The 72,089-nt window shown below is 41.0% G+C and overlaps 2 protein-coding genes and 1 long non-coding RNA gene across 3 annotated transcripts in view; all 3 read left to right on the top strand.

Annotated features, from left to right (window-relative positions):
• The window catches only part of LOC105007434 (stromal interaction molecule 2), an 11,891-nt gene extending 9,562 nt beyond the window's left edge, over nucleotides 1-2,329 (top strand). Inside the window, exon 12 of the mRNA XM_010866369.5 lies at nucleotides 1-2,329. This exon is cut by the window's left edge and continues 281 nt beyond it. Within this exon, the coding sequence (XP_010864671.4) occupies nucleotides 1-956 (956 nt within the window). The 3' untranslated portion in view covers nucleotides 957-2,329.
• Nucleotides 2,330-48,411: 46,082 nt separating this feature from the next.
• On the top strand, nucleotides 48,412-52,408 carry LOC114830624. Its single transcript, XM_029118055.2, has 5 exons — nucleotides 48,412-48,467; nucleotides 48,714-49,127; nucleotides 51,479-51,616; nucleotides 51,856-51,920; nucleotides 52,102-52,408. Exons 1-5 carry the CDS (start codon nucleotides 48,431-48,433, stop codon nucleotides 52,225-52,227), a joined length of 780 nt encoding a protein of 259 aa, XP_028973888.2. The 5' UTR covers nucleotides 48,412-48,430; the 3' UTR covers nucleotides 52,228-52,408.
• A 13,832-nt stretch (nucleotides 52,409-66,240) lies between these two features.
• LOC114830677 lies at nucleotides 66,241-67,183 on the top strand. Its single transcript, XR_003778115.2, has 3 exons — nucleotides 66,241-66,320; nucleotides 66,790-66,854; nucleotides 67,036-67,183. It is a non-coding gene; the product is annotated as an uncharacterized LOC114830677 (long non-coding RNA).
• Nucleotides 67,184-72,089: the final 4,906 nt, after the last annotated feature.

Here is a 72,089-nt window from a genome sequence, read left to right as displayed (position 1 = left end):
CACTGAAGTCATCCAGAGATGAGTATCCCGGGGTACCCTTTGGGACTCATGTCACAAAGAAGAGGTCATCGCTGTCGAGAGATATGATGGGTTTGTCTTTGGACTCCGGCTCCAGGCAGATGATTAGAGAGGGCGGGGGACAAATCCCGTTGGACAACAACACTATATGGGGAAGGACCAGAGAAGAAATGGCGGAAGCCATTGGCACTCCGAAAAGAAGACTGTCCAGTGAAGAAGTGGACTTCTTAGCCGACAGTGCCCAGAGGAGGATGGCGATGGCCAAAGAAAAGCTGGCACTTCACCTGGACAGCACCTCCCCACAAAAGATCCTCCGGGAGAAGATGGAGTTTCCTGTGGAAAGGTCTTTGAGGAGGATCTCAATAGAGGAACATTGCGAGATGTGTTCTTTCACTCATGGAATGAACAGTGATAGGACCAACTGCTCCCTGGACACGCCCACTGGAAATACCACCAGAAACAGGGCTGACGTCGCTGTGGAAATGCCCAAACGGAAGACATCCAGGGAGGAGTTTCTAGGACTGGGAGGTGCAGAGTCAAGTCAGGATCACGGAACCCATGTTAAGGTTCGTGGTCGGTTCGTACAACCCGACCTCACCTTGTCAACTCCATGGAAACCTCCTCTGATCTCAGACCCTTACACCCCCACCCACCTCAATGAGCTGGTTTATGACGGAATCCTGGAGAAGCCCTGCGTTACATTCGCAGCGACCTCTGACCCGCCCCAAAGGATTATAGAAGACGGAGAGATGGGAGTGAATCCTCCCATCCCTCCTCCAAGAAGTAACCGGTCCATGAACAAGTTGCCTCCTGAGATGAGAGAAGGAGGGAACCCCAGGGACAAAGAGAAAAGCAAGTCGTCCAAACTCAAGAACATTTTTAAGAAGAGGAAAGACCATACCCCAGAACGGCCACAGGATGGCCTGAACAATCTCTGACTGTTAACTGGAATTTAAAAACAGTTTCTTATGTTATTTGTATTTATTTTTTAACATAAATTCTCTTAAAGGTTATTTTCTCAGAACCATCATGGACTGTAGGCTGGGAATAGAATGTTTGAGATGAGAGAAGGAGATAAACGCCACCAAGTCTAATTGGACACCCGGAGGAGTAGTGTGGTGCCGGCAGACAACATTCTGTTGAATCATGTTCTAATAGCTAGTCTAAAGGTACCAAACATATTGGATAACATTTCACTCTACGGAAGTCATGAAACTCAAGAAAGACTGCAGCAAATGCTGCAGCACTGAAGACATGCTGGACTGTAGACTTGTAGAAATGCATCTGGGAAGACGTGTGTCCCTTTGGTCTCCAGAAGGACAGTTTATAAGGTCTGGAGTCTAGGCTTGCAAAAGTGCAGTTACTTTCACCAGTTTGTTCAGGTTTTCCCCAAATCATTGTTGGAAGAATACTGGAATAATGAGGGAATCGGCAGGACATCTGGATGCAATCAGGACAGGAACGTAACTGTAATTCTGCAACTGTAGCCATGCCAATTCTTATATATTTGTATTACTAACAGGTCTTTCTATTGATCAGAATTGGCTAGGCTGTCCAAACGTAAGTCTTAATACATGTAGGTTCTGTAGACTGTTGTTTACAAACTCAGTCCTGAAGGACCATGAGCACATTTAGTTTTTTTGCCAACTTTTTTCCCCACCCTTGCTATGAGATAAGATATTTATTTATTTTTCTGGGAGCATTTTGTTGTTGTTGAAGCTTTTCTTCAGTGATTTTAAATGGTTCCTAGGACGTTTTTCTCAGTGCAGTCGCTGAGCTTTGCTTGGGAGAGATTTTCTTTCTTTGGAGAGTGTAACATCATAAGGTTTTGTTGATTGTCCCCAAATGTCCAGGTTTCCTAAAATTCTGGTGAAAGGATTTACTGAATAATGTGAGTGTAAGTGTTGGGAGAATTACAGTAATGCTGGACATGTGCATGGTTGAAAACCACAAAGCTTTGTCCTTGACATTTTGATTTAAGAGTATGTGATTCTTTTAGCGTATTACATTAGTTTTTTTAGATTATTTTCTGTTCATTTTGTCATTTTCATGCTGGGAGATTTGTTCATTAGGTTGTTTTGTTTACAGGTCTTATTTAAAGATGCCTTGGGAGACATTTCTTAGAATTTTTATATTTAACATTTTCTTGCCGTCTTTTCTTAAACTGATTTCCTTGTGACAATTTTCTGGCCTTTGATATCTACAATAGAGTCAAAGATTTCTAACGAATGCCTTAACAAAGTTTATTACTTCATAACTCCCTCTGTAATAACCTGCACTGGATACTTTAATGAAATAAACTTTGACTTTGATGCAAATTGGCGTCTTCTGATTTGTGATTCTGATCTGATTCGGGTTCCTGATGCACTGAATGAGGTACAACACTGCTTTTATCCGGTTTACACCTGAACAAACACAAGCCAATGCAAGGGTTTGAGCACCTCAGAAAATGAAACAACCATGATTCTGCTTAGGTTCCCAGTGTTAGGTGAGGGAATTGAAATCAGAGACTACATCTAGAGTGGACCACATGGGGATATAGAATCAGAGACTACATCTAGACTGGACCACATGGGGATATAGAATCAGAGACTACATCTAGACTGGACCACATGGGGATATAGAATCAGAGACTACATCTAGAGTGGACTACATGGGGATATAGAATCAGAGACTACATCTACAGTGGACCACATGGGTATATAGAATCAGAGACTACATCTAGAGTAGACCACATGGGGATATAGAATCAGAGACTACATCTACAGTGGACCAAATGGGGATATAGAATCAGAGACTACATCTACAGTGGGCCACATGGGGATATAGAATCAGAGACTACATCTACAGTGGACCAAATGGGGATATAGAATCCGAGACTACATCTACAGTGGGCCACATGGGGATATAGAATCAGAGACTACATCTACAGTGGACCACATGGGGATATAGAATCATTGTAGTTCTTTTGCTGAGACATGACTGAAGGTCAAAGAGTCAAAGGAAACAGTGGTGGTTTACTGCAGGTCTTTCCTCCCACGCCTTGAGCCTCTGGCCTACATTACTGAACAGTACCAGAGAGAGCAGGACGATCACAGACTCGCACCTATGAACACACACATGCACACGCACACACAAAGACTGACACAGAAAGACAGACAAACACACTAGACAGAAAGACACACACACACCCACACAGATTGACACAGAAAGACACACACACACTGAGACTGAAAGACAAGAGGAACACACACACACTGATACAGAAAGACATAAACACACTTTTATGCACACATTTCTAGACTATTAGTCTCAAAAAGGGTCTGACACTCAATACCTCCACAATGATCTGCCAGTGACCCCAGGACAGGTCGGATGTGATGTCATCACTGATGTCATTCAGTTGGACTGGCTACAGCTATCATTCAGTTGGAAGCCACCTTAGCAATGAGCAGCAGATTACAAACAACATCCGGGAAGTGACTGGCCAAACGTATAACGCTTCAGCAATAAAATAAAAAATGCTGCAAACGACACACAAGTTTGACAAAGAACCGGACCATTTAAACCATGGTGTGTTTGCGCACATGGTTGTAGGATGAGAACGACACAGATCCTCTCCACCTTGAAGTCTGATGGTAAAGATGGCAGACCTGAAGGCCCCTTCAACAGGGAAGCACAGCCAGACCACAACCACATAGATGCATTCATGCAGAACAGCAGAGACACACACAAGACCAGTCAATAGTTTGGACCTGTGAGACCTTTGACTGGTACTGTATGTACCTCCACATTAATGGTATATTCCTACAACACACCTAGAAAGATGTGCAAACCTGCACTGAGAACTACTACTGTGTTAATAATATTATGGAGTCTGGTCTTATTATGTGGGCTTTATAGTATTCATATAAGAGCTGGTCACTGATTGGCTGAGGGACCATACACAGTACACAGGAAATCCACGTTGACTTCCTGTTGCTGTTGCCATGCTGCTGCATTGCTGCTTTTCTCATGACAATGAGCTCAGGCAGGTTCAGGCAGAATTTCTGGAGTTTGCTTATTTCTTGTTTGTTTTTCCCACAGTTCTGAAATAATACATGAAAATAGCTAGAGAAATACATGCAGAAATATGAACAAATACCTTTAGCCAGTTGGAGTATTTTGTTCTGGTAGTTTCTGACTGTATTGGAATATTCATGGTTGGTTTATTGTTGGATCATAAAAAACATTGATATTAGGTCACAGCATTAACTATAGCAGGTTTACTATGACCTCAGTCTCCAGAGACTTGACTTGACCCCATAATTGGTCAGAAGTTACATCAGCATTTGTGTTTGGGGCTCATGGCGGTGCTTTGGTTTTGCTATCTACAATGAACCCCACAAAGATGAATGTTTTCCAGTGACATCACGTTGGTGTTAAAGGTGTTTACCTCGATGCCAGACCCTCCCCTTCAAGTCACAACATGGCTTTCAGAGAGAAAACGTAATGAAGTGAATAAATTGAACCAATCGTTGCTCGTATGTCCTTTCATGGTAAAATACATCTAGTTACCATCACGGAAATACGTAACAGCGACTCGCAGACACCATTCAGACCCAGGGACTCTCAGTCACTATTCGGACCCTGCTAATCAGACTGTCAGATGGATTGGTTGTCAGTTGCTGTCATCACAATCTTATGTGAGTACACTAATATGAATCATTTTTGCTGTTTGCTGGAGGGCAGAAAAGCAGTATTGTAAACTGCAATAATTTAAACATATTTAGTTGATTTGGTCAGATTTACGTTAACATATATATCAGCATGGGAATGCCTGTTCATGGAGAGAGGTCTTCATCAAGTCATATTAAGATGTAATCCATGTTGTCTGTCTATTTTCAAGTAGAGTTTTATCCTGTATGTATTACTCTGTTACAGTCCAACTTGAAGGTGCTGTTTCCTCCAGTCAGGATGGGATCTCTGGATCAGAGGTGGAGCTGATAGTCAGACCAGGAGACAATGTGACTCTGTACTGTGACTGCAATAGACTCTCTACTGTGACATCCAACAAAGTAGATATTGCGTGGTTCAGGAACTGCTCTCACAAGTTCCAGTCTCATCTTGTTATTTCAACTTACAAGGATCCCCAAAAAACTTTTGATGAATTTTTTGAAAATCCTATTCCTCGGTTTACCTTGTTGTGGAACCTCTCTAACAACACCTATGATCTACTGATTGAGAACATCACTGAATCTGACCTGGGACTCTACTACTGTGGCACTATGGAGACTAAGATGAACATTGGACTATGTGTTGAAAAACAACTGTTTTACAACTATGGACATGTCACCACAAGGCTTTCATTAGGTAAGGATAACATATTTTTCAAGCTTTAGCTTTCAGCGCCATGTTTTTTTTATTTGTAAAGCATCTTTTGTTTTTAGTAATGAGAGTTAATATAAAGTCTGTCTCGAGTACTATCAGCGTAGTTCTCAATAAATATATGAACTGTAGGTTTAGACACAGAGTGTTGGTTACTGAGGTAAAGGTCAAGGTTAAGTTAAAGTTCATGTGGACTTTAGGGTCAGTTATAGGGCTACAGAATAGGAAACATGGATTTCTGGGCCAAAGTAAGATGTCAGATACCTACAAGGATAGAAAGACAAGCGTGTGTGTGTTTTGTCTTATGTTTAAAATAAAATAATAATAGAGTAGATCTCGTTTAAAATACAGTAGGAATATTGATATTGACTGACAGTGTAGTTGGTCAAATCCAACCAATTGAACATGTTCAGTGACTTGTTATTTTCTACTGTACAGAGTCCCCTCCCACCATCAGCACCAGTGATGTTTCTTGTGACTGTGGTCTGAACTGGGTCCTGGTGGTGTCCTCCAGAACTCTGTTTCTGGTCCTCATCCCTGCTGCCTTCCTTATTGGGAATACTTATGGTGGGTCAGGACACCAGTCTACTAAATATCAGTCAGTGTTTAAATTCATCAGTCAGACCAGGATGTGAAAACTCTTTAAGATGTTTTTTGTTGTTTTGTTAAATCAGGAGTTAATAAGGAGAAGAGGAAACTCCGGGAGAGAAGCAGAGCCCAGTCATTCTCCATGTCTGCAATGTACTGATCAGCACTTCCACTTGTCCAGTGAAATTACCACGCAGGACCAGATGAATAAATTATAGACTCTGGGAAATTATTTTTATTGGTCCCCTGATGAGGGATGATCTCATTGTGTTGAAATAACTAAAGATTAGATAAATACTATTGATGTGTTATTTGTAATCATGCATTGTTGAGATACATCAGTGGTTCTACTGATTCTTCATCTTTTCTAAGCTGTAGGTATTTGCTCTCCAATATGTAGCTTATATTTCTTGTGTAATTGCATTAACCAATTTGCAAAAGGTAAACTGACAGACGGAACCAGTTTAACAGTGAAAATGGCTACAAAGCCCTTCTAAAGACACATCCATCCATTGATAATATTGTCATAAATAATAATAATGCAATAAAAATATGCAATAAAATAATATGTTTTGGAAAGCTTTTTTCCCCAAACTTGTGTCCGTAGATGATCTAATGACTATCTACTGACAATCAGTAAAAAATGGAACTGACGATCTACTAACCCTCACCCTAACCATAACAATGACTCTAACCCTAACCTCAACAAAGAACAATGTTTCTTTTTAACCATGTGAGTTTGTATAGATCCAATAAAAGTTCCTGTCTAATTACCTGGCAGACACAAAAGATCCCTGTGTAAAGACAGCTAAAAGATAAGGTTTTTTTATATAATTGAATTTGATTATTTACAAAAAGGGCTCAACCTTGGCCACTCAAATACACCAAGTCACGCCAAAATGTGATGTAACTACTCCAGTAAACAAAAATAAAATGCATACAATTGAAATTCTTTCTTATGAACCATCTCGCTCCCAGCAAGCTTTTCACACCACATGAATCAATAAATACTCACACCATTCAAAAGCTAGTGGCGAGTTTTGAACCTTTTTTTGTATAAAATAACTATGACTGACTGAGTTGTTAACTCAGCTACCATTACTAACAAACTGTTGAACCAGCGATGTGTCTGGTTCACACAACTATAAAATGATACATACAACTACTAGTCTGCAGGCCACCTTGTCTGAAATCAGCATGTCCATCTTGGATGCAGCTGAGACAATTGTCTCTGCCATCTGCAGGACTCCCGGGCACTATGTGATGTGGTGGCCAGGATTCATACTCTTGGTGGCAAAGGTGCAACTATGCTGAAAGAACGTGACATATAGACCACTAAACAGGCATGTGATTGTAGGGGTTGCAGTTCACTCACCTAGTGATGCTGCAGTGGGGCTGAAGACTGTGGGGGTGTAGTTCACTCAGCTAGTGATGCTGTAGGGGGCTATTCTTCAGGTCTGTGGGGGTTGTATTTCACTCAGCTAGTGATGCTGTAGAGGGGCTAGTCTTCAGGTCTGTGGGGGTTGTAGTGCATTCAGCTAGTGATGCTGTGGGGGGGCTTGTCGTCAGGTCTGTGGGGGTTGTAGTTCACTCAGCTAGCGATGCTGTAGGGGGGCTAGTCTTCAGGTCTGTGGGGGTTGTAGTTCACTCAGCTAGTGATGCAGTAGGGGGGCTAGTCTTCAGGTCTGCAGGTCTTCAGGTCTAAGGGGGGATTTTCAGGTCGGTTGTAACCACAGTGGTTTCATATACTTACCTCATCACGTGTCAACTGCTTGGCCAGTCCCTGTGGTTCTGCATTTGCGTGTGTGTGTGTTTGTGATTGTTTCTGTGTATGTCTATGTTCACATATAAACTTATGGAAACAATACCATTTTAACTAAATAACACAATAGTTAGGGGATGGACCAGACCAGAGAGGTGACACCCCATGGTACTATGAGAACATCTGTTTAGGGGGAGTGACCAAAACATAAATCTATCGCCTGTATCTTAACCTGCATGTATGGAACATGTGTTGGTTAAGCTGTGTCTTTAAAGCTAGTCGATATGATAAATGTAGATTGTGATGTCTAGTAGAGTTGAAGGTAATTACCAATACCTGCTGATCTCTCTTCATGGGACAGGTGAGTGATCAGGTATTCTGTGTTCATTTTGCCCAGAAAGGAGTGGCAACCTGTCCGGAAGGACACTGTGATGGGGAAAAACATCAAATCATCATAAACTTGACAAATTCTCCCTAGAATCTGTATTCAGCAGTTTAAAGAATCCTAACGTGTGGTATAAATCCAAGAAACATCAGTTGTGTGAAAGTACAGCAAAAGTACATGGTGAACACTTACTTTCCTCCTCTGCCAAACATTTAGGCCATACTCATAGTTGATACTCTGATGTGAAACAGCCAGAAACTACAATTACCATGATGCTCTAGTAATATTGTGATAGTGAAGCCAAGAAAAAATGTATTCACCTGCTGGGTCAATTCTAGTTCTTTAACTTTTCTGTAAATAACTATATTTTTCAGTGACAATGGGGACATATAGTGTGTTAGGTATGAGATCAACACTAACTGTCCATCCTGTACGTGATGGGCTCATCGCCAGTCAAACAGCAGCACCACGGCAACAACAACAGGAAGTCAGTGTGGGTTTCCTGTCTACTGAGTGCCTCTTCTCTGCAAATCAGTGACACGGTCTTATAGATGTAGTGGCAGTGCTAAAGGATATGTTTGAATAATGTGTACGTGTGTATTTACATGAATGTGCATGTTTGGGGATGTGTTGGCATGTATTTGTACATGCACTGGTCTATGTGTGTTGTAGAGGTTTATTCAGCCAGTGGTGTTGGTCTGTACTGATGTGTTTAACAGGGGCTGTAATGCCCCCCTACAGCATCACTAGCTGAGTTAACTACAACCCCCACAGACCTGAAGACTAGCCCCCCTGTTGCATCACTAGCTGAGTGAACTACAACCCCCACAGACCTGAAGACTAGCCCCCCTACAGCATCACTAGCTGAGTGAACTACAACCCCCACATACCTGAAAACTAGCTCCACTGCAGCATCACTAGCTGGTACTACAACCCCCACAGACCTGAAGACTAGCCCCCCTGTTGCATCACTAGCTGAGTGAACTTCAACCCCCACAGACCTGAGGACTAGCCCCCTGTTGCCTCATTAGCTGAGTGAACTACAACCCCCTACAGACCTGAAGACTAGCCCCCTGTAGCATCACTAGCTGAGTGAACTACAACCCCCACAGACCTGAAGACTAGCCCCCCTGTTGCCTCATTAGCTGAGTGAACTACAACCCCCACATACCTGAAGATTAGCCCCCTGTAGCATCACTAGCTGAGTGAACTACAACCCCCACAGACCTGAAGACTAGCCTCCTACAGAATCACTAGCTGAATAAACTACGAGCCCCACAGACCTGAAGACTAGCCCCCCTGTTGCATCACTAGCTGAATGAACTACATCCCCCACACACCTGAAAACTAGCCCCCCTACAGCAACGCTAGCTGAGTGAACTACAACCCCTACAGACCTGAAGACTAGCCCCCCTACATCTTCACTTGCTGAGTGAACTACAACCCCCACAGACCTGAAGACTAGCCCCCCTACAGTATCATTAGCTGAGTGAACTACAACCCCCTACAGACCTGAAGACTAGCCCCCCTACAGCATCACTAACTGAGTGAACTACAACCCCCACAGACCTGAGGACTAGCCCCCTGTAGCATCAATAGCTGAGTGAACTACAACCCCCACAGACCTGAAGACTAGCCCCCTTGTTGCATCACTAGCTGAGTGAACTACAACCCCCACAGACCTGAAGACTAGCCCCCCTACAGCATCATTAGCTGAGTGAACTACAACCCCAGAGACATATACATGCATATATAATCTCATGTTCACTACCAAATACCTATTATGTAAATGAACACATGCAAACATACAGTATCTCACAAAAGTGAGTACACCCCTCACATTTATGCAAATATTTGATTATATCTTTTCATGTGACAACACTGAAGAAATAACACTTTCCCACAATGTGAAGTAGTGATTGTACAGTTTGTATAACAGTTTAAATTTGCTGTCCCATCAAAATAACACAACACACATTTCTAAACTGCTGGCAACAAAAGTGAGTACACCCCTAAGAGAGAATGTCCATATTGGGCCCAATTAGCCATTTTCCCTCCCCGGTGTCATGTGACTCATTAGTGTTACAAGGTCTCTGGTGTGAATGGGGAGCAGGTGTGTTAAATTTAGTGTTATCGCTCTCATACTCCCTCATACTGGTCACTGGAAGTTCAACATGGCACCTCATGGCAAAGAACTCTCTGAGGATCTGAAACAAAAAACTCTACATAAAGATGGCTTTGGCTATAAGAAGATTGCCAAGACCCTGAAACTGAGCTGCAGCACGGTGGCCAAGACCATACAATGGTTTAACAGGACAGGTTTCACTCAGAACAGGCCTCGCCTTTGGTCGACCAAAAAAGTTGAGTGCACATGCTCAGCGTCATATCCAGAGGTTGTCTTTGGGAAAAAGACGTATGAGTGCTGCAGAGGTTGAAGGGGTGGGGGGTCAGCCTGGCAGTGCTCAGACCATACGCCGCACACTGCGTCAAATTGGTCTGCATGGATGTCGTCCCAGAAGGAAGCCTCTTCTAAAGATGATGCACAAGAAAGCCCACAAACTGTTTGCAAAAGACATGCAGACTAAGGACATGGATTACTGGAACCATGTCCTGTGGTCTGATGAGACCAAGACAAACTTATTTGGCTCAGATGATGTCAAGCATGTGAGGAGTAGAAAGATACGTGTGTCTTACCTACAGTCAAGCATGGTGGTGGGAGTGTCATGGTCTGGGGCTGCAGGAGTGCTGCCGGCACTGGGGAGCTACAGGGGACCATGAATGGCAACATGCTGCTGTGACATCCTGAAGCCGAGAATGATCCCCTCCCTTCAGAGACTGGGCCACAGGGCAACATTCCAACATGATATTGTCCCCAAACACACCTCCAAGACGACCAATGCCTTGCTAAAGAAGCTGAGGGTAAAGGTGATGGACTGGCCAAGCATGTCTCCAGAACTAAACCCTATTGAGCATCTGTGCGGCATCCTCAAATGGAAGGTGAAGGAGCGCAAGGTCTCTAACATCCACCAGCTCTGTGATGTCTTCCACCAGCTCTATGATGTGGAGGAGTGGAAGAGGACTCCAGTGGCAACCTGTGAAGCTCTGGTGAACTCCATGCCCAAGAGGATTAAGGAAGTGCTGGAAAATAATGGTAGTCACACATAATATTGACAATTTAGGCCCAAATTTGACATTTTCACTTAGGGGTGTACTCACTTTAGTTGCCAGTGGTTTAGACATGAATGGTTTTGTTTTGTGTCATTTTGAGGGGAAAGCAAATGTATACTATTATACAAGCTGTACTCTCACTACTTCACATTGTGGGAAAGTGTCATTTCTTCAGTGTTGTCACATGTAAAGATATACTCAAATATTTAAAATAATGTGAGGGGTGTACTCACTTTTGTGAGATACTGTATGTTGAGCACTACTAATGTTACTGATTGTCTGATCCTTCGATGTAGGCATTACAAAACTCCTATACAAACTAGTCACTCACTGACTGACAAGGCACATACAGGACATACAATTCTCCTCTGTCCATAAGTCTTGCTATTTAATGTTCAAACGTCAGACAGGCCTTTGAACTTTATTTGGTTCTTAGCAACAGGGTGTTTGTCATTTTCTTTGAGAATGGGATGGTATTGGACGTTCAGGGTTTTATATACGTTGACCTCAAAAGTGTTTTCCATTGACGTCAAGTTGGTGTTGAAGGTGTGACATTGATGCTAGTCCCTCCCCTTCAAGTCACAACACGTGTTTAAAAGAAAAGGCTCAAATCTAGTCACCATCACGGAAATACGCACCAAAAGACCAAGTGGCTCTCAGACACCGAAGACCCTGGTCCTCTTTTTGACACCACCAGTTCACCAGATGGACAAGTTGTGTGTTGCTCTCATCACATTCTTTTGTGGGTTCACATGTGTTTCATTAGGTCTAATAGCTGCTTGATAGCTGGTTTTGTTTATTGTGGTTTTAAGGTTGACTAGATTTGTTATTTAGATATTGTTGTGGCAGTGATGTTTAACACATTTTAATATGTATAGAAGTTTCTGATGAAGCAAGAGTTCATGTAAACTCTATTCCTTCTTAATGAAGAATCAAATGTAAATGTGTCATTCATCCTAACATTGTTCCCTTCCTCTGTTTCCTGTAGGTGCTGTTTCCTCCAGTCAGGATGGGATCTCTGGATCTGAGGTGGAGCTGATAGTCAGACCAGGAGACAACATCACTCTGTACTGTGACTGCAGAACATCCACTGGAGTATCCATCACATGGTTCAGGAACTGTTCTCATGAGCACCAACCTACCCTGGTTATTAGCATTCAGGACAGTTTTAGAGATCCTGAGAAGTTTGAAAATAGTCTAAACCCTTTTCCTCAGTTCACACTGCAATGGATCCCCTCTAACAACACCTATGACCTACTGATTGAGAACATCACTGAATCTGACCTGGGACTCTACTATTGTGGGACTAAAGAGACTAAGGTGGTGGATGAAGGAAAGAATGGAAGTATTAAACAGAAGGAGTTGTTCCACTTTGGACACGTCACCTACAGACTGTTATTTGGTATGATTTTTCTTTCATGCTTTATATCTGTGTCTCTGATTTTGGTTTAATGTAGATTATGATGGCTGGAATAATTGTGTTGTCCATTCATGTTTATTAATCTGGATAAAAGCCTCTGCTAAACTATTTAAAAGTAAATGTAGCCCAAAATGACAGGTTGAATGTTTGAAGGTGCTTCAGACTGTTTCCTAAAATTCAAGAATGTCAAGCGTCTGCTAAATTAGGTAAAAGTTACATAAAAGTTAAATTGTAATTGGGAACCTCTTGGACTACAGAGAGCGTCTCAAAACACATTTTTGAGACCCCACTGAATCATGACACCTGTGAGAGATGTCAGGGAACATGTCATAGAGTTTAGTGTTGGAGCAGTGTAGTCTATGTAAAGATGTTACATTGAAACGGTGCCTGGAGGTGATTGAGCATGTATGAATGATTTCCAGGCTTTCCTCCCAGTTTCAGAGCCCAGATCCTTCTCTCACTTCTGTGGAGGTGGTTTGACTATCTGAAATGTGTCATATAGACACGGTTTTAATGTCAGGCACAATATAAAGGTTTGGGATCTTGTAATACAGGAAGGTGTTAATGTGTAATATCTCTGACCTGCAAATAAAGAAATTATTATTTGAGAAGTTATAACTCAGCTGACTGAACCAGGTACCATTTTCCTCCAGGTATAGTGAAAAACGAGGTACCATTACCCTCCAGGTATAGTGAAAAACGAGGTACCATTACCCTCCAGGTGTAGTGAATAACGAGGTACCATTACCCTCCAGGTATAGTGAATAACGAGGGACCATTACCCTCCAGGTATAGTGAAAAACGAGGTACCATTACCCTCCAGGTATAGTGAATAACGAGGTACCATTACCCTCCAGGTATAGTGAATAACGAGGGACCATTACCCTCCAGGTATAGTGAATAACGAGGTACCATTACCCTCCAGGTATAGTGAATAACGAGGGACCATTACCCTCCAGGTATAGTGAATAACGAGGGACCATTACCCACCAGGTATAGTGAATAACGAGGTACCATTACCCTCCAGGTATAGTGAAAAACAAGGTACCATTACCCTCAATGTATAGTGAATAACGAGGTACAATTACCCTCCAGGTATAGAACAGAAGCAGTCGTTCCTCGCTATAGGAAATAATGACAGTTGGTCTAAGATCAAAATGTGCCTTATTTTTTAAATTGACTTCTCAGGTTGTGTAGGGACATAAAGGCAGTGGCAATGGATTATGGGTGTTGGGGACATTATCCAGTCTCTGCCTGCTGGAAGACACCAGAACGTCATCAAGACAAAATGTAATAATGCTGACATTAGCAGAACATTACTCAGTACAAAGTCCAGGAGAAACAATCTCTCAAACTCATTCTATGAGTTTTATCATCCCAGATCAAGGCAAAATTACCCAGAACATTTTCTAGAGGAAGCCCCTTTCATCAGAATATTCCACTGTCAACATCATTATCTCTATCAAGCCATTCCATATTTTTACAGTATATATTCTTCCACTAAATAAGTAAGACACTAACGAATAAGAAACACTTTGTCAACTGGCATGTCACATACAACTCATTTAATGGCATCTATGAAATGTGTCATATGGGAGTGCTTGGTTGATGTGTGTTGACACAGTGCTAACTCAGCAGCAAACAAGACTAGGGAGGGTATGTGTGTGTGTGTGTGTTTGTGTGTTTGTTCCTTTAACAGGCTTTGATGCAGCTGGTCAGGATGTTCTCAATAGTACCTTGCTGGTGTTTGTAGAGAATCCAGCCTGACATGCAAAACATGTTGTTCCTTAGGGAACCGATTTTTGTAGCCTCTTCACAATTCCATCGTAGACTCCATTGAGATTTTCACATCAGCCTTGGAGAACGAAGGCAGCAGATCTTCCAGAGCAGCAAGAGCCTTCCTGATTGGTTTAGCATTGTCCAACTAGAAGTGAGTGTAGAATGTGTTGAACTTGTCTGGGAGAGAACCATTAGTTGGTACCATGTAGCTTGATTAGCCTTTGATTTACTTGATCTGTGACAGCCTGCAGTCCTTCCCAAATACTTTACAAGTCTGAGTTGTCAAACACTGAGAACTTAATTAACATTGAGCTTGTATTTTCTTTGCCATTATATCCCAGAGGTCATCCCAGAGGTCATCCAAGAGACTGAAGACTGTGGTCTGTGTTGGACTCTGATGTTCAGTCTGTGTCCTGTGTCTGTTCTCCTCTCTTCTCTCCTCTCCTCCTTCTGTGTTTACTACTTCTGCAGAAAAACAGGTGCACCTCTTATATTACTAACAACCATTATATTGAACTATATTGTCTAGCCTTGATTTACTTGTACATTTTATGAGCTGTACATGTTTTATATTTTTACCAACTGTTTAAGTCAAGAAAGTCTAACTGTTCTTTTGAATAATGTAATATTATTATAATTATTGTTATATTTTTTATATGTTTGCTACTGAAACAGTGTAGTTAAGTTATGGTTAGTAATGTCCAACTCTACTCTGCAGCTCCAAATGAGACTTCAGTTCCTCTGAACAGGACGTCGACTAGGGGAAGTGACAGTAGAGAGAAGGTACTGTGTCCAAACCAGACTGGGTGTTTTAATTATATGGTGGATGAACATACTGATTATAGTACACACTTTGTAAACCAGTCCTATTTTGATCAGCATAATGTACAATAAATCAAAAGCAAAGGAATAAGCAAAATGAATGACACACAAAACTTGAAGACAAAAAATCTCTCTGTGTCTCTCAGGAGGAAGAAGACCTGTGTTATGCCTCATTGGACATCCGTCAGGGACAGAAGAGACCAAAGAAGAAGAAAGTGCAGAACTCTGACCTCAGTACCTACTCAGCCATTAATACCATGAGAGTGTGACCTATACCAGCCATCAATACCAGCAGACAGTGACATATACTTGCAATCAATACCAGCAGTGACCTAAACCAGTCATGAATATCAATCGAATGAAATGTACCAGCCATCAATACCAGCAAAGTGACCAATAGCAGCCATTAATACCAACAGAATGAACTGTACCAGCCATCAATACCAGCAGAATGAACTATACCAGCCATCAATACCAGCAATATGTGAGAAATATATCAGTCATCAGCTGATCATTTACAGCTCCGGAAAAAATTAAGAGACCTCTGCACCTTTTTCTTTCCTTTCCAAAAATGTTAGAAAGGAAAGTTTTGAGTGAGGAACAGAAGCGTTCAATTTGCAGTGGTCTCTTAATTTTAACCCTTTCCTTACTCAAAACCTCCCATTTTGACTTTTTTGAAAAGGAAAAGAAAAGGTGCAGTGGTCTCTTAATTTTTTCCGGAGCTGTATTTGAGCCCCTAGTAACTCTGTCTGTGTGATTTTTTCTGCCTCTACGGTTTCATCATGGTATTGAACTCATGGGTTTGAGCCTCTGTGTTAAATGTGTGATGAAACTGTGGTCCTTAAGTTTCATTACATCATTAGTAACATGTCATCTATATTCTGTCTCTGTTACCTGTGCATTTTACAGCAAAGGGCTTTGTTTTTAACACAAAATGTCAGTTGCTTTGCAATATAATACCTTTTTATAACTTGGAGTGGTCTACCAACTGACTATAATATTCCTACAGATTTTAAAGTAACGTTGTATGATTTGTATTTTGAGAACATACCTTTATTAAAGCTAATCTATTGAAATGAAATGCTTTTCTCAGACAATATCGTCCTATAGTATTGATAACCTGATGGTAGTAGGATGAAAACGACACAGACCTTCTCCCTTGAAGTCTGATGGCAAAGATGGTAGACAAGTAGATAGAAACAACTGTGGTTTCAGACCTGAAGGCCCCTTCAACAGGGAAGCACAGCCAGACCACAACCACATAGATGCATTCATGCAGAACAGCAGAGACACACACAAGACCAGTCAATAGTTTGGACCTGTGAGACCTTTGACTGGTACTGTATGTACCTCCACATTAATGGTATATTCCTACAACACACCTAGAAAGATGTGCAAACCTGCACTGAGAACTACTACTGTGTTAATAATATTATGGAGTCTGGTCTAATTATGTGGGCTTTATAGTATTCATATAAGAGCTGGTCACTGATTGGCTGAGGGACCACACACAGTACACAGGAAACCCTCGTTGACTTCCTGTTGATGTTGCCATGGTGCTGAAATTCAACACTACTGTTGTTTGCTCCTTGGGGTTTAAGGCCGGGTGTCTCTGTAAAGCACTTTGTGACAACTGCTGTTGTAAAAAGGGCTTTATAAATACATTTGATTGATTGATTGATTGATTGCTGCGTTGCTGCTTTTCTCATGCCGATGAGCTGAGGCTGGTTCAGGCTGAATTTCTGGAGTTTGCTTATTTCTTGTTTGTTTTTCCCACAGTTCTGAAATAATACATGAAAATAGCTAGAGAAATACATGCAGAAATATGAACAAATACCTTTAGCCAGTTGGAGTATTTTGTTCTGGTAGTTTCTGACTATATTGGAATATTCATGGTTGGTTTATTGTTGGATCATAAAAAACATTGATATTAGCTAGCAGCATTAACTATAGCAGGTTTACTATGACCTCAGTCTCCAGAGACTTGACTTGACCCCATAATTGGTCAGAAGTTACATCAGAATGTGTGTTTGGAGCTCCTGGCGGTGCTTTGGTTTTGCTATCTACAATGAACCCCTCAAAGATGAATGTTTTCCAGTGACATCACGTTGGTGTTAAAGGTGTTTACCTCGATGCCAGACCCTCCCCTTCAAGTCACAACATGGCTTTCAGAGAGAAAACGTAATGAAGTGAATAAATTGAACCAATCGTTGCTCGTATGTCCTTTCATGGTAAAATACATCTAGTTACCATCACGGAAATACGTAACAGCGACTCGCAGACACCATTCAGACCCAGGGACTCTCAGTCACTATTCGGACCCAGGGACTCTCAGTCACCATTCGGACCCTGCTAATCAGACTGTCAGATGGATTGGTTGTCAGTTGCTGTCATCACAATCTTATGTGAGTATACTAATATGTATCATTTTAGCTGTTTGCTGCAGGGCAGAAAAGCAGTATTTTAAACTGCAATAATTTAAACATATTTAGTTGATTCGGTCAGATTTACGTTAACATATATATCAGCATGGGAATGCCTGTTCATGGAGAGAGGTCTTATTTAGATGTCATCCATGTTATCTGTCTATTTTGGAGTATAATTTCATCCTGACATGTATTACTCTGTTACAGTCCAACTTGAAGGTTCTGTTTCCTCCAGTCAGGATGGGATCTCTGGATCAGAGATGGATCTGATAGTCAGACCAGGAGACAATGTGACTCTGTACTGTGACTGCAAGACATCCACTGGAGTAGACATTGTTTGGTATAGGAACTGCTCTCACAAGCACCAGCCTCCTCTTGTTATTTCATCTTACCAGGATTCTGGTAAATCCTTAGAAGAATATTTTCAAAATGTTCCTCCTCGGTTAACCTTGTTGTGGAACCCATCTAACAACACCTATAACCTACTGATTGAGAACATCACTGAATCTGACCTGGGACTCTACTACTGTGGGACTATGGAGACTAAGGTGAACATTGGACAATCTGTTGAAAATCAACACTTCTACAGCTATGGAAATGTCACCACAAGGCTTTCATTAGGTAAGGACAACATATTTTTCAAGCTTTATCTTACAGCGCCATTTTCTTTATTTGTAAAGCATCTTTTGTTTTTAGTAAGGAGAGTTAATATAAAGTCTGTCTCGGGTATTATCAGCGTAGTTCTCAATAAATATGTTAACTGTAGGTTCAGACACAGAAGATAGGTTACTGAGGTTTCGGTCAAGGTTAAGTTAAAGTTAATTTGGACTTTAGGGTCAGTTATAGGGCTACAGAATAGGAAACATGGATTTCTGGGCCAAAGTAAGATGTCAGATACCTACAAGGATAGAAAGGCAAGCGTGTGTGTGTGTTTTGTCTTAAGTTTGTTTTAATGTATGTAATGTGTGTGTGTGTATGTTTGTGTGTGTACGAGAATTGGCAGTTCAGTGTGTGTTTGTTTTAGCTTTTCTTCCATGAGAGGGAATACATTGACATTTATTACAGTGCAAAATAATTGAGTAGATCTCGTTTAAAATACAGTAGGAATATCAATATATTTTTATTTTCTACTATACAGAGTCCCCTCCCACCATCAGCACCAGTGATGTATCTTGTGACTGTGGTCTGAACTGGGTCCTGGTGGTGTCCTCCAGAACTCTGTTTCTGGTCCTCATCCCTGCTGCCTTCCTTATTGGGAATACTTATGGTGGGTCAGGACACCAGTCTACTAAATATCACTCAGTGTTTAAATTCATCAGTCAGACCAGGATGTGAAAACTCTTTTAGATGATTCTTGTTGTTTTGTTTAATCAGGAGTTAATAAGGAGAAGAGGAAACTCCGGGAGAGAAGAAGAGACCAGTCATTCTCCATGTCTGCAGTGAACTGAACAACACTTCCACATGTCCAGTGAGATTACCATGCAGGACCAGATTAAAAAGTTGAAAGGCTCTGGGAAATAGTTTTTATAGTTTCCCTGATGAGGGATGATCTCATTGTGGGGAAATATCTAAAGATTAGATCAAAACCACTGATGCTGTTTCTTTTAATTCTGCATTGTCAAGATACACCGATGAATCTACAGATTATTCATATCATCTAAGCAGCTGGTATTTGCTCTCCAATTTATACTCTATATTTTTTCTGTGATTTTATTGACAAATTAGCAAAAGCAAAACTGACAGACTGAAGCAATTGTGGCAATACAATCTTTAGGTGGCTGTTCCCATTGAACTCAGGTCCGGCAGAGATTGATTGATGTACCCATGAGTTTAACAGGGAATGTTACAAAGCCTTTCTAGCAGCATATATACTTCTGTTGATAATAATGAATACAAAAATTATGTAATTAAAATATTTACATAAAAATTATATGGTAGCACTATATTTTGAGAGTCCCAAAAGTGTGTCTGTCAATGCTTTACTGACCATCTACTGACCATCTACTGACTGTCACTAACATTTTACCTAACTACCTACTAACCCTAAACCTAACCTTAACCATAAAATTTACCCTAACCATAATCATAACTAACACAGATCAATGTTTCTTTTTTACCATGCAAGTCTTAAAAATTGCAATAAAAATAAAACCACGTTCCTAATTACCAGGAAGATGCAATATATCACTGTGTAGACACAGCTACATGGCAGACTATTTTATTCATTGTAATATTCCTTTACCAATTGGCTCACACTTGGCCAATTAAAGATGGCAAGTCATGCCAAAATGCCATGTAACTTTTCAAGATAAACAAGTAAATATCTATACAATTAAAATTCTTTACTGTGAACAATCTTGCCAATCCCAGATTCTTTCTCCTGGCTGCAAAGATGCAGCTGTACCAAAAGACAGTGAGACCACAGTGCACGTGATTGTCGAGGTTGTAGTTCACTCAGCTAGTGATGATGTAGGGGGGCTAGTCTTCAGGTCTGTGGGGGTTGTAGTTCATTCAGCTAGTGATGCTGTAGGGGGGCTAGTCTTCAGGTCTGTGGGGGTTGTAGTTCACTCAGCTAGTGATGCTGTAGGGGGGCTAGTCTTTGGGTCTGTGGGGGTTGTAGTTCACCCAGCTAGTGATGCTGTAGGGGGCTAGTCTTCAGGTCTGTGGGGGTTGTAGTTCACTCAGCTGGTGATGCAGTAGAGGGGCTAGTCTTCAGGCCTGTGGGGGTTGTAGTTCACTCAGCTAGTGATGATGTAGGGGGGCTAGTCCTCAGGTCTGTGGGGGTTGTAGTTCAATCAACTAGTGATGCTGTAGGGGGCTAGTCTTCAGGTCTGTTGGGGTTGTAGTTCACTCAGCTAGTAATGCTGTAGGGGGACTAGTCTTCAGGTCGGTGGGGGTTGTAGTTCACTCAGCTAGTGATGCTGTTGGGGGGCTAGTCTTCAGGTCTGTGGGGGTTGTAGTTCACGCAGCTAGTGGTGCTGTAAGGGGGTTAGTCTTCAGGTCTGTGAGGGTTGTAGTTCACTCAGCTAGTGATGCTGTAGGGGGCTAGTCTTCAGGTCTGTGGGGGTTGTAGTTCACTCAGCTAGTGATGTTGTAGGGGGGCTGGTCTTCAGGTATGTAGGTCTTCAGGTCTGAGGGGGGATTTTCAGGTCGGTTGTAACCACAGTAGTTTCATCTACTTACCTCATCACGTGTCAACTGCTTGGCCAGTCCCTGTGATTGTGTATTTGCATGTGTGTGTTTGTGTGTGTGTGTGTGTCTGTCTATGTGCACATATTGAACAACAGGAAACAATACCATTTTAACTAAATAACACAATAGTTAGGGGATGGACCAGACAAGAGAGGTGACACCCCACGGTACAATGAGAACATTTGTTTAGGCTGAGTGACCAAAACATAAATTTATCGCCTGTATCTTAACCTGCATGTATGGAACATGTGTTGGTTAATCTGTATCTTAAATGTTAGTCGATATGATAAAGGTAGATTGTGATGGCTAGTATAGTTAAAGGTAATTACCAAAACCTGCTGATCTCTCTTCATGGGACAGGTGAGTGATCAGATGTTCTGCATTCATTCTGCCCAGAAAGGAGAGGTAACCAGTCAGGAATGACACTGTGATGGGGAAAAACATCAAATGATCATAAACGTGACAAATCCTCACTAGAATCTGAATTCAGCGGTTTAAAGCATCCTAACGAGTGGTATATATCCAGGAAACATCAGAGGTGTGAAAAGTACAGTGCTCTTCCCCATTGTTTACCAGTACTTTGCTGTGTTGACAAGATGAGGGTGATTAAGACCTAAATGAAATACATTTACATGGCCTTTTATCACATGGTGAACACATACTTTCCTCCTCTGCCAAATATTTTGGGCATACACATACTAGATAATCTGATGTGAAATCATCCAGAAACTACAATAACCATGATGCTCTAGTTAATATACTGTTATAGTGAAGCCAAGAAAATGTTTCTTTCCCTGTTGGGCCAATTCTAGCTTTTAAAATTTTGGGGAAGCATTTCTGTGAATAATTATGTTTTTCAGTGACAGTGGAGACATATAGTGTGTTAGGCATGAGATTAACACTAACTGTCCATCCTGTATGTGATGGACTCATTGTCAGGCTAAAAGCAGCACCACGGCAACATGAACAGGAAGTCAGTGTGGGTTTCCTGTCTACTGAGTGCCTCTTCTCTGCAAATCAGTGACTTGGTCATATAGATGTAATGGCAGTGCTAAAGAATACGTTCAAACAATGTTTACATGTGTATTTACATGAATGTGCATGTTTGGGGATGTGTTTATACATGCACTGGTCTATGTGTGTTGTAGAGGTTTATTCAGCCAGTGCTGTTAGTCTGTACTGATGTGTTTAACAGGAGCTGTAAGAGGGGAGGTCTGAGGTGTAAAGGAGGTTTCAGGTCTGAGGTCATGTGTTCAGGTCTGTAGAAACCACATCCATTTCTATCTACTAGTCACATCAACTGTTTGAACACCCAGTAAGGTCCTGCACATGTAGCTTAGTTTGTGTTTGTGATCCACGTTTACATTCATACTGTGTGACCTGATGTCTCCATAAAGATGGTGAACAAGAAAATCAGTCCCCACTAGGCGTTTTGCAGTTCCCTGCTCTGAAATGTGCCTGTGACTCCTACAGCCTAGAACTGAACCCGTCTTGAAGGCCCCTTTAACCCTTCAGACAGGAAGACATCTTTATCCCGCCCCCACATAAGGACTGGTAGATGGACACAACTGGACTGTAGTTTCTACTGATCTAAAACCTCCCCTCAGACATATAGAATAGCCCCCCTACAGCAACGCCAGCTGATCCTCTGATGTAGGTGTAACAAAGCTTATATACAAACTAGTCACTCATTGGCTAATGTGGTGCATACAGGACAAACCTATTCTAACTCTCCTCTGTCAATATGTTTTGCTCGTTAATTTTTAAACATCAGACAGGCCTTTGACATTTATTTGGTTCTTAACCTCACAGTGTTTGCAGTTTTCTTTGAGAATGGGTTGGTATTGGACGTTCATGGTTTTATCTGCAGTGACCTCAGAATATTTTTCCAATTACATCATGGTGCTGTTGAAGGTGTGACATTGATGCTAGACCCTCCCCTTCAAGTCACAACACGTGTTTAAAAAAAAAGGCTGAAAACTTTGCATTTGATTGAACCAATCGCTGCTCTTCTGCCCTTTAATGGTGAAGTAGATCTAGTCACCATCACGGAAATACGCACCAAAGACCAAGTGACTTTCAGACACCGAAGACCCTGGTCCTCTTTGACACCATCAGTTCACCAGATGGACATGTTTTGTGTTGCTCTCATCACAGTCTTATGTGAGTTCACATGTGTTTCATTAGGTCTAATAGCTGCTTGATAGCTGGTTTTGTTTATTGTGGTTTTAAGGTTGACTAGATTTGTTATTGAGATACTGTTGTGGCAGTGATGTTTAACACATTTGATATAGAATTTTCTGATGAAGCAAGAGTTCATGTAAACTCTGTTCCTTCTTAATGAACCAAATATAAATGTTTCATTCATCCTAACATTGTTCCCTTCCTCTGTTACCTGTAGGGGCTGTTTCCTCCAGTCAGGATGGGATCTCTGGATCTGAGGTGGTTCTGTTAGTCAAACCAGGAGACAACATCACTCTGTACTGTGACTGCAGAACATCCACTGGTGTATTCATCACATGGTTCAGGAACTGCTCTCATGAGCACCAACCTACCCTGGTTATTAGCATTTCCCAGAATTTAAAATCTCTAAAAATGTATCCTGGGATTACAACATTGTGGAATACCTCTAACAACACCTATGACCTACTGATTGAGAACATCTCTGAATCTGACCTGGGACTCTACCACTGTGGGACTGAGGAGACTGAGGTGGTGGATGAAGGAGGGAAAGGAGGTATTAAACAGAAGGTGTTGTACCTCTATGGAAACGTCACCTATAGACTTACATTTGGTAAGACATTTGTTTATTTTTTCACGCTTTATGTCTGTATCTCTGGTTTTGTTTTAACATCTGGGTTGCCGTGTAGCTGATTTGGTAAATAAGGATGGCTGGATTAGCCTGGTTGTGCTTTCATACATTTGTTACTCTGGATAAAAGCTTCTGTTAAATTAAGTAAAAAATGTTTTTCCTTAAATGACAGGAGGTTACGTGTTTGAAAATGCATCTGTCTGTTTCCAAAACATCAAGAAATTTGTTTTTGCCAAAATGAGGTTGTGAGAGATAATTTGTGATTGGGGCCTTAGAAGCCATGTTACAGGTCTGGGGCTCTTGGAACCTCTAAGTACATTCTTCCACTAAATAAGGAAGAAATTAATATGTTCTTCCTTTGAGAACCAATATTTTTACCCTCTTCACAATTCCTGATTTTATCGTGGTCTCTACTGAGATTTTCACATCAGCCTTGGAGAACGAATGCAGCAGATCTTCCAGAGCAGCAAGAGCCTTCCTGATTGGTTTAGTATTGTCCAACTAGAAGTGAGTGTAGAATGTGTTGAACTTGTTTGGGAGAGAACCATTCGTTGGTACCATGTAGCTGAATTAGCCTGTGATAGTCTTGCTCCGTGACAGTGTGCCTTGCCAAATACTTTAACAGTCTGAGTTGTCAAACTCTGAGAACTTTATTAACATCCCAACTGTTCCCTCCTCACCTCACAAAGACTGTAATCTGTGTTGGACTCGGATGTTCAGTCTGCGTCCTGTGTCTGTTTTTAGTTGTGTCTGTGTTAAGTTGTGTCGGTTTTCACTTGTGTCTGTATTTGGTTGTGTCTGTTTTTAGTTGTGTCTGTATTTAGTTGTGTCGGTTTTTAGATGTGTCTGTATTTTGTTGTGTCTGTATTTAGTTGTGTCTGTTTTTAGTTGTGTCTGTTTTTGTTGTGTCTGTATTTCGTTGTCTGTATTTTGTTGTGTCTGTATTTAGTTGTGTCTGTTTTTAGTTGTGTCTGTATTTAGTTGTTTCTGTATTTAGTTGTGTCTGTATTTGGTTGTGTCTGTATTTAGTTTTGTCTGTATTTAGTTGTGTCTGTATTTGGTTGTGTCTGTTTTTAGTTGTGTCTGTATTTAGTTGTGTCTGTTTTTACTTGTGTCTGTATTTGGTTGTGTCTGTTTTAGTTGTGTCTGTATTTAGTTGTCTGTTTTTAGTTGTGTCTGTATTTAGTTGTGTCGGTTTTTAGTTGTGTCTGTATTTCGTTGTGTCTGTATTAAGTTGTGTCTGTTTTTAGTTGTGTCTGTTTTTGTTGTGTCTGTATTTAGTTGTCTGTATTTAGTTTTCTGTATTTTGTTGTGTCTGTTTTTGTTGTGTCTGTATTTAGTTGTCTGATTCAAGTTGGCTGTATTTAGTTTTGTCTGTATTTAGCTTTGTATGTATTTGGTTGTGTCTGTTTTTAGTTGTGTCTGTTTAGTTGTGTCTGTATTTATTTGTATCTGTACTTAGTTACTCGAAAAGGGCGTGTTGTAAGGTCAAGCCAGTAACCAGGTGTATTGCCATATTAATACCAAACGCTATGAATCTGACTGCATTTTAACAGTGAGTGAAAAATCTTTACCAAGAGTGTGGCGTGTATAGATGAAGGAGCCAGGCGCAGGAAGATGTGAAACAACGTTAATGATTTAATCGGCTGAAGCAGTAGTCCAAGGCAACGAATAAAACACAGCAAAGTGTAATCCAATACAGTCCACACGCGTGTAAAGCAAAAGTATCAACACACAGGGATTCTCCCAGGAGATAATCATGCGTAAGGCTCAAAGAGCCAGCGACACATCCACAATAAAACACATGGAAGACATGGGAAAGCTGAGGGAATATATACACAGAGACTAATGATGGGATTAGAACCATGTGTGTGAAAATAAGACAAGAGCAATAGAATGATGAGTGGACAGACGGTGGCAGCTAGAAGGTGGGTGACGACCAACGCCGAAGTCCGCCCGAACAAGGCGAGGAGGGAGCTTTGGAGGCAGTTGGGACATTGAGCAGTGAACTGGGAGTTGTATTAGTGAAGTCTTAAGCCTTTCTTCCTTGAGAGGGAATATATTGACTTTCATTGCTAGGAAAAATACTTGAGCAGATATAGCTGTTTACATTAGTAGTGGTTGGTGATGTTGTTCATCTCTGTTGAACAGACTGCTCCACCAATGGAACTGAAGACTTTCCTGACCTGGATGGACATCCTGACTGGGGTCTGAGCTATTGACTGACTATGTAGTTGGTCAAATCCAACCAAATTAATATGTTCAGTGACATGTTATTTTCAACTGTACAGAGTCCCCTCCCACCATCAGCACCAGTGATGTTTCTTGTGACTGTGGTCTGAACTGGGTCCTGGTGGTGTCCTCCAGAACTCTGTTTCTGGTCCTCATCCCTGCTGCCTTCCTTATTGGGAATACTTATGGTGGGTCAGGACACCAGTCTACTAAATATCAGTCAGTGTTTAAATTCATCAGTCAGACCAGGATGTGAAAACTCTTTAAGATGTTTTTTGTTGTTTTGTTAAATAAGGAGTTAATAAAGAGAAGAGGAAACTCCGGGAGAGAAGCAGAGACCAGTCATTCTCCATGTCTGCAATGAACTGAACAGCACTTCCACTTGTCCAGTGAGATTACCATGCAGGACCAGATTAATAAATTAAAGGCTCTGGGACATTTTCTTTATTGATCCACTGAAGAGGGATGATGTCATTGTGGTGAAATATCTAAAGATTAGATAAATACTATTGATGTGTTATTTTTAATCATGCATTTTTGAGATACATCAGTGGTTCTACTGATTCTTCATCTTTTCTAAGCTGTAGGTATTTGCTCTCCAATATGTAGCTTATATTTCTTGTGTAATTGCATTAACCAATTTACAAAAGGTAAACTGACAGAAGGAACAAGTTTAACAGTGAAAATGGTTACAAAGCCCTTCTAAAGGCACATCCATCCATTGATAATATTGTCATAAATAATAATAATGCAATAAAAATATGAAATAAAATAACTTTTTTCCCCAAACTTGTGTCTGTAGATGATCTAATGACTATCTACTGACAATCAGTAAAAAATGGAACTGACGATCTACTAACCCTCACCCTAACCATAACAATGACTCTAACCCTAACCTCAACAAAGAACAATGTTTCTTTTTAACCATGTGAGTTTGTATAGTTCCAATAAAAGTTCCTGTCTATTTACCTGGCAGACACAAAAGATCCCTGTGTAAAGACTGCTAAAAGATACACTTTTTTTTATATAATTTAATTTGATTATTTCTTAACAAAAAGGGCTCAACCTTCACTCAAATACACCAAGTCACGCCAAAATGTGATGTAACTACTCTAGTAAACAAAAATAATATGCATACAATTGAAATTCTTTCTTATGAACCATCTTGCTCCCAGCAAGCTTTTCACACCACATGAATCAATAAATACTCACACCATTCAAAAGCTAGTGGCGAGTTTTGAACCTTTTTTTGTATAAAATAACTATGACTGACTGAGTTGTTAACTCAGCTAACATTACTAACAAACTGTTGAACCAGCGATATGTCTGGTTTACACAACTATGAAATGATACGTACAACTACTAGTCTGCGGCCCACCTTGTCTGACATCCCCATGTCCATCTTGGATGCAGCTGAGACAATTGTCTCTGCCATCTGCAGGACTCCCGGGCACTATGTGATGTGGTGGCCAGGATTCATACTCTTGGTGGCAAAGGTGCAACTATGCTGAAAGAACGTGACATATAGACCACTAAACAGGCATGTGATTGTAGGGGTTGCGGTTCACTCACCTAGTGATGCTGCAGTGGGGCTGAAGACTGTGGGGGTTGTAGTTCACTCAGCTAGTGATGCTGTAGGGGGGCTGAACACTGTGGGGGTTGTAGTTCACTCAGCTAGTTATGCTGTAGGGAGGTTAGTCTTCAGGCCTGTGGGGGTTGTAGTTCACTCAGCTAGTGATGCTGTAGGGGGGCTAGTTTTCAGGCCTGTGGGGGTTGTAGATCACTCAGCTGGTGATGCTGTAGGGGGGCTAGTCTTCAGGTCTGTGGGGGTTGTATTTCACTCAGCTAGTGATGCTGTAGGGGGGCTAGTCTTCAGGTCTGTTGGGGTTGTAGTTCACTCAGTTAGTGATGCTGTAGGGGGGTTAGTCTTCAGGTCTGTTGGGGTTGTAGTTCACTCAGCTAGTGATGCTGTAGGGGGGCTAGTCTTCAGGCCTGTGGGGGTTGTAGTTCACTCAGCTAGTGATGCTGTAGGGGGGCTAGTCTTCAGGTCTGTTGGGGTTGTAGTTCACTCAGCTAGTGATGCTGTAGGGGGGCTAGTCTTCAGGTCTGTGGGGGTTGTAGTTCATTCAGCTAGTGATGCTGTAGGGGGGCTAGTCTTCAGGCCTGTGGGGGTTGTAGTTCACTCAGCTAGTGATGCTGTAGGGGGGCTAGTCTTCAGGTCTGTGGGGGTTGTAGTTCACTCAGCTAGTGATGCTGTAGGGGGGCTAGTCTTCAGGTCTGTGGGGGTTGTAGTTCACTCAGCTAGTGATGCTGTAGGGGGGCTAGTCTTCAGGTCTGTGGGGGTTGTAGTTCACTCATATTGTTCAATACCATATTAAGCAAATCACACAATAGTTAGTGGACAGTAATAATCGTTACGTGCTTGGCCAGTCCCTGTTGCTCTGCTTACACGTGTGTGTGTTTGTGTGTGTTTGTGTTCATAACAGAACAGAAGAAATCAATACCATTTTAACTAAATAACACAATAGTTAGGGGATGGACCAGACCAGAGACGTGACACCCCATGGTACTATGAGAACATCTGTTTAGGCTGAGTGACCAAAACATTAATCTATCACCTGTATCTTAACTTGCATGTATGGAACATGTGTTAGTTAAGCTGTATCTTTAAAGCTAGTCAATATAATAAAGGTAGATTGTGATGGCTAGCATAGTTAAAGGTAATTACCAATACCTGCTGACCTCTCTTCATGGGACAGGTGAGTGAACAGGTGTTCTGTGTCAATTCTGTAAGGAGTAAGGAGAGGTAACCTGTCTGGAACGACACTGTGACGAGGAATAATATGAAATGATCATAAACGTGACCAATCCTCACTAGAATCTGTATTCAGCAGTTTAAAGCATCCTAACATGTGGTATAAATCCAAGAAACATCAGTGGTGTCAAAAATACAATGTCCTTCCCCAGTGTTTACCTGTACTTGGCTGTATTCACTGGGTGATGGTGATTAAGACCTAATGAAATCCATTAACACCTAAATTATCTACATTTACATGGAAATTGAACACTTGGGTGAACTGAATTACTTTCCTCTTCTGCCAAATATTTAGGTCTTACACATACTTGATACTCTCATGTGAAATCTGCCAGAAACTACAATAACCATGATGCTCTAGTTTTATTGTCGTTGTGAGGTCAAGAACATTTTTCTACACCTGCTGGGCCATTTCTAGTTTTTTAACTTTTCTGTAAATAACTATACATTTCCATAACAGTGGGGACATATAGTTTATTAGGCATGAGATAAACACTAACTTTCCTGTATGTGATGGACTCAATGTCAGGCGAACAGCAGCACCACGGCAACAGCAACAGGAAGTCAGTGTGGGTTTCCTGTCTAGTGAGTCTGTGTGTGTGTGTGTGTTTGAAATCCACAATTAGGTCTACATTGGGGGTCCTGAAGTCTCTATAAAGAAAGTGGACCTGAAAATCAGTCCCCATACAATGTTTTGCAGTTCCCTGCTATAAAAATTACAGCCTACAGTTTAAATTGACTTAAAGACCTCTTCAACCCCTCAGACAGAAAGAGATCTTTAACCTGCCCCCACATAAGAGCCAGACTGGTCTTGCCGCCACATGAGTGCCAGCAGGGAGGAAAGGAGTAGAAGAGTTGAGGGTCATAAGCATATTAATGACAGACAAACACCACCTACAGCATCACTAGCTGAGTGAACTACAACTTCCACAGACCTGAAGACTAGCCCCCCTGTTGCATCACTAGCTGAGTGAACTACAACCCCCACAGACCTGAAGACTAACCCCCCTATAGCATCACTAGCTGAGTGAACTACAACCCCCACAGACCTGAAGACTAACCCCCCTACAGCATCACTAGCTGAGTGAACTACAACTTCCACAGACCTGAAGACTAGCCCCCCTGTTGCATCACTAGCTGAGTGAACTACAACCCCCACAGACCTGAAGACTAACCCCCCTATAGCATCACTAGCTGAGTGAACTACAACCCCCACAGACCTGAAGACTAACCCCCCTACAGCATCACTAGCTGAGTGAACTACAACTCCCACAGACCTGAAGACTAGCCCCCTACAGCATCACTAGCTGAGTGAACTACAACTCCCACAGACCTGAAGACTAGCCCCCTACAGCATCACTAGCTGAGTGAACTACAACTCCCACAGACCTGAAGACTAGCCCCCTACAGCATCACTAGCTGAGTCAATTACAACCCCTAGAGATGTATACATGCATATAGAATCAATACCAAATACCTATTATGTAAATGAACACATGCAAACATATTGACCACTAGTAAGGTTACTGATGTCTGATCCTTTTATGTAGGCATTACAAAACTCCTATACAAACTAGGTTGACAAGGCACATACAGGACATAGAAAACCTATTCTAACTCTCCTCTGTCCATACGTTTTGTTGTTAAATGTTCAAACGTCAGACAGGCCTTTGAATTGTATTTGGTTCTTAACAAAAGGTTGTTCCATTGACATCAAGTTTGTGTTTATGGTGTAACTTTGATGCCAGACCCTCCCCTTCAAGTCACAACACGTGTTTCAAAGAAAAGGCTCAAAACTTTCCATTCGATTGAACCAATCGCTGCTCTTTTGCCCTTTAATGGTGAAGTAGATCTAGTCACCATCACGGAAATGCACACCAAAGACCAATTGACTCTCAGACACCGAAGACCCTGGTCCTCTTTGACACCATCAGTTCACCAGATGGACAAGTTGTGTGTTGCTCTCATCACAGTCTTATGTGAGTTCACGTGTGTTTCATTAGGTCTTATAGCTGCTTGATAGCTGGTTTTGTTTATTGTAGTTTTAAAGTTGACTAGATTTGTTATTGAGATATTGTTGTGGCAGGGATGTTTAACACATTTTATCATGTATAGAGGTTTCTGATGAAGCAAGAGTTAATGTAAACTCTGTTCCTTCTTAATGATGAACCAAATGTAAATGTGTCATTCATCCTAACATTGTTCCCTTCCTCTGTTACCTGTAGGTGCTGTTTCCTCCAGTCAGGATGGGATCTCTGGATCTGAGGTGGTTCTGTTAGTCAGACCAGGAGACAACATCACTCTGTACTGTGACTGCAGAACATCCACTGGTGTGTCGATCACATGGTTTAAGAAGTGCTCTCATGAGCACCAACCTACCCTGGGAATTTATATTCATGGCATTTTTAGATATCCTGTAACCAATTTTAATTCTCAAAACGCTTTTCCTCGGTTCACACTGCAATGGAATCCCTCTAACCAGACCTATGATCTACTGATTAAGAACATCACTGAATCTGACCTGGGAATCTACTACTGTGGGATTAAGAAGACTAAGGTGGTGGATGAGGGAGGGAAAAGAGGTATTAATCTGAAGGATTTATATCACTTTGGACACACCACCAACAGACTATTATTTGGTATGATTTTTCTTTCATGCTTTATATCTGTGTCTCTGATTTTGGTTTAATGTCTGGGGTGCCATGTATCTCATTTGGTAGATTATGATGGCTGGAATAACTGTGTTGTCCATTCATGTTTATTTATCTGGATAAAAGCATCTGCTAAACTATTTAAAAGTAAATGTAGCCCAAAATGGCAGGTTGAATGTCTGAAGGTGCTTCAGACTGTTTCCTAAATTTCAAGAATGTCAAGCGTCTGCTAAATTAGGTAAACGTTATATAAAAGATACATTTTAATTGGGAACCTCTTACAGAGAGGGTCCCGAAACACAGAACAGAGGACAAAGCTGTGAAGCCCTATGAATCATGACACCTGTGAGAGATGTCAGGGAACATGTCATAGAGTTTAGTGTTGGAGCTGTGTAGTCTATGTAAAGATGTTACATTGAAACGGTGCCTGGAGTTAATTGAGCATGTATGAATGTTCTCCAGACTTTCCTCCCAGTTTCAGAGCCCAGTTCCTGCTCTCACTTAGAAAGATTCTGTGGAGGTGGTTTGACTGTCTGAAATGTATCGTATAGACACGGTCAGGCACAATTTCAAACCTCTATTAAATGGAAAATATCTGGAATCTTGTAATACGGGAAAGTGTTCATGTGTGATATCTCTGACCTGCAAATAAAGAAATTATTATTTGAGAAGTTATAACTTTCCCTCAGCTGACCGAACCAGGTACCATTACCCTCCAGGTATAGTGAATAACAAGGTACCATTACCCTCCAGGTTTACTGAATAACGAGGTACCATTACCCTCCAGGTATAGTGAATAACGAGGTACCATTACCCTCCAGGTATAGTGAATAACGAGGTACCATTACCCTCCAGGTATAGTGAATAACGAGGTACCATTACCATCCAGGTATAGTGAATAACGAGGTACGATTACCCTCCAGGTATAGTGAATAATGAGGTACCATTACCCTCCAAGTATAGTGAATAACGAAATACCATTACCCTCCAGGTATTGTTAATAACGAGGTACCATTACCCTCCAGGTATAGTGAATAACGAGGTACCATTACCCTCCAGGTATTGTTAATAACGAGGTACCATTACCCTCCAGGTATAGTGAATAACGAGGTACCATTACCCTCCAGGTATTGTTAATAACGAGGTACCATTACCCTCCAGGTATAGTGAATAACGAGGTACCATTACCCTCCAGGTATAGTGAATAACGAGGTACCATTACCCTCCAGGTATAGTGAATAACGAGGTACCATTACCCACCAGGTATTGTTAATAACGAGGTACCATTACCCTCCAGGTATAGTGAATAACGAGGTACCATTACCCTCCAGGTATAGTGAATAACGAGGTACCATTACCCTCCAGGTATAGTGAATATCGAGGTATTTTTGTACCCTCTTCACAATTCCTGATTCCATCGTAGACTCTACTGAGATTTTCACATCAGCCTTGGAGAACGAAGACAGCAGATTTTCCAGAGCAGCAAGAGCCTTCCTGATTGGTTTAGTATTGTCCAACTAGAAGTGAGTGTAGAATGTGTTAAACTTGTCTGGGATGGGAAGCATTAGTTGGTACCATGTAGCTTGATTTGCCTTTGATTTACTTGATCTGTGACAGCCTGCAGTCCTTGCCAAATACGTTAAAAGTTTGAGTTGTTAAACACTGAGAACAAAATTAACATTGAGCTTGTATTTTTTGTGCCATTGTATCCCAGAGGTCATCCCAGAGGTCATTCCAGAGGTCATCCCAGAGGTCATATCTACTGTTCCCTCCTCCCCTCCTGAAGACTGTGGTCTGTGTTGGACTCTGATGTTCAGTCTGTGTCCTGTGTCTGTTCTCCTCTCTTCTCTCCTCTCCTTCTTCTGTGTCTACTCCTTCTGCAGAAAAACAGGTAGACCTCTTATATTACTGACAACCATTATTTAAACTATATTGTCTAGCAATTATTTACTTATACATTATATGAGCTGATGGACTTTTTTATATTTTTACCAACTGAGGAAAGTCTAACCGTTTTTTTGAATAATGTCATATTATTGTTATTATTGATATATATTTTATATGTTTGCTACTGAATCAGTGTAGTTACGTTATTATTAGTAATGTCCAACTCTACTCTACAGCTCCAAATGAGACTTCAGTTCCTCTGAACAGGACGTCGACCAGGGGAAGTGACAGTAGAGAGAAGGTACTGTGTCCAAACCAGTCTGGGTGTTTTAATTATATGGTGGATGAACATACTGATTATAGTACACACTTTGTAAAACAGTCCTATTTTGATCAGCATAATGTACAATAAATCAAAAAGCAAAGGAATAAGGAAAATGAATGACACAAAACTTGAAGACAAAACATCTCTGTTTCTTAGGGGGAAGAAGACCTGTTTTACGCCTCATTGGACATCCGTCAGGGACAGAAGAGACCAAAGAAGAAGAATAAAATCCAGAACTCTGACCTCAGTACCTACTCAGCCATCAATACCAGCAGAGTGTGACCTATACCAGCCATCAATACCAGCAGACTGTGATCTATACCAGCTGTCAATACCAGCAGACTGTGACCTATACCAGCCATCAATACCAGCAATATGTGAGAAATATATCCGTCATCAGCTGATCATTTACAGCTCCGGAAAAAATTAAGAGACCACTGCACCTTTTTCTTTCCTTTCCAAAAAATTTTAAAAGGAAAGTTTTGAGTGAGGAACAGAAGCGTTCAATTTGCAGTGGTCTCTTAATTTTAACCCTTTTATTTTTATTTTGAGAACATACCTTTATTAAAGCTAATCTATTGAAATAAAATGCTTTTCTCCGACAATATCGTCCTATAGTATTGATAACATGATGGTAGTAGGATGAGAACAACACAGATCCTCTCCCTTGAAGTCTGATGGTAAAGATGGTAGACAAGTAGATAGAAACAACTGTGGTTTCAGACCTGAAGGCCCCTTTAACAGGGCAGCACAGCCAAACCACAACCACATAGATGCATTCATGCAGAACAGCAGAGACACACACAAGACCAGTCAATAGTTTGTGTTGTTATATTCATGGTTTGTTTGTTATTAGATCATAAAAAGCATTGATATTAGTTAGCAGGATTAACAGTTACAGGTTTATTATGGACCTCTGTCTTCAGTGACTCGAAGGGTCAGAAATTACATCAACATTTGTGTTTGGGGCTCCTGGCGGTGCATTGATTTTGCCATCTACAGTGAACCCCTCAAAGATAAATGTTTTCCAGTGACATCAGGTTGGGGTTACAGGTGTTTACCTCGATGCCAGACCCCCCCATTCATTTCACAACATGTCTAAAGAAAGAAATTGAACAAATCACTGCAGGTTTGTCCTTTCATGGTGAAATACACTATCACAGAAACACACAACAAAGACCCTGATCAGATCACCAGATGGACATGTTGTGTGTTGCCCTCATTCATACTCTCATGTGAGTTCACGTGTGTTTCATTAGGTCTAATAGCTGCTTGATAGCTGGTTTTACTCATTGTGATTTTATGGTTGACTAGATTTGTTAATTTGATATTGTACTAGCTGAGATGTTTGACACAATTTAGCAGGTAGAGAGGTTTCTGATGAAGCAAGAGTTCATGTAAACCCTGTTCTTTCTCTGCCACTAGGTGGTGCTGTTTCTGGTCCTCATCCCTGCTGCCTTCCTTATTGGGAATACTTATGGTGGGTCAGGACACCAGTCTACTAAATATCAGTCAGTGTTTAAATTCATCAGTCAGACCAGGATGTGAAAACTCTTTAAGATGATTTTTGTTGTTTTGTTAAATCAGGAGTTAATAAGGAGAAGAGGAAACTCCGGGAGAGAAGCAGAGAGTAATGATTCTCCATGTCTGCAATGAACTGAACAACACTTCCACTTGTCCAGTGAGATTACCATGCAGGACCAGATTAAAGGCTCTGAGCAATAGTTTTTATAGTTTCCCTGATGAGGGATGATCTCATTGTGGTGAAATATATAAAGATTAGATCAAAACCACTGATGCTGTTCCTTTTAATTCTGCATTGTCAAGATACACCGGTGAATCTACAGATTATACATATCATCTAAGCAGCTGGAATTTGCTCTCAAATTTATACTCTATATTTGTTCTGTGATTTTATTGACAAATTAGCAAAAGCAAAACTGACAGACTGAAGCAATTGTGGCAATACAATCTTTAGGTGGCTGTTCCCACTGAACTCAGGTCCAGGAGACATTGATTGATGTACCCATGAGTTTAACAGGGAATGTTACAAAGCCCTTCTAGGGGCATACATACTTCTGTTAATAATAATGAATAAAAAAATTATGTCATTAAAATATGTAAATAAAAATTATACTGTGACACTTTATTTGGAGAGTCCCAAAAGTGTGTCTGTCAACGCTCTACTGACCATCTACTGGCTATCACTAACATTTGACCTAACTACCTACTAACCCTAACCTTAACCTTAACCTTTGCCCCAACCATAACTTTAACACAGATCAATGTTTCTTTTTAAGCATACAAGTTTGAAAATTTGCAATTGTTAGGTCCTCGCAACGCCCCAGCACCACTGCGCCCTCACGACGTAGTGGACCTGAACGCAGCTCTCAGCCAAGGTCACAATCACCGGAATCCTAAACACCTGCGTCTCATTGCCTCCTCCTATTTAAGCCAGTCCTCCACCACCACTTGGTTGTGAGGTTTTGTTCGTAGTGGACCTGCCAAGCCTTCGCATAGCGCTCGTCCTTGTTTTTGATTCCCAGCCTGTTGTCCTCTCCTTTCCCGGCCCCGTCCCTGTTTGTCTCCGTATATAGAAGCCTGCCTCCTCGTACCTGACTGCCTGCCCCTGGATTCTCCTACTCGCCTGCTCCTGCCTGTACTCTTGTCTTCGCAGTTTGATCATCTGGTTACCGAGCCTGCCCGCCTGTCTCTCTCGTTCTGCTTGAGCCTTATACCTTGTGCTTTCGCAAAATAAATCGACAGTTGAGCTCCGCAACTGGAACCACAAACCCCTGGTCCAGGTGTTCATTACAGCAATAAGAATAAAACCACGTTCCTAATTACCAGGAAGATGCAATATATCACTGTGTAGACAGCTAAATGTCAGACTATTTTATTCATTATATTATTCCTTTACCAATTGGCTCAACCTTGGCCGATTAAAGATGGCAAGTCATGCCAAAATGCCATGTAACTTTTCAAGATAAACAAGTAAATATCTATACAATTGAAATTCTTTACTGTGAACAATCTTGCTCCCAGATTCTTTCTCCTGGCTGCAAAGACGCAGCTGTACCAAAAGACAGTGAGACCACAGTGCACGTGATTGTCGAGGTTATAGTTCACTGAGCTAGTGATGCTGTAGGGGGGCTAGTCTTCAGGTCTGTGGGGGTTGTAGTTCACTCAGCTAGTGATGCTGTAGGGGGCTAGTCTTCAGGTCTGTGGGGGTTGTAGTTCACTCAGCTAGTGATGCTGTAGGGGGCTAGTCTTCTGGTCTGTGGGGGTTGTAGTTCACTCAGCTAGTGATGCTGTAGGGGGCTAGTCTTAGGGTCTGTGGGGGTTGTAGTTCACTCAGCTAGTGATGCTGTAGGGGGGCTGGTCTTCAGGTCTGTAGGTCTTCAGGTCTGAGGGGGGATTTTCAGGTTGGTTGTAACCACAATTGTTTCATCTACTTACCTCATCACGTGTCAACTGCTTGGTCAGTCCCTGTGGTTGTGTATTTGCATGTGTGTGTTTGTGTGTGTTTGTGTGTGTGTGTGTGTGTGTCTGTCTATGTGCACATATTGAACAACATGAAACAATACTATTTTAACTAAATAACACAATAGTTAGAGGATGGACCAGACCAGAGAGGTGACACCCCATGGTACTATGAGAACATTTGTTAAGGCTGAGTGACCAAAACATTAATCTATCACCTGTATCTTAACCTGCATGTATGGAACATGTGTTGGTTAAGCTGTGTCTTAAATGTTAGTCAATATGATACAGGTAGATTGTGATGGCTAGTATAGTTAAAGGTAATTACCAATACCTGCTGACCTCTCTTCATGGGACAGGTGAGTGATCAGGTGTTCTGTGTCATTTCTGTAAGGAGAGGTAACCTGTCTGGAACTACACTGTGACGAAGAAAAATATGAAATGATCATAAACGTGACAAATCCTCACTAGAATCTGTATTCAGCAGTTTAAAGCATCCTAACATGTGGTATAAATCCAAGAAACATCAGTGGTGTAAATAATACAACGTCCTTCCCCAGTGTTTACCAGTACTTGGCTGTGTTGACCAGATGAGGGTGATTAAGACCTAAATGAACTACATTTACATGGCCATTTATCACATGGTGAACACATACTTTCCTCCTCTGCCAAACATTTAGGCCATACTCATAGTTGATACTCTGATGTGAAACAGCCAGAAACTACAATTACCATGGAACTCTAGTTATATTGTGATAGTGAAGCCAAGAAAATCTTTCTTCACCTGCTGGGCCAATTCTAGTTAATTAACCTTTCTGTAAATAACTATACATTTCAGTGACAGTGGGGACATATAGTGTGTTAGGCATGAGATCAACACTATCTGTCTCTCCTGTATGTGATGGACTCATTGTCAGGCTAAAAGCAGCACCACTGCAACAGCAACAGGAAGTCAGTGTGGGTTTCCTGTCTACTGAGTGCATCATCTCAGCCAATCAGTGACTTGGTCATATAGATGTAATGGCAGTGCTAAAGAATACGTTCGAACAATGTTTACGTGTGTATTTACATGAATGTGCATGTTTGGGGATGTGTTTATACATGCACTGGTCTATGTGTGTTGTAGAGGTTTATTCAGCCAGTGATGTTGGTCTGTACTGATGTGTTTAACAGGAGCTGTAAGAGGGGAGGTCTGAGGTGTAAAGGAGGTTTCAGGTCTGAGGTCATTTGTTCAGGTCTGTAGAAACCACATCCATTTCTAACTACTAGTCACATCAACTGTTTAAACACCCAGTAAGGTCCTGCACATGTAGCTTAGTTTGTGTTTGTGATCCACGATTTACATTCATACTGTGTGACCTGATGTCTCCATAAAGATAGTGAACCAGAAAATCAGTCCCCACAAGGCATTTTGCAGTTCCCTGTCCTGAAATGTGCCTGTGACTCCTACATCCTAGAACTGAACCTATCTTGAAGGCCTCTTTAACCCCTCAGACAGGAAGACATATTTATCCCGCCCCCACGTAAGGACTGGTAGATGGACACAACTGGACTGTAGTTTCTACTGATCTAAAACCTCCCCTCAGACATATAGACTAGCCCCCCTACAGCATCACTAGCTGAGTGAACTACAACCCCCACAGACCTGAAGACTAGCCCCCCTACATCATCACTAGAAGAGTGAACTACAACCCCCTCAGACCTGAAGACTAGCCCCCTTACATCATCACTAGCTGAGTGAACTACAACCCCCACAGACCTGAAGACTAGCCCTCCTAGAGCATCACTAGCTGAGTGAACTACAACCCCCACAGACCTGAAGACTAGCCGCCCTATATCATCACTAGCTGAGTGAACTACAACCCCTAGAGACGTATACATGCAAATAGTCTCATGTTCACTACCAATTACCTATTATGTAAATGAACACATGCAAACACATGTTGATCACTACTAATGTTACTGTTTGTCTGATCCTCTGATGTAGGTGTAACAAAGCTCCTATACAAACTAGCCACTCATTGGCTAATGTGGCGCATACAGGACATATAAAACCTATTCTAACTCTCCTCTTTCAATATGTTTTGCTATTTAATTTTCAAACATCAGACAAGCCTTTGACATTTATTTGTTTCTTAACCTCACAGTGTTTGCAGTTTTCTTTGATAATGGGTTGGTATTGGACGTTCATGGTTTATCTGCAGTGACCTCAAAAGTGTTTTCCCTTGACATCAAGGTGGTGTTGAAGGTGTGACATTGATGCTAGACCCTCCCCTTCATGTCACAACACGTGTTTAAAAGAAAAGGCTGAAAACTTTGCATTTGATTGAACCAATCGCTGCTCTTCTGCCCTTTAATGGCCAAGTAGATCTAGTTACCATCACGGAAATATGCACCAAAGACCAAGTGACTCTCAGACACCGAAAACCCTGGTCCTCTTCGACACCATCAGTTCACCAGATGGACAAGTTGTGTGTTGCTCTCATCACACTCTTTTGTGAGTTCACATGTGTTTCACTAGGTCTAATAGCTGCTTGATAGCTGGTTTTCTTTATTGTTGTTTTAATGTTGACTGGATTTGTTATTTAGATATATTTGTCGCAGTGATGTTTAACACATTTTATCATGTATAGAAGTTTCTGATGAAGCAAGAGTTCATGTAAACTCTGTTTCTTCTTAATGATGAACCAAATGTAAATGTGTCATTCATCCTAACATTGTTCCCTCCCTCTGTTTCCTGTAGGTGCTGTTTCCTCCAGTCAGGATGGGATCTCTGGATCAGAGGTGGATCTGATAGTCAGACCAGGAGACAACATCACACTCCACTGTGACTGCAGAATATCCACTGGAGTATCCATCACATGGTTCAGGAACTGCTCTCATGAGCACCAACCTACCCTGGTTATTAGCATTCAGGATAGTTTTAGAGATCCTGAGAAGTTTGAAAATAGTCAAAACCCTTTTCCTCGGTTCACACTGCAATGGAACCCCTCTAACAACACCTATGACCTACTGATTGAGAACATCACTGATTCTGACCTGGGATTCTACTACTGTGGGAATGAGGAGACTAAGCTGGTGGATGAAGGATGGAAAGGAGGTGTTAAAAAGAAGGTGTTGTACCTCTATGGAAACGTCATCAATAGACTTTCATTTGGTAAGACATTTTTCAGTTTTTACAGCTTCATGTCTGTATCTCTGGTTTTGTTTTAACATCTGGGTTGCCGTGTAGCTGATTTGGTAAATAAGGATGGCTGGATTAGCCTGGTTGTGCTTTCATACATTTGTTACTCTGGATAAAAGCCTCTGTTAAATTACGTAAAATAAATGTTTCCTTAAATGACAGGATGTTGCGTGTTTGAAGATGCATCTGTCTTTTTCCAAAACATCAAGAAATTAGTTTTTGCCAAAATGAGGATGTGAGAGATAAATTGTGATTGGGGCCTTATAAGCCATGTTACAGGTCTGGGACCTCTAGGACTACAGAAAGGGTCCCAAAACACAGAACAGAGGACAAAGCTTTGAAGCCCTCAGTTGCATGACACCTGTGAGAGATGTCAAGGAATATGTCATGGAGTTTAGTGTTGGAGCAGTGACATCCAGAACATGTTCTTTCTTAGAGAACCGATTTTTGTAGCCTCTTCGCAATTCCTGATTCTATCGTAGACTCTACTGAGATTTTCACATCAGCCATGGAGAACGAAGGCAGCAGATGTTCCAGAGCAGCAAGAGCCTTCCTGATTGGTTTAGTATTGTCCAACTAGAAGTGAGTGTAGAATGTGTTGAACTTGTCTGGGAGAGAACCATTAGTTGGTACCATGTAGCTTGATTAGCCTTTGATTTTCTTGCTCCGTGACAGTGTGAAATCCTTGCCAAATACTTTAACAGTCTGAGTTGTCAAACACTGAGAAGTTTATTGATATCCCAGAGGTCATCCCAGAGGTCATCCCGGAGGTCATCCCAGGGGTCATCCCAACTGTTCCCTCCTCCCCTCCTGAAGACTGTGGTCTGTGTTGGACTCTGATGTTCAGTCTGTGTCCTGTGTCTGTTCTTTGTTTTGTCTGTATTTAGTTGTGTTTGTATTTGGTTGTGTCTGTTTTTAGTTGTGTCTGTTATTAGTTTTGTCTGTATTTAGCTGTGTCTGTATTTGGTTGTGTCTGTTTTAAGTTGTGTCTGTATTTAATTTTGTCTGTATTTAGTTGTGTCTGTTTTTAGTTGTGTCTGTATTTATGTGTGTCTGTTTTTACTGGTGTCTGTATTTATTTGTATATGTACTTAATTGCTGCAAAAGGGTGTGTTGTAAGGACAATCCAGTAATGAATTGCCAAATAAAGACAACACTATAAATCTGACTGCATTTTTACAATGAGTGAAAAATCTTTACCAAGAGTGTGGCGTGTATAGATGAAGGAGCCAGGCGCAGGAAGATGTGAAACAACGTTAATGATTTAATCGGCTAAAGCAGTAGTCCAAGGCAACAAATAAAACACAGCAAAGTGTAATCCAATACAGTCCACACGCGTGTAAAGCAAAAGTATCAACACACAGGGATTCTCCCAGGAGATAATCATGCGTAAGGCTCAAAGAGCCAGCGACACATCCACATTAAAACACATGGAAGACATGGGAAAGCTGAGGGAATATATACACAGAGACTAATGATGGGATAAGAACCAGGTGTGTGAAAATAAGACAAGAGGAATAGAATGACGAGTGGACAGACGGTGGCAGCTAGAAGGTGGGTGACGACCAACGTCGAAGTCCGCCTGAACAAGGCGAGGAGGGAGCTTTGGATGCAGTTGTGAGCAGTGAACTGGGAGTTGTATTAGTGAAGTCTTAAGCCTTTCTTCCTTTGAGAGGGAATATATTGACTCTCATTGCTAGGAAAAATACATGAGAAGATATAGTTGTTTACATTAGTAGTGGTTGGTGATGTTTTTCGTCGCTGTTGAACAGACTGCTCCACCAATGGTACTGTAGACTTTCCTGACCTGGATTGACATCCTGACTGGGGTCTGAGCCATTGGCTGACTATGTAGTTGGTAAAAACCCAACCAAATGAATATGTTTAGTGACTTGTTATTTTCTTCTGTACAGAGTCCCCTCCCACCATCAGCACCAGTGATGTTTCTTGTGACTGTGGTCTGAACTGGGTCCTGGTGGTGTCCTCCAGAACTCTGTTTCTGGTCCTCATCCCTGCTGCCTTCCTTATTGGGAATACTTATGGTGGGTCAGGACACCAGTCTACTAAATATCAGTCAGTGTTTAAATTCATCAGTCAGACCAGGATGTGAAAACTCTTTAAGATGTTTTTTGTTGTTTTGTTAAATCAGGAGTTAATAAGGAGAAGAGGAAACTCCAGGAGAGAAGAAGAGACCAGTCATTCTCCATGTCTGCAATGAATTGAATAACACTTCCAATTGTCCAGTGAGATTACCATGCAGGACCAGATTAATAAATTGTAGACTCTGGGAAATTATTTTTTTAGATTCCGTGATGAGGGATGATCTCATTGTGGTGAAATATCTAAAGATTAGATCAAAACAGATGGTGTTCCTTTTAATTCTGCATTGTCAAGATATACCGGTGAATCTACAGATTATTCATCTCACCTAAGCAGGAGGTATTTGCTCTCCAATTTATAGTCTATATTTTTTCGGTGATTGTATTGACAAATTAGCAAAAGGAAAACTGACAGAGTGAAGCAATTGTGGCAATACAATCTTTAGGTGGCTGTTCCCACTGAACTCAGGTCCAGCAGACATTGATTGATGTACCCATGAGTTTTACAGGGAATGTTACAAGCCCTTCTAGCGGCATATATACTTCTGTTGATAAAAATGAATACAAAAATTATGTAATTAAAATATGTAAATAAAAATGATACAGTGACACTTTATTTTGAGAGTCCAAAAGTGTGTCTGTCAACGCTCTACTGACCATCTACTGACTATCACAAACATTTGACCTAACTACCTACTAACCCTAACCTTAACCTTTACCCTAACCATAACTTTAACACAGGTCAATGTTTCTTTTTCAGCATACGAGTTTGAAAAATTGCAATTGTTAGGTCCTCGCAACGCCCCAGCACCACTGCACCCTCACGGCGTAGTGGACCTGAACTCAGCTCTCAGCCAAGGTCACAATCACCGGAATTCTAAACACCTGTGTCTCATTGCCTCCTCCTATTTAAGCCAGTCCTCCACCACCACTTGGTTGTGAGGTATTGTTCGTAGTGGACCTGCAAAGCCTTCGCATAGCGCTCTTCCATGTTTTTGATTCCCAGCCTGTTGTCCTCTCCTTTCCCGGCCCTGTCCCTGTTTGTCTCCGTATATAGAAGGCTGCCTCCTGACCTGCCTGCCTGCCCCTGGATTCTCCGACCTGCCTGCTCCTGCCTGTACTGTCGCCTTCGTGGACTGATCACCCAGTATCGTACCTGACTGCCTGCCCCTGGATTCTCCTACTCGCCTGCTCCTGCCTGTACTGTTGTCTTCGCGGTTTGATCATCCGGTTACCGAGCCTGCCCGCCTGTCTCTTTCGTTCTGCTTGTGCCTTATCCCTTGTGCTTTTGCAAAACAAATCGACAATTGAGTTCCGCAACTGGAACCACAAACCCCTGGTCCAGGTGTTCATTACAGCAACAAGAATAAAACCACGTTCCTAATTACCAGGAAGTTGCAATATATCACTGTGTAGACACGACTAAATGTCAGACTATTTTATTCATTATATTATTCCTTTACCAATTGGCTCAACCTTGGCCAATTAAAGATGGCAAGTCATGCCAAAATGCCATGTAACTTTTCAAGATAAACAAGTAAATATCTATACAATTGAAATTCTTAACTGTGAACAATCTTGCCAATCCCAGATTCTTTCTCCTGGCTGCAAAGATGCAGCTGTACCAAAAGACAGTGAGACCACAGTGCACGTGATTGTCGAGGTTGTAGTTCACTGAGCTAGTGATGCTGTAGGGGGCTAGTCTTCTGGTCTGTGGGGGTTGTAGTTCATTCAGCTAGTGATGCTGTAAGGGGCTTGTCTTCGGGTCTGTGGGGGTTGTAGTTCACTCAGCTAGTGATACTGTAGGGGGGCTAGTCTTCAGGTCTGTGAGGGTTGTAGTTCACTCAGCTAGTGATGTTGTAGGGGGCTAGTCTTCAGGTCTGTGGGGGTTGTAGTTCACTCAGCTAGTGATGCTGTAGGGGGGCTAGTCTTCAGGTCTGTGGGGGTTGTAGTTCACTCAGCTAGTGATGCTGTAGGGGGGCTAGTCTTCAGGTCTATGGGGGTTGTAGTTCACTCAGCTATTGATGTTGTAGGGGGGCTAGTCTTCAGGTCTGTGGGGGTTGTAGTTCACTCAGCTAGTGATGTTGTAGGGGGGCTGGTCTTCAGGTCTGCAGGTCTTCAGGTCTGAGGGGGGATTTTCAGGTCGGTTGTAACCACAGTGGTTTCATCTACTTACCTCATCACGTGTCAACTGCTTGACCAGTCCCTGTGGTTCTGCATTTGCATGTGTGTGTGTTTTTGTGTGTGTGTGTGTATGTGTGTCTGTCTATGTGCACATATTGAACAACAGGAAACAATACCATTTTAACTAAATAACACAATAGTTAGGGGATGGACCAGATAAGAGAGGTGACACCCCACGGTACTATGAGAACATTTGTTTAGGCTGAGTGACCAAAAAATGTATCTATCGCCTGTATCTTAACCTGCATGTATTGGACATGTGTTGGTTAAGCTGTATCTTTAAAGCTAGTCAATATGATAAATGTAGATTGTGATGGATAGTATAGTTCAAGGTAATTACCAATACCTGCTGACCTCTCTTCATGGGACAGGTGACTGATCAGGTGTTCTGCGTTCATTCTGTCCAGTAAGAAGAGGTAACCAGTCTGGAACGACACTGTGACGAGGAAAAATATGAAATGATCATAAACGTGACAAATCCTCACTAGAATCTGTATTCAGCAGTTTAAAGTATCCTAACATGTGGTATAAATCCAAGAAACATCAGTGGTGTAAATAATACAACGTCCTTCCCCAGTGTTTACCTGTACTTGGCTGTGTTGACCAGATGAGTGTGATTAAGACCTAAATGAACTACATTTACGTGGCCATATATCACATGGTGAACACATACTTTCCTCCTCTGCCAAACATTTAGGCCATACTCATAGTTGATACTCTGATGTGAAACAGCCAGAAACTACAATTACCATGGAACTCTAGTTATATTGTGATAGTGAAGCCAAGAAAATCTTTCTTCACCTGCTGGGCCAATTCTAGTTAATTAACTTTTCTGTAAATAACTATACATTTCAGTGACAGTGGAGACATATAGTGTGTTAGGCATGAGATCAACACTAACTGTCCATCCTGTATGTGATGGACTCATTGTCAGGCTAAAAGCAGCACCACGGCAACAACAACAGGAAGTCAGTGTGGGTTTCCTGTCTACTGAGTGCATCATCTCAGCCAATCAGTAACTTGGTTATATAGATGTAATGGCAGTGCTTAAGGATACGTTCGAACAATGTTTATGTGTGTATTTACATGAATGTGCATGTTTGGGGATGTGTTTATACATGCACTGGTCTATGTGTGTTGTAGGGGTTTATTCAGCCAGTGCTGTTGGTCTGTACTGATGTGTTTAACAGGGGCTGTAAGAGGGGAGGTCTGAGGTGTAAAGGAGGTTTCAGGTCTGAGGTCATGTGTTCAGGTCTGTAGAAACCACATCCATTTCTATCTACTAGTCACATCAACTGTTTGAACACCCAGTAAGGTCCTGCACATGTAGCTTAGTTTGTGTTCGTGTGTTTGAGATCCACATTTATGTTTGCATTTAGGGATCTGATGTCCCCAAATACAGGAAATAGAAAACCTATTCAACATCTCCTCTGTTCATAAGCTTTTCTATGTGAAGTTCAAAGGTCAGACAGCCCTTTAGAATTTATTTGGTTCTTGAAAGTAAGAGTCTTTCGTTTTCAGTTGATAATGGGATGGTTTTATCTGCGGTGACCTCAAAAGTATTTTCCATTGTCTTCAGGTTGGGGTTCAATGTTTGACACTGATGCTAGACCCTAACATGTGGTATAAATCCAGGAAACATCAAAGGTGTAAAAAGTACAAAGTTCTTCTCCAGTTTTTACCTGTATTTGGCTGTGTTCACCAGATGTGAGGGATTAAGACATACATTTACTTTATTAACGCCTAAATGAACTCCATAAAGACCTACATAAACTACATTAAAACTTAAATGAACTACAATAGGATAGATATGAACTGCATATATATACTAATTTTTCACCTGGTATTACAGACCAAGTCCTTTCCTCCTCTGCCAAATATTCAGGTCTTTCACATACTTGATTCTCTGATATGAAAGCAGCTAGAAATTACAATAACCATAATGCTCTAGTTATATTGTGATATTGAAACCAATAAAGTTTTTTTTCACCTGCTGGGCCAATTCTTGTCCTTAAATTTGGCGAAGTATTTCTGTGAATAACTATGTTTTTCAGTAACAGTGGGGACATATAGTGTGTTAGGTATGAGATCAACACTAACTGTCCATCCTGTATGTGATGGACTCATCGCCAGGCAAACAGCAGCACCACGGCAACAACAACAGGAAGTCAGTGTGGGTTTCCTGTCTACTGAGTGCATCATCTCAGCCAATCAGTAACTTGGTCATATAGATGTAATGGCAGTGCTAATGGATACGTTCGAACAATTTATACTTGTGTATTTACATGAATGTGCATGTTTGGGGATGTGTTTATACATGCACTGGTCTATGTGTGTTGTAGAAGTTTATTCAGCCAGTGCTGTTGGTCTGTACTGATGTGTTTAACAGGAGCTGTAAGAGGGGAGGTCTGAGGTGTAAAGGAGGTTTCAGGTCTGAGGTCATGTGTTCAGGTCTGTAGAAACCACATCCATTTCTATCTACTAGTCACATCAACTGTTTGAACACCCAGTAAGGTCCTGCACATGTAGCTTAGTTTGTGTTTGTGTGTTTGAGATCCACGTTTATGTTTGCATTTAGGGATCTGATGTCCCCAAATACAGGAAATAGAAAACCTATTCAACATCTCCTCTGTTCATAAGCTTTTCTATGTGAAGTTCAAAGGTCAGACAGCCCTTTAGAATTTATTTGGTCTTTCGTTTTCAGTTGATAATGGGATGGTTTTTATCTGCGGTGACCTCAAAAGTATTTTCCATTGTCTTCAGGTTGGTGTTGAATGTGTGAAACTGATGCTAGAGCCTAACATGTGGTATAAATCCAGGAAACATCAAAGTCCTGATGTCTCCATAAAGATAGTGATCCAGAAAATCAGTCCCAAGAAGTTGTTTTGCAGTTCCCTGCTCTGAAATGGGCCTGTGACTCATACAGCCTAGAACTGAACCTGTCACCAGCTGAGTGAACTCCAACCCCCACAGACCTGAAGACTAGCCCCCCACATCATAACTAGCTGAGTGAACTACAACCCCCACAAGCCTGAAGACTTGCCCCCCTACAGCATCACTAGCTGAGTGAACTACAACCCCCACAGACCTGAAGACTAGCCCCCCTACAGCATCACCTGCTGAGTGAACTACAACCCCCACAGACCTGAAGACTAGCCCCCCTACAGCATAACTAGCTGAGTGAACTACAACCCCCACAGGCCTGAAGACTAACCTCCCTACAGCATAACTAGCTGAGTGAACTACAACCCCTAGAGACGTATACATGCAAATAGTCTCATGTTCACTACCAATTACCTATTATGTAAATGAACTCATGCAAACACATGTTGATCACTACTAATGTTACTGATTGTCTGATCCTCTGATGTAGGTGTAACAAAGCTCCTATACAAACTAGTCACTCATTGGCTAACATTGATAACCTATTCTATCTCTCCTCTTTCAATATGTTTTGCTATTTAATTTTCAAACATCAGACAGGCCTTTGACATTTATTTGGTTCTTAACCTCACAGTGTTTGTTGTTTTCTTTGATAATGGGTTGGTATTGGACGTTCATGGTTTTATCTGCAGTGACCTCAAAATTATTTTCCCATGACATCAAGGTGGTGTTGAAGGTGTGACATTGATGACAGACCCTCCCCTTCATGTCACAACACGTGTTTAAAAGAAAAGGCTGAAAACTTTGCATTTGATTGAACCAATCGCTGCTCTTCTGCCCTTTAATGGTGAAGTAGATCTAGTTACCATCACGGAAATACGCACCAAAGACCAAGTGACTCTCAGACACCAAAGACCCTTGTCCTCTTTGACACCATCAGTTCACCAGATGGACAAGTTGTGTGTAGCTCTCATCACACTCTTTTGTGAGTTCACGTGTGTTTCATTAGGTCTTATAGCTGCTTGATAGCTGGTTTTGTTTATTGTTGTTTTAAGGTTGACTAGATTTGTTATTTAGATATTATTGTGGCAGTGATGTTAAACACATTTTATCATGTATAGAAGTTTCTGATGAAGTAAGAGTTCATGTAAACTCTGTTCCTTCTTAATGATGAACCAATTGTAAATGTTTCATTCATCCTAACATTGTTCCCTTCCTCTGTTACCTGTAGGTGCTGTTTCCTCCAGTCAGGATGGGATCTCTGGATCTGAGGTGGTTCTGTTAGTCAGACCAGGAGACAACATCACTCTATACTGTGACTGCAGAACATCCACTGGTGTATCCATCACATGGTTCAGGAACTGTTCTCATGAGCACCAACCTACCCTGGTTATTAGCATTCAGGACAGTTTTAGAGATCCGGAGAAGTTTGAAAATAGTCAAAACCCTTTTCCACGGTTCAAACTGCAATGGAACCCCTCTAACAACACCTATGATCTACTGATTGAGAACATCACTGGATCTGACCTGGGACTCTACCACTGTGGGACTGAGGAGACTAAGCTGGTGGATGAAGGAGGGAAAGGAGGTGTTAAAAAGAAGGTGTTGTACCTCTATGGAAACGTCACCAATAGACTTTCATTTGGTAAGACATTTTTCATTTTTTACAGCTTCATGTCTGTATCTCTGGTTTTGTTTTAACATCTGGTTTGCAGTGTAGCTGATTTGGTAAATAAGAATGGCTGGATTAGCCTGGTTGTGCTTTCATACGTTTGTTACTCTGGATAAAAGCCTCTGTTAAATTACGTAAAATAAATGTTTCCTTAAATTACAGGAGGTTGTGTGTTTCAAGGTGCATCTGTCTGTTTCCAAAACATCAAGAAATTAGTTTTTGTCAAAATGAGGTTGTGAGAGATAAATTGTGATTGGGGACTTATAAGCCCTGTTACAGGCTTGGGGCTCTTGGAACATCTACAAATACAGAAAGGGTCCCAAAACACAGAACAGAGGATAAAGCTGTGAAGTCCTCAGAAGCATGACACCTGTGAGAGATATCAAGGAATATGTCATGGAGTTTAGTGTTGGAGCAGTGTAGTATATGTAAAGATGTTAAATTGAGACCGTGCCTGGAGGTGATTGAGATTTGCAGAACAATTGTCCAGTATTAAGTCCAAGAGCGAAAATCCCTCAAACTCATTCTACAAGTTTTATCGTCCGAGATAAACTTCTCAATACATTTTAAATGCCCTTTTCTAGTGGAAGCCCCTCCCATCAGAAAATTCCACAGTTAACATCAATAAATCTTTCAAGCCAAAACACATTGTTACAGTGTACATTCTTCCACTAAATAAGTAAGAAATTAAATGTATCATATGGGAGTGCTTGGTTGATGTGTGTTGACACAGTGCTAACTCGCAGCAACCAGAGTAGGGAGAGTGTGTGTTTGTGTGTGTGTGTGTATGTTTGTTCCTTAAACAGGCTTTGATGCAGCTGGTCAGGATGTTCTCAATAGTACAGTGCTGGTATTTTGTAGAGGACCTAGCCTGACATGCAGAACATGTTCTTCCTTAGAGAACCGATTTTTGTAGCCTCTTTGCAATTCCTGATTCTATCGTAGACTCTACTGAGATTTTCACATCAGCCTTGGAGAACGAAGGCAGCAGATGTTCCAGAGCAGCAAGAGCCTTCCTGATTGGTTTAGTATTGTCCAACTAGAAGTGAGTGTAGAATGTGTTGAACTTGTCTGGGGAGAACCATTAGTTGGTACCATGTAGCTTGATTAGCCTTTGATTTACTTGATCTGCGACAGCCTGCAGTCCTTGCCAAATACTTTAACAGTCTGTGTTGTCAAACACTGAGAACTTTATTAACATTGAGCTTGTATTTTCTTTGCCATTGTATCCCAGAGGTCATCCAAGAGGTCATCCCAACTGTTCCCTCCTCACCTCCCAAAGACTGTGGTCTGTGTTGGACTCACAGTCTCTGTCCTGTGTTTGTTTTTAGTTGTGTCTGTATTTAGTTGTGTCTTGTTTTAGTTGTGTCGGTTTTAGTTGTGTCTGTATTTCGTTGTCTGTTTTTAGTTGTCTGTTTTTTGTTGTGTCTGTATTTAGTGATCTGTTTTTAGTTGTGTCTGTATTTCGTTTTATGTTTTTAGTTGTGTCTGTATTTAGTTGTGTCTGTATTTACTTGTGTCTGTATTTAGTTGTTTCTGTTGTTAGTTTTGTCTGCATTTATTTGTGTCTGTATTTAATTTTGTCTGTTTTTACTTGTGTTAGTATTTAATTTTGTCTGTACTTAGTTGTGTCTGTATTTTGTATTGTATGTATTTAGTTGTGTCTGTATTTGGTTGTGTCTGGTTTTAGTTTCTCCAAAAGGGCGTGTTGTAAGGTCAAGCCAGTAACTAGGTGTATTGCCATATTAATAACAAACACTATGAATCTGACTGCATTTTAACAGTGAGTGAAGAATCTTTACCAAGAGTGTGGCGTGTATAGACGAAGGAGCCAGGCGCAGGAAGATGTGAAACAACGTTAATGATTTAATTGGCGCAACGAATAAAACACAGCAAAGTGTAATCCAATACAGTCCACACGCGTGTGAAGCAAAAGTATCAACACACAGGGATTCTCCCAGGAGATAATCATGCGTAAGGCTCAAAGAGCCAGCGACACATCCACATTAAAACACATGGAAGACATGGGAAAGCTGAGGGAATATATACACAGAGACTAATGATGGGATAAGAACCAGGTGTGTGAAAATAAGACAAGAGCAATAGAATGATGAGTGGACAGACGGTGGCAGCTAGAAGGTGGGTGACGACCAACGCCGAAGTCCGCCCGAACAAGGCGAGGAGGGAGCTTTGGATGCAGTTGTGACATTGAGTAGTGAACTGGGAGTTGTAAGAGTAAAGTCTAAAGCCTTTCTTCCTGAGTTGTCAAACACTGAGAACGTTATTAACATTGAGCTTGTATTTTCTTTGCCATTATATCCCAGAGGTCATCCCAGAGGTCATCCAAGTGACTGAAGACTGTGGTCTGTGTTGGATTCTGATGTTCAGTCTGTGTCCTGTGTCTGTTCTCCTCTCTTCTCTCCTCTCCTCCTTCTGTGTTTACTCCTTCTGCAGAAAAACAGGTACATCTCTTATATTACTGACAACCATTATATTGAACTATATTGTCCAGCCGTGATTTACTTGTACATTTTATGAGCTGTACATGTTTTATATTTTTACCAACTGATTAAGTCAAGAAAGTCTAACCGTTCTTTTGAATAATGTAATATTATTATTATTATTGTTATATATTTTATATGTTTGCTACTGAAACAGTGTAGTTAAGTTATTGTTAGTAATGTCCAACTGTACTCTGCAGCTCCAAATGAGACTTCAGTTCCTCTGAACAGGACGTCGACTAGGGGAAGTGACAGTAGAGAGAAGGTACTGTGTCCAAACCAGACTGGGTGTTTTAATTATATGGTGGATGAACATTTAGATTATAACACTTTGTAAACCAGTCCTATTTTGATCAGCATAATGAAAAATAAATCAAAAGCAAAGGAATAAGCAAAATTAATGACACACAAAACTTGAAGATAAAAAGTCTCTCTGTGTCTCTCAGGAGGAAGAAGACCTGTGTTATGCCTCATTGGACATCCGTCAAGGACAGAAGAGACCAAAGAAGAAGAATAAAATCCAGAACTCTGACTTCAGTACCTACTCAGCCATCAATACCATGAGAGTGTGACCTACACCAGCCATCAATTCCATGAGAGTGTGACCTACACCAGCCATCAATACCATGAGAGTGTGACCTATACCAGCCACAATACCAGCAGACTGTGACATATACTAGCCATCAATACCAGCAGACTGTGACCTATACCTGCATCCAATACCAGCAGAATGTGACATATACTAGCCATCAATACCAGCAATATGTGGGAACTATACCAGTCATCAGCAGATCTTATATATATATATATATATATATATATATATATATATATATATATATATATATATATATATATATATATATGTATATATAGATAGATAGATATAAATATAGGAGCCCCTGGTGTCTCTGACTTATTTACTATGTAACTCTGTCTGTGTGATTTTCTCTGCCTCTTTTCATGGTATTGAACTCATGGGTTTGAGCCTCTGTGTTAAATCTGTGATGAAACTGTCCTTTGGTTTCATCACATTATCAGTAGCAGATCGTTTATATTCTGTCTTTGTTACCAATGTTTTTTCAGATTAGGGCTTTGTTTTTAACACCAGCTTTCAATTGCTTTGCGATATAATACCTTTTTATAACTTGGAAAGTTCTACCAACTGACAATAACATTTCTGTAGATTTTAAATTAAGAAACATTGTACGATCCATATTTTTAGAACATACCTTTAAAGCTAAAAAAATGTATTGAAATAGAACACTTTTCCCTGACGATATTGTCCTGAAGGTATAATTATCCTGATGGTAATAGTTATGATAATAAAGAAATAAAGATATTGAACCAATCACTGCAGGTTTGTCCTTTCATGGTCAAATACATGTAGTCTCCATCACAGAAACACAAAACAAAGACCCTGTTGCTCCATGACTCCATCACACTATCAGATCTACTGATGGACATGTGTTTTGCTCTCATCACACTCTCATGTGAGTTCATGTGTGTTTCATCAATCAATCAATCAATCAAATGTATTTATAAAGCCCTTTTACAACAGCAGTTGTCAAAAAGTGCTTTTACAAAGACACCCGGCCTTAAACCCCAAGGAGCAAACAACAGTAGTGTTGAATTTCAGTGGCTAGCAAAAACTCCCTAAGAAGGGAGAATTTTAGGAAGAAACCTAGAGAGGACCCAGGCTCTTTAGGTCTAATAGCTGCTTGATAGCTGGTTTTACTTATTGTGATTTTATGGTTGACTAGATTTGTTAATTTTATATTGTACTAGCTGAAATGTTTAACACAATTTAGCATGTAGAAAAGTTTCTGATGAAGCAAGAGTTCATATAAACCCTGTTCCTTCCTCTGCCACCAGGAGGTCCTCATCCCTGCTGCCTTCCTTATTGGGAATACTTATGGTGGGTCAGGACACCAGTCTACTAAATATCAGTCAGTGTTTAAATTCATCAGTCAGACCAGGATGTGAAAACTCTTTAAGATGGATTTTGTTGTTTTGTTAAATCAGGAGTTAAAACGGAGAAGAGGAAACTCCGGAAGAGAAGCAGAGACCATTATTCTCCATGTCTGCAATGAACTGATCAGCACTTCATCTTGTCCAGTGAGATTACCATGCAGGACCAGATTAATAAATTACAGACTCTGGGAAATTGTTTTTATTGGTCCCATGATGAGGGATGATCTCACTGTGTTGAAATATCTAAAGTTTAGGTTGATTTAACTGAGATACATTGGTGGTTCCACAGATTATTCATCTCTTCTAAGCTATAGATATTTGCTCTCAAAATTGTTTTCCTAATTGTATTAACATATTTGCAAAAGCCATCTGTGGAAATACACTGATCAGCCATAACATTATGACCACTGACAGGTGAAGTAAATAACAATGCGTGTGCTTCACTTACCTGGAGAACAAATGGCACCAGGATGCACTATGGGAAGAAGGCAAGCCGGCGAAGGCAGTGTGATGCTTTGGGAAATGTTTTGCTGGGAAACCTTGGGTCCTGCCATTACTGTGGATGTCACTTTGACACGGACCACCTACCTAAGCATTGTTACAGACCATGTGCACCCTTTCATGGCAACGGTATTCCCTGATGGCACTGGCCTCTTTCAGCAGGATTATGCAACCTGCCACAGAGTGAAAATAGTTCAGGAGTGGTTTGAGGAACACAACAACGAGTTCAAGGTGTTGACTTGGCCTCCAAATTCCCCAGATCTCAATCCACTCAAGCATCTGTGGGATGTGCTGGAAAAACAAGTCTGATCCATTAAGGCCCCACCTCGCAACTTACAGGAAATAAACCATCTGCTGCTAACGTCTTGGTGCCAGATACCATAGCACACCTTCAGAGGTCTAATGGAGTCCATGCTGATTGGTCAGGACTGTTTTGGCGGCAAAAGGGGGACCTCCACAATATTAGACAGGTGGTCATAATGTTATGGCTAATCGTTGTATAACCATAAGATGGCTGTTCCCATTGAAGTCAGGACTGGCAGCCACTGATTGATGTACCCATGAGTATAACAGTGAATGTTACAAAGCTCTTCTAGCTGCATATATCCTTCTGTTGCTAATAATGTCATTAATAATTATAATGTAACAGAAATATGTAATAAAAAACTATTAAGTAACAATTTACTTTGAAAGTCCCAAAAGTGTGTCTGGCGACTATCTACTCATCACCTTACCACCTTACCACCTACTAACCCAACCATTACCCTAACCCTAACCCTAGCCTTAACACATAACATTGTTTCTCTTTAACCATGCAAGTTTAATTAATTTAAATAAAAATATAACCACCTACCTAATAACCTGGCAAATGCAATATACCACTGTGTATAGACAGCTACATGGGAGACTATTTCATCATTTAATGTTCTTATTTATTAACTAAGGGGTCTAACTTTGGCCACCCAAAGATACCAAGTCACACCAGAATGTGACCCAACTGCTCCAGAAAAACAAAAAAATATTTTAACTTTTGAAAGTCTTGATTGTGAACTTTCTGGTTCCCAGATACTTACTCCTGGCCACAAAGACACAGCTGTGCCTACAGACAGTGAGGCCACTGTGCATGTGATTGTGGGGTTTGTAGTTCACTCAGCTCATGCTCCTAGTCTTCAGGTCTATAGGTGTTGTAGTCCATTTATCTAGTGATGCTGTAGGGGAGTTAGTCTTTAGGTCTTCTGGTCTGTGGGGGGGTTGTAAGGTGGATTGTTACCACAGTTGTTTCCATCTAGTCCCTGTGGTTCTGCTTATGCGTGTGTGTGTTTGTGTGCACATGTGAACAAAAGGAAACAATACCATTTGAAACAAATGACACTGTAGTTAGTGGATGGACCGACCAGAGAGGTGACAACCCACAGTACTAAATTAGAATCTGTTTAGGGTTAGTGGCCAAACCATGTGGAACATGTGTTGGTTAAATGCTAGTCAATATGATAAAGGTAGATTGTGATGGCTAGTATAGTGAAAGGTAATTACCAATACCTGCTGACCTCTCTTCATGGGACAGGTGACTGATCAGGTGTTCTGCGTTCATTCTGTCCAGTAAGAAGAGGTAACCAGTCATACTTTCCTCCTCTGCCAAACATTTAGGACGTACAAGTACTTGATACTCTGATGTGAAAGCATCCAGAAACTACATTAACCATGATGCTCTAGCTGATATACTGTGATAGGGAAGCCAAGAAAATGTTTCTTCACCTGCTTGGCCAATTCTAGCTTTTTATATATGGGGAAGCATTTCTGTGAATAATTATGTTTTTCAGTGACAGTGGGGACATATTGTTTGTTAAGGATGAGATCAACACTAACTGTCCATCCTGTACGTGATGGACTCATCGCCAGGCAAACAGCAGCACCACGGCAACAGCAACAGGAAGTCAATGTGGGTTTCCTGTCTACTCATTGCATCTTCTAAGCCAATCAGTGACTCGCTCCTATATATGAACTGTGTTGGCAGCATCAAAGGAAATGTCTTAACAAAGTCAAAAGTGATTAATTTGTAAATGTTTTAATGTGTGCATGTTTGGGGATGTGTTTATACATGCACTGGTCTATGTGTGTTGTAGGGGTTTATTCAGCCAGTGCTGTTGGTCTGTACTGATGTGTTTAACAGGAGCTGTAAGAGGGGAGGTCTGAGGTGTAAAGGAGGTTTCAGGTCTGAGGTCATGTGTTCAGGTCTGTAGAAACCACATCCATTTCTATCTACTAGTCACATCAACTGTTTGAACACCCAGTAAGGTCCTGCACATGTAGCTTAGTTTGTGTTCGTGTGTTTGAGATCCCCCTTTATGTTAACATTGGGGGACCAGATGTTGCCATACAGATAGTGAACCTGAATATCAGTCCCCACGTGGTGTTTTTGCAGGTCCCTGCTCTGCATGTTGCCTGTGACTCTTACGGCATATAGTTTAACCTGACTTGAAGGCCTCCTAAACCCCTCAGAGGAAGACATCTTTAACCCGCCCCCACACAGGGCTAGCTGGTCTTTGTAAAGGTGTGTGTCACCACATGAGTGCCAGCAGGGAGGAAAATAATAGAAATGTTGGGAGTCATCAGCATATCAATGACAGGAGACCATGTGAGGATGTGACAGAGTGACCAGGATGACTTGACTGGGTCCTGATAGTTAGGTTTTAATGTCAACAGAAAACACATCACAGCTTAAATAGTGACAAGTAAATGGAAACAACTGGACTGTAGTTTCTACAGATCTAAAATCCTCCGCTCTGACATACAGACCAGCCCCCCTACGGCATCGCTAGCTGAGTGAACTACAACCCCCACAGACCTGAAGACTAGCCCCCCTGTAGCATCACTAGCTGAGTGAACTACAACCCCCACAGACCTGAAGACTAGCCCCCCTACAGCATCACTACTGAGTGAACTACAACCCCCACAGACCTGAAGACTAACCCCCCTACAGCATCACTAGCTGAGTGAACTACAACCCCCACAGACCTGAAGACTAGCCCCCCTACAGCATCACTATTGAGTGAACTACAACCCCCACAGATCTATACATGCATATAGATTGTCATTTGGTAGATTCTCACTACCAAAAACCTATCATGTATATGAACACATTCAAACATATGTTGACCACTACTAATGTTGCCAGTTGTTTGATCCTCTGATGTAGGTGTTACAAAACTCCTATATAAATAAGTCACTCATTGACAAGGCACATGCAGGACATAGAAAACCTATTCAATGTCTCCTCTGTCCATAGGTTTTGTTGTTAATTTTTCAAACGTTAGACAGGCCTTTGTATTGTATGTGGTTTTTAACAACAGGGTTTTTGTTTTTTTTAAAGGGATTATATTGGACATTCTTGGTATTATCTGTGGTGACCTCAAAAGTATTTTCCATTGACATCAAGTTGCTGTTGAAGGTGTGACATTGATGCTAGACCCTCCCCTTCAAGTCACAACACGCGTCTCAGAGAAAAGGCTCAAAACTTTCCATTCGATTGAACCAATCGCTGCTCTTCTGCCCTTTAATGGTGAAGTAGATCTAGTCACCATCACGGAAATACGCACCAAAGACCAAGCGACTCTCAGACACCAAAGACCCTGGTCTTCTTCGACTGCATCAATTCACCAGATGGACATGTTGTGTGTTGCTCTCATCACACTCTTGTGTGAGTACATGTGTGTCTCTTTAGGTATCATAGCTGCTTGATAGCTGGTTTTATTTATTGTGCTTTTATGGTTGACTAAATTTGTTATTTAGATATAATATTGGCTGAGATGTTTATCACATTAGCATGTAGAGACATTTCTGATGAAGCAAGAGTTCATGTTACACTGTTCATTCCTCTGTTACCTGTAGGTGCTGTTTCATCCAGTCAGGATGGGATCTCTGGATCAGAGGTGATAGTCAAACCAGGAGACAATGTCACACTGTACTGTGACTGCAAAAAATCCACTGGTGTACCCCTCTTATGGTCCAGGAACTGCTCTCATGAGTACCAACCGTCCCTGCTTATTAGCACTCAGGATTATTTTAGAAAGCCTTCGTTGCCTGACGTTTTTACAAACCCTTTTCCACGGTTCACACTGCAATGGAACTCCTCTAACAACACCTATGATCTACTGATTGAGAACATCTCTGAATCTGACTTGGGACTCTACTACTGTTGGACTGAAGAGACTAAGAAGATGGGTGAGGGAGAGAACGGATTATATAAGTCCTTGATCCACTATGGAAATGTCAACAGACTTTCATTTGGTAAGATTTTCTTTCCTTGCTTTATATCTGTATCTCTGGTTGACATGTAACTCAATTGGTAAATAATATTGAGTGAAATGGCTGGGTTTTCCATTCATATGTTCATTACTCTGGATAAACATACCTGACAAACTACGTAAAAGTGAATTTTGCCTTAAATGACAGGAGGTTGAGTGTTTGAATGGGCTTCTGTCGGTTAGCTAAATGTCAAGATAATATTATTTGCCAAAATGAGGTGGGACAACATCATCTGCTAAATTAGGTAAAGGTTACATAAAAGGTAAATTGTCACTGGGGCCTTATAAGCCCTGTTACTGGTCTGGGTCTATTGGAACCTATTGGACTACAGAGAGGGTCCCAAAACACAGAACAGACGACAAGGCTGGGAAGACCTATGAAGCATGACACCTGTGAGAAATGTCAGGGAATATGTCATGGAGTTTATTCCTGGAGCTGTGTAGTCTATGTAAAAAAAAAAAATGTAGAACATATCTAGAGGTGATTGAGCGTGTATGAATGTTCTTCAGACTTTCCTCCCAGTTTCAGAGCCCAGTTCCTGCTCTCACCAATCTTTGAAAGATTCTGTAGAGGTGGTTTGACTGTCTGAAATGTGTCGTATAGATGAGGTATTAATGTCAGGCACAATTTCAATCCTCTATTAAAAGGAGAAGCTCTGGGATGTTGTTATACAGGAAGGTGTCAATCTCTGACCTGCAAAATAAAGAAAATATTATTTGAGAAGTTATAATGCCTTAGCTGGCCAAATGAGGCACCAGAACCTTCAAGGTATTGTGAATAATGAGGTACCATTATCCTCCGGGTATAGTGAATAACGAGGAACCATTACCCTCCAGGAATAGTGAATAACGAGGTACCATGACCCTCCAGTTATTGTGAATAACGAGGTAACATTCCCCTCCAGGTATAGTGAATATCAAGGTACTATTACACTCCAGGTATATTGAATAACGAGGTACCATTACCCTCTAGGTATTGTGAATAATGAGGTACCATTACCCTCCAGGTATAGTGAATAATGAGGTACCATTACCTTCAAGGTTTAGTGAATAATAATAGTCTCCTGAACAGAAGGAGGGATTCCTCACTATTGGAACAGAAATGACAGTGGTAACAATAACTTCTCGGGTTGTGTAGGGGACACAAAGGCAGTGGCAATGGATTCATGTTTTGGTCCTCACTATCCAGTCCCTGCCTGCTGGGAGACACCAGGACGTCATCAAGACAACATCTTATAACGCTGACATTAGCAGAACAACTGTCAAGTATAAAGTCCAGGAGAAACAATCTCTCAATCTCATTCTATGAGTTTTATCGTCCGAGATAAATTTCTCAATAAAGTTCTCAATAAAGTTAAAATGCCCACACTGAACAATTTCTAGTGGAAGCCCCTCCCATCAGAAAATTCCACAGTTAACATCCATAAATGTATCAAGCCATTACACATTGTTACAGTGTATATTTTTTGATTAATGAGGGCTAATGAGGGCTGTGCTATCCTTGCCATGTTCTTTAGAAGTCTGACTTTATTAACATTGAGGTTGTATTTCCTTGCATTATATCCCAGAGGTCATCCCAGAGGTCATATCTACTGTTCCCCATTCCCCTCCTGAAGGGTGTCGACTGGTTTGGATTCTGGTGTTCAGTCTGTGTCCTGTGTCTGTTCTCCTCTCTTCTCTCCTCTCCTCCTTCTGTGTCTACTCCTTCTGTAGAAAAACAGGTACATCTCTTACATTACTGACAACCATTTTATTGAACTATATTGTCTAGCCGTGATTTACTTGTACATTTTATGAGCTGTACATGTTTTATATTTTTACCAACTGTTTAAGTCAAGAAAGTCTAACCATTTTTTTGAATAATGTCATATTATTATAATTATTGTAATATTTTTTATATGTTTGCTACTGAAACAGTGTAGTTAAGTTATTGTTGGTAATGTCCAACTCTACTCTACAGCTCCAAATGAGACTTCAGTTCCTCTGAACAGGACGTCGACCAGGGGAAGTGACAGTAGAGAGAAGGTACTGTGTCCAAACCAGACTGGGTGTTTTAATTATATGGTGGATGAACATACTGATTATAGTACACACTTTGTAAACCAGTCCTATTTTGATCAGCATAATGTAAAATAATTCAAAAGCAAAGGAAAGGGCAAAATGAATGACACACAAAACTTGAAGACAAAACATCTCTTTTTCTCAGGAGGAAGAAGACCTGTGTTATGCCTCATTGGACATCCGTCAGGGACAGAAGAGACCAAAGAAGAAGAATAAAATCCAGAACTCTGACCTCAGTACCTACTCAGCCATCAATACCATGAGAGTGTGACCTATACCAGCCACAATACCAGCAGACTGTGACCTATACCAGCCATCAATACTAGCAGACTGTGACCTCTACCAGCCATCAAAACCATGAGAGTGTGACCTATACCAGCCACAATACCAGCAGACTGTGACCTATACCAGCCATCAATACTAGCAGACTGTGACCTCTACCAGCCATCAAAACCATGAGAGTGTGACCTATACCAGCCACAATACCAGCAGACTGTGACCTATACCAGCCATCAATACTAGCCGACTGTGACCTCTACCAGCCATCAATACCATGAGAGTGTGACCTATACCAGCCATCAATACCAGCAGACTTTGTCATATACCAGCCATCAATACCATCAGTGTGACCTATACCAGCCATCAATACCAGCAGACTGTGACTTATACCAGCCATCTGGGAGAGTGTGACCTAAACCAGCTAGAAGTGGACTGGTCACCACTCTGAGCCTGGGTCCTCTCTAGGTTTCTTCCTAATGTTTGCCTTCTTAGGGAGTTTTTCTTAGCCACTGAAATTCAACACTACTGTTGTTTGCTCTTTCGGGTTTAAGGCCAGGTGTTTTTGTAAAAAGCCCTTTGTGACAACTGCTGTTGTAAAAAGGGCTTTATAAATACATTTGATTGATTGATCAATACCAGCAGAGTGAATTGTACCAGCCATCAATACCAGCAGAATGACATGTACCAGCCATCAATACTAGTAATATGTGAGAACTATACAATTCAATAGAAACTCTTATACATACGAGCCCCTGGTGTCTCTAACTGATTTACTATGTAACTCTGTGTGATTTTCTCTGCCTCTCCAGTCTTTTCATGGTATTGAACTCATAGGTTTGAGCCTCAGTGTTAAATCTGTGATGAAACTGTTGTCCTTTAGTTTCATCACATCATCAATAGCAGGTCCTCTATATTCTCTCTCTGTTACCAATGTTTTGTTTTAAACGTGAGCTTTCAATTACTTTGCAACACAATATGTTTTTATAATTTGCAAATGTCTACCAACCGATAATAGTATTCTTTTAGATATTACATTAAGAAACATTTTATGATCTGTATTTTGAGAATATACCTTTAGAAGCTAATCTTTTTATATAAAATACTTTTCTCAGAATACAACGTCCTATTGTGTCATTAACCTGATTTTACTCTGTAACTGTATTGAGAATGTATTTCAATGGTTAATAGAGGATTGTAGTAAATGAAAAAAAACATATGTCTTCTGCTGTATTAGGGCCTCATTCAATCAAACATGCATTTGATTTTTTTCCACACTACTGGAATAGAAATGACAGTGGTCTGAGATCAAAATGTGCCTTCATTTTTAAAGTGACTTCTCAGGTTGTGTAGGGGACATAAAGGCAGTGGCAATGGAGTATGGGTATTGATCCTTAATATCCAGTCCCTGCCTGCTGGAAGACACCAGGATGTCATCAAGACAAAATGTAATAACGCTGACATTAGCAGAACATTAGTTCAGTTTGAAGTCCAGGAGAGATGATCTATCAAACTTATTCCGCAAGTTTTTAATTTTACTCTCAGCTGACCAGAAGAGCTCAGGTTTTAGGTTTAGGTTGAAACGTAGGCAGTGTTGGTTTAGACATAGAAGGTAGGTTAATGAGGTTACACTCAGGGCTTGGTTAAAGTTAATGTTAACCTTAGGGTTAGGTTTCGGGCTACAAATTTAGAAACTTTCTGGGTCAATGTCAGGTCTCAGGTCCATAAAAGGACAGAAAGACAAACGTGTGTGTGTGTGGGTGTGTATAATCCATGTTTCTGTTTGCATTGGGGGACCTGATGTCCTTGTAAAGATAGTAAACCTCAAAATCAGTCCCCTCAAGGGGATGTTGCAGGTATCTGCTCTGATATTTGCCTGTGACTCTTACACGAACTACGGCCTATAGTGTTCTCAGCTAAAAAGACCTGAAGACCCTATTAACTTCTCAGACCTCAAGAACTTTAACCCTTCATACTGGAAGACATGTTTAACCCCTCAGACCTTAACACCTTTAACCCCTCAGACCTGGAGACATTTAACCCTTCAGACCTGAAGACCTTTAACCCTTCAGACTGGGAGACATGTTTAACCCCTCAGACCTGAAGACCTTTAACCCTTCAGACTGGAAGACATGTTTAACCCCTCAGACCTGAAGACATTTAACTCCTCAGACCTGAAGACCTTTAACCCTTCAGACCTGAACACCTTTAACCCCTCAGACCTGAAGACCTTTAACCCCCCCCCCCCAAAGCAGCAGTGCTCGTTACGTTTTGTAGGATACCTGACTGGGTCCTGCTTGTTAGGTTTATCTGTCAACAGTGAACACATCAAAGCTTAACAAGTGACAAGTACATGGAAACAACTGCAGTTTCTGCTGACCTAAATACCTCAGACCTGAAGCCCTGAAGACAAACAGCATCACTAGCTGAGTAAACCACATCCCATTCAGACGTATACAAGCATAGAGAATCACATGTTCGCTACCAAATACCTATTATGTTTATGAACACATGCAAACATATATTGGTCTCTGCTAATGTTACCGATTGTCTCATCCTCTGATGTAGGTGTTACAAAACTCCCAGAAGAGCTAGTCACTGATTGGCTGACAAGGCACATACAGGAAATATAATACCTATTCTAACTCTCCTCTGTCCATAAAGTTTGCTATTAAAAGTTCAAATGTCAGACAGCCCATTGAACTTTTTATAGCTCTGAACAATAAGATGTTTGCTGTTTTCTTTTGAAAATGGGTTGGTATTGGACATTCGTGATTTTATCTGCGGTGACCTCAACGCTGAGCATTTTCCACTGACGTCAAGTTGGTGTTGAAGGAGTTGTAACGATGCTAGACACTCCCCTTCTTGTCACGATGTGGCTTTTAGTGAAATGGCTGAAAACTTTCCATTCGATTGAACCAATCGCTGCTCTTCTGCTCTTTAATGGTGAAGAAGATCTTGTCACCATCACGGAAATATGCAGCAAAACCCTATTCTTCTCTGACACCATCAGACCATCAGATCTCCAGATGGATATGTTGTGTGTTGCTCTCATCACACTCTTATGTGAGTACACGTGTGTTTCATTAGGTCTAATAGCTGCCTGATAGCTTAATGGATTTATCGTGGTTTTATGGTTGACAAGAATTGTAAATTAGATAGTGTAGTGGCTGTAGTGTATAACATGATTTAGCTCATAGAGAAGTTTCTGATGAAGAAAGATTTCAGGTTAACACAGTTTTTTCTTCTGTTGCCTGTAGGTGCTGTTTCCTCCAGTCAGGATGGGGTCTCTGGATCAGAGGTGGAGCTGGTAGTCAGACCAGGAGACAACATCACTCTGTACTGTGACTGCAGAATATCCACTGGAGTATCCATCACATGGTTCAGGAACTGCTCTCATAAGCACCAACCTACCCTGGTTATTGGCATTAAGAGCCCCTTAAGAGATCCCAATAATTTTGATAGTATTCCAAACCCTTTTCCTCGGTTCACACTGCAATGGAACCCCTCTAACAACACCTATGACCTACTGATTGAGAACATCACTGAATCTGACCTGGGACTCTACTACTGTGGGACTAAAGAGACTAAGGTGGTGGATGAAGGAGGGAAAGGAGGTATTAAAAAGAAGGTGTTGTACCTCTATGGAAACGTCACCAATAGACTTTCATTTGGTAAGACATTTATTAATTTTTTCAAGCTTTATGTCTGTATCTCTGGTTTTGGTTTAAAGTCTGCCATGTAGCTCAGTTGGTTAATAATGATGCCCGGAACGAGTTGTGCATTTATACGTTTTTTTCTCTGGATAAAAGCATCTGCTAAACTATGTCAAAGTGAATGTGTGAGGTCTGGGATGTGCCCTGTTTCCCTTCGTGCCTTGAATGTAGCCTATCCAATCCCCATTATAGTTTACACATGTGTCTCGTCCAACCCCTATATGAGTTCTGTGTGTGCTGTCAGTCTTCGTGAGGTATTGTTTGTGTTTGCAACTCTACTGAGCCTTCTAATCACGACTGTGCCACTGTCTTGGCCTAGTTCTGAAAACAGCCTGTTTTGATATCCTGACCATTGCCAGCCTGTTGACCGCCTCTTTTGGATTACCCCACTTGTACCTCTGCCTCCTACCTATGTGCTTCGCCTGTTACCGACCCATCGCCTGCCTATTGACTTGGCTACAGCCTGTTCCTTTTGCACTACTGTGTTTTCTCCCTAATAAAAGGGCTCCTGCGCTCTGCGCTTGGATCCATCCCTCCATCCGTCTGTTCTGTGTGGAATCATTACAGAATGTTGCTTTAATGACAGGAGGTTGAATGTGTGAAGGTGCTTCAGACTGTTTCCTAAATTTCAAGAATGTCAAGCGTCTGCTAAATTAGGTAAGTTGTAATTGGGAACCTCTTGGACTACAGAGAGGGTCCCAAAACACAGAACAGAGGACAAAGCTGTGAAGCCCACTGAAGCATGACACCTGTGAGAAATGTCAGGGAACATGTCATAGAGTTTACTGTTGGAGGAATGTAGTCCATGCAAAAAATTTTAATTGAAACCTTTCCTAGAGGTGATTGAGAATGCATGGATGCTCTCTAGGCTTTCCTCCCAGTTTCAGAGCCCAATTCCTCCTCTCACTTAACTTTGAAAGATTCTGTGGAGGTGGTTTGACTGTCTGAAATGTGTCGTGTAGACCAGATATTAATGTCAGGCACAATTTCAAACCTCTGAAAAGGAGAAACTCTGGGATCTTTTGTTATAGGAAGGTGTTAACGCATACAATACAGAGGTGCTTAAACTTTCTTTTATCGTTCCAGATGAAAGTGTTGTATAAATAATTAGTTCACTCTCACTCCAACTGATTCTGAAAATACACAATATTAATTGTTCTAATTCAGCTCAGATACAAGACTGTGGGTTGAGTACATATTGATGTGTGTCTTTGGTATTTGTTCATTTGTTTGTGGTACACATCTTTGATTGATAACAGTGAATGGGTTGTCCGTTAATCTGTTAATCTGTTAAAGCCATCGGTGTATCTGTTCTTTGTTCAGAAGGTATGTGGCCGTTGAAAAAGTTGCATACCATGTCCCTAGGAATGAACAGAACAATACAGAACATGTGTTGTTGACATAAGACAGCTGTGCTGTATCTCACCACACCCCCTTTTACTGTATTAGTACTGATGGTTGTCCTGTCCTACATTATGAATTTGTCACTGTTACCTTGTAAATTGTATTCCTTTCTCCTTGCAAGTTTAATACAACTGTTATTGTGGGAGGTCTTAGTTGATATCATGTAGCTCGATAGCCTTGATCTGTGAAAGCCTGCTATCCTTGCTAAATGCTTAACAAGTCTGAGTGGTCAGATAACTGAGAACTTTATGAACATTCAGGTTGTATCTCCTTGCCATTCCTTCCCAGAGGTCATGCCTACTGTTCCCTTCTCCGCTCCTGAAGACTGTGGTCTGTGTTGGACTCTGATGTTCAGTCTGTGTCCTGTGTCTGCTCTCCTCTCTTCTCTCCTCTCCTTGACCTGTGTTTACTACTTCTGCAGAAAAACAGGTACATCTCTTACATTATACATCTCTTATATGTACAATTGTATAGATATTATTAGTGATGCGTGTTTTTGTATAGTGTTATTGTTGATTGTTTGTGTTATCTTCTTATTTTTATAGTATAATTACTGTTACTTTTTAAACTTTTAACTGCACTGTCGGGAGTAGGTAAACCAAGCATTTCATTGCCAAAACGTGTTATTGCAAATGACATATAAACCTTTTGAACCTTGAACCTATTACTAAAAACCATTATGTACACAGCTTGGTCTAGCAATTATTTACTTGTACATTTTATGAGCTGATGGATTTCATATCTTTTTACAAACTGTTGAAGCGAGGAAAGTCTAAAAAATGTTTGTCCATAATGTCATATTATTATTATTATTATTATTAATGTAATAATTGTATATGTTTGCTACTGAAACAGTGTAGTTAAGTTATTGTTAGTAATGTCCAACTCTACTCTGCAGCTCCAAATGAGACTTCAGTTCCTCTGAACAGGACGTCGACCAGGGGAAGTGACAGTAGAGAGAAGGTACTGTGTCCAAACCAGACTGGGTGTTTTAATTATATGGTGGATGAACATACTGATTATAGTACACACTTTGTAAACCAGTCCTATTTTGATCAGCATAATGTAAAATAATTCAAAAGCAAAGGAAAGGGCAAAATGAATGACACACAAAACTTGAAGACAAAACATCTCTTTTTCTCAGGAGGAAGAAGACCTGTGTTATGCCTCATTGGACATCCGTCAGGGACAGAAGAGACCAAAGAAGAAGAATAAAATCCAGAACTCTGACCTCAGTACCTACTCAGCCATCAATACCATGAGAGTGTGACCTACACCAGCCATCAATACCAGCAGACTGTGACCTATACCAGCCATCAATACCATCAATGTGACCTATACCAGCCATCAATACCAGCAGACTTTGTCATATACTAGCCATCAATACCATCGGTGTGACCTATACCAGCCATCAATACCAGCAGTGAGAAACCGATCATGTAGTATATAGTATATGTTGTATATTAACCTGATCTTACACTGTAACTGTATAGAGGATGTAGTTTAATTCTTTACTGAGACTTTTAGTAAATTTCTTCAGATTAGTGCCTAAAATGAATCAAACTTTCATTGGAGTTTTTAAACAGTATCTCTTTTAAAATAAATGTACAGACTGGTATTGGTTATGGTCCTTGACTTCTGCCAGACTTTCTCACAGGTATGCAGAAACAGATGTGTCAGGATGCAGAATTAATATTGTAAATATATATACTGTTAGATATTGCTTTGGTTTTTATCTCTAAGTAAATTAATCCTCAAACTACTTGAATTGTAGTCTGCATATCTGTAGTCTGCATATTTGTAGTCTGCATTTCTGTAGTCTGCATATCTGTAGTCTGCATGTCTGTAGTCTGCATGTCTGTAGTCTGCATATCTGTAGTCCAGTTATATCTGTAGTCTGCATATCTGTAGTATAGTAATATTTGTGGTTTAGTCATATATGTAGTCTAGTCATTTCTGTAGTCTGCATTTCTGTAGTCTGCATATCTGTAGTTTGCATATCTGTAGTCTGCATTTCTGTAGTCTGCATTTCTGTAGTCTAGTCATATCTGTGGTCTGCATATCTGTAGTCTGTAGTCTGCATTTCTGTAGTTTTGACATATCTGTAGTCTTGTCATATCTATCGATATATGTCACCCCCTTGCCTTAAGACACCCCCCTTTTCAAACCTACTGTAAGTTGTACCCTCTAAGGTCAAATCAAAGACAAGCTCAGGATAAATAAAAAATATAAACAAAATGTTCAAAAAATAAATACCCCTATTGATCACATAGTAAAATGTCAGGTACATAAGAATACAATTAGAATTAACATAACCTCGCCTGTAGCCTGTTCTAAATCTAACGGTGAAGCCAGTTCTAAATCTAACGGTGAAGCCAGTTCTAAATCTAACGGTGAAGCCAATTCTAAATCTAACAGTGAAGCCAGTTCTAAATCTAACGGTGAAGCCAGTTCTAAATCTAACGGTGAAGCCAGTTCTAAATCTAACGGTGAAGCCAGTTCTAAATCTAACGGTGAAGCCAGTTCTAAATCCTGTGGTCTGAAAGTAGACTTCCTGGGTCTCTGTGGACATGTTAATATAACTATGAATAGATATACATACACACTCACTTCTCTGCACTCTCAGGCAGTTCACACCTATTGACTTGAGCGTGGCCATCTTGATGTTAATGGTAGACTATATATGGAACATTCCGGATGTAATGTAATGAGGAAGTCACACATTGTATGTTGAGTCTTAGAAGTGTTCCTGTGAAGAGTGAAAGTTACATCACGAAGAATCTGTAGTGGCTTATCAAAGCAGGCATTTAAATGTTGTATTTTATCATTAATTTACTCTTTATTAGATAATAATAACAAAAAAAAATTCATACCACACCCCCCCCTCCATCCATCCACACACAGGGAGACACACAAACACACACACACCCAAACACACTCACACACAGGTACATATTGGCCAAGCACTTAACATGTGACAAGTAGATGGAAACAACAGTGGTTTCTATCGACCAAGAAAACTCCCCACAGACCTGAAGACTAGCCCCCTACAGCATCAATAGCAGAGTTAACTACAACCCCCACAGACCTGAAGACTAGCCCCGTACAGCATCAATAGCAGAGTTAACTACAACCCCCACAGACCTGAAGACTAGCCCCGTACCGCATCACTAGCTGAGTGAACTACAACCCCCACAGACCTGAAGACTCGCCCCCCTACAGTATCACTAGCTGAGTGAACTACAACCCCCACAGACCTGAAGACTAGCCCCGTATAGCATCACTAGCTGAGTGAACTACAACCCCCACAGACCTGAAGACTAGCCCCCTTACAGCATCACTAACTGAGTAAACCACATCCCATTCAGACATAAACATGCATATAGAATCTCATATTCACTACCAAATACCTATTATGTAAATGAACACATGCAAACACATGTTGACCACTACTACTGTCTGATCTTCTGACGTTGGCATTACAATACTACCATTAGAACTAGTCACTGATTGGCTGACAAGGCACATAAAGGAAGTATAATGCAATATAACTTGCATCTGTCCATAGGATTTATCATTTAGGGTTCAAAAGTCAGACTCAGCTCTCAAAGTGTATTTGGTTCCTATCAATATAATGTTTTCTTTTGAAAATGGGTTGGTATTGGACGTTCAGGGTTTATCTGCGGTGACCATAAAGCCGAGTATTTTCCAGCTGATGTGACGATGGTGGTAAAGGTGTTTACATTGATGCCAGACCCTCCCCTTCATTTCACTGCATGGGTTTCAGAGAAAAGGCTGAATAGTTTCCTTTCGATTGAACCAATCACTGCTCCTTTGCCCTTTAATGGTGAAGTTGATCTTGTCAGTCTCGTCTAGTCTAGTGAGCATCACGGAAACACACAACAAAGACCCTGCTACTCTTTGACACCATCAGACTCAATCAGTTCTCTGGATGGACAGTTTGTGTGTTGCTGTTTTCACACTTTTATGTGAGTTCACTTGTGTTTCATTGGGTCTAATAGATGACTGATAAACGGTGTATTAATGAATTGAAATGTCTGTGATCCTTTATATATATTTGTATGTACAGGGAATTATGATGAACCGAGTGTTAATGTGTCATTCATCCTAACATTGTTCCCTTCCTCTGTAACCTGTAGGGGCTGTTTCCTCCAGTCAGGATGGGATCTCTGGATCAGAGGTGGAGCTGATAGTCAAACCAGGAGACAACATCACTCTCCACTGTGACTGCAGAATATCCCCTGGTGTATCCATCACATGGTTCAGGAACTGCTCTCATGAGTACCAACCTACCCTGGTTATTAGCTTGTACTGGAATCTACAAGAATCTACAGACGCTGACAATGTTTTAAGAAGGTATCCTGGAATTACAGCATTGTGGAACCCCTCTAACAACACCTATGACCTTCTGATTGAGAACATCACTGAATCTGACCTGGGAATCTACTACTGTGGGACCATGGAGAATAAGGTGGTGGATGAAGGAGGGAAAGGAAGTATTAAACAGAACGAGTTGTACCACTTTGGAAAAATCACCAACAGACTTTCAATTGGTGAGAACAATTTCAGATTATCAAGCCGTGTTTTGTGTCTTATTCTTCAGCGTTGGTTTATTTCTTAACGTATTCCTGTGTGTTCTGTCCAGATATCAGTACAACCAAGCCCACCTCACCTTCTGCAGCCTGTGGTCTGTGTGGAACTCTGATGTTCAGTCTATGTCCTGTGTCTGTTCTCCTCTCTTCTCTCCTCTCCTCCTTCTGTGTTTACTACTTCTGCAGAAAAACAGGTACATCTCTTATATTACTGACAACCATTACGTAAACTATATGACCATGAAACAACGTATTCACTCACACGGTTATTTTGACAGTTTGCTGCAAATGTCATATTTTGGGGGGGTTTTAGTAATTATATTGAGCTCTTGTCACCCCGTGTTAAAAAGCTGCAATTGCAATTTTAACGCAGAAGTACCCAAAAGTGGCATATCTTACGTCACTCAAGCGAGGTGTCCTGGATGGGTTGTTCTGATTAATTGGGCTCTGGTCCGACTCGGCCTTCTGTTGTACCGGGAGATTCTGGCGGGGAGAAGTCCTCAACCTCATGACCGTTTAGTTGTAAATAATTCATTTGATTGCAGGAACTTTCTATCTCTCTATATCTAGCTGTCCCAGTAAGCAAAACATGCTATACACTGATTGACATTTTAGCCACTGAAATAAGGTGTATTCCTGTAGTAAAGTTGAAAAATGCGTACCCACCCCCAACATGAATATTTATCAGGGAAAAAACCTTTTGGATTTCTTTTTTGAAGGGCGCTAGCATTTTTTTTTTCTTGTTTGAAGTGGTTTGCTGTTACTGAAATTGAGGGTGAGAGTTACTATTTTAGAAACACAATAAACGTCCTGTAATGTCTAACCTTTTGTTGTAAAATACAATCTTTTATAATGCAGTGTTATTGTTGTTAATGTAATCAAATATATTTTGTAAATATTTTAAACAGTGTAGTTAAGTTATTGCTAGTAATGTCCAACTCTACTCTGCAGCTCCAAATGAGACTTCAGTTCCTCTGAACAGGACGTCGACCAGGGGAAGTGACAGTAGAGAGAAGGTACTGTGTCCAAACCAGACTGGGTGTTTTAATTATATGGTGGATGAACATTTTGATTTTAAGTACACACTTTGTAAAACAGTCCTAATTTGATCAGCATAATGTACAATTATTCAAAAGCAAAGGAATAAGCAAATTTATGATACACAAAACCTGAAGACAAAACATGTCTGTGTCTCTCAGGAGGAAGAAGACCTGTGTTATGCCTCATTGGACATCCGTCAGGGACAGAAGAGACCAAAGAAGAAGAATAAAACCCAGAACTCTGACTTCAGTACCTACTCAGCCATCAATACCAGCAGAGTCTGACCTATACCAGTCATCAATACCAGCAGACAGTGTCATATACCAGCCATCAATACCATCAGAGTTTGACCTATACCAGTCATCAATATCAGCAGACTGTGTCATATACCAGCCATCCATACCATCAGAGTTTGACCTATACCAGTCATCAATATCAGCAGACTGTGTCATATACCAGCCATCCATACCATCAGTCTGACCTATACCAGTCATCAAAACCAGAAGATTATGACCTTTACCAGCCATAAATACAAGCAGTGAGA

The sequence above is a fragment of the Esox lucius genome, chromosome 25 (assembly GCF_011004845.1).
Source record: "Esox lucius isolate fEsoLuc1 chromosome 25, fEsoLuc1.pri, whole genome shotgun sequence".
Lineage (NCBI taxonomy): Eukaryota > Metazoa > Chordata > Actinopteri > Esociformes > Esocidae > Esox > Esox lucius.
This window is presented reverse-complemented; position numbering and strand designations above follow the sequence as displayed.

Excerpts from the sequence above, each read along its gene's own strand:
- LOC114830624 (XM_029118055.2), top strand. The coding sequence starts at position 48,431 with ATGGACAAGTTGTGTGTAGCTCTCATCACACTCTTTT. Across the intron at positions 48,468-48,713 it reads AGCTCTCATCACACTCTTTT|GTGCTGTTTCCTCCAGTCAG; the intron begins GTGAGTTCACGT and ends TGTTACCTGTAG. Across the intron at positions 49,128-51,478 it reads CACCAATAGACTTTCATTTG|AGGTCATCCCAGAGGTCATC; the intron begins GTAAGACATTTT and ends ATTATATCCCAG.